Consider the following 60948-nt stretch of genomic DNA (forward strand, 5'->3'; position numbering starts at 1 on the left):
AGGAGGGAGGTGACGAGCGTGAGAGCCAGCCTAAGCCTGAGTATAACCTGGGCTCTCAGAAGGAAAGGACTCGGGCTTGGTCTGATTGACCCTCCATGGTGGAAGCAACGAGAAATGGCTGGCATCGAGCAAGAGTATTGTAGGAGGGATGGAAACATTGAATGGGTAATTGGAGCGAAACTTTAAATCCCTTCCCAACCCCGCGGTTGTTAAGATATTTGTGAAATCTTGAGGACAAGAGCCTATGCCACCTGGAGGTCATTTGAGAGCAACCTGCTCTGCCGCCGAGGGAACGGACTGTTCCTCCCACCTGGAGCGTTCTTCTTCCCTCTCCCTCCTGTTGGCACCTGCCTCCTCCAGAGACGTCTGACAGCACTTAGATCAAATCCACACTATTCAGTCTGGCCCGTAGGATCTGCCTCTCTGATTCCACCTCCTCTCCTAGGTTCCTGTACCAGCTGTGCCCTCTGCCTGGAATGTTCTTCTCATGAAAGGCCACTTCACTGAGATCTCACTTCCTTAGAGACGCCTTCCTTGATGGCCTAATTCGAGATAGTCACTTGGTCATGTCACCCTCCTAATCCTCTAAATAGCACTTCTCATTCAGAAATTATTTTTATTTATTGGTCTATCTACTAATTGTCTCTATTTGTTTACTAGTTTGTTAGCTCCATGAGAGCTTGACACGGTCTGTACTCAAGTATGTTTGTTAAATACATACATTCATACGTAGAGTTTAAGGAAGAAAGGGGGGAACCAGTAACTTTAACAGACTTTGTTATTTTGCCTAAGCGCAGCCCTACAGGAGAAGAATGTGCTGTGTCACCGCAAGGAGTCACTTCAGAGGCTGAGACTTGACATGCCTCCTGCACAGAAAGTGGAGTTTTTAAAAGCCACCAGATGGTGCTGTTGACACTTTATTCACAAGCGTTCATGTTTATACAGAAGGTTCACAGCTTCCGGATATGATCGAATAGGTGATTCATTGTGACTCTTCCTCGTGTCTTTTCACTCCATTTTTACAAAAGCAGTTTTAAGGGCAATGGCCTGGCAGCAAACACTGGGAGCTGGCAAGTGATAGCTGACAAGCTACTTTTTGGGAACCAGCCCTGTTAAAAAGAAGGGTGAGGTTGACTGGTCGGATAAAAATCTGAAGAACTCAAGGTGGGGGGTGGGGGAGGGTTGCTTTCACTATGAGACTCCCTAATTTATTTCTTTTTTTTTTTTGAGACAGAGTCTTGCTCTGTCACCCCACTAGAGTGCTGTGGCGTCAGCCTAGCTCACAGCAACCTCCAACTCCTGGGCTCAAGCGATCCTCCTGCCTGAACCTCCTGAGCTGGGACTACAGGCATGCACCACCAAGCCCAGCTAATTTTTCTATTTATAGTAGAGACGGGTCTCGCTCTTGCTCAGGCTGGTCTCGAACTTCTGAGCTCAAACAATCCTCCCGCCTCGGCCTCCCACAGTGCTAGGATTACAAGCGTGAGCCACTGCACCTGGCTAAGAGACTCCGTAATTTCTAAGGATGATTTCATGTTTTTAAATTCTTAAGTACTGTTTATTGCTATTTTAAGAAAATGGCATAAAACATCCAGACTCTGGCTTCTCCAGTTTCACATGCTAAGTGCAGGCAGGACTTCTAGACAGCCCTGGCAGTTTCCAAGCCTGGCCGCACGTCAGAATCGCTGCAGAGCTTTCAGAAGATACAGATTTCTGTGCTTGCTCACTAAAGTAGTTGTGTCTTCATGGGCCACAGAACCTGTCTTGCTGACAGCACTTCCCAGATGACTCCGTCTCGTCCGTGATTTAGGAGCCGTTGTTCCCGGGTCAGATCTATCCCCGCAGTCTCCTGTCTCGTGCCTGCCGGTTCTGCTCACCTGTTCTAGGCTTTAACCTGGTCCCCGTGCAGCGTCACCCGAGTTTCCGGGCGCGGAACTTCGTCGTTAATGACAGTCTCCCCACCCCCACCCCCAGAAGATGGCAGGATCCCATAGGTTTGGAAAATAATGTATTAAACAGATTTGTTTGTTTGTAACCACAGAATTTCGTAGAGATTCGCACTACACCACAGTACTTCCAAGTTCTGAGAAGGGTACACAATGAGATCACGGGTCCCTTTATTCACAGAGCATCTCCTCAGAGCACACCTCAGCAAACAGCGTCCAGCTGGAAATTATCTGCTCTGGGTGTCAGAAGCGTTTGTTTTTGGTCACAGCTTCTTTATTAATAACGATGTGACTGTTTATATCTACCTGATTCCACACAAAGTTGGAGGGGGCGGACCGTGTGGGTGGCTTTGATAAGTTTCTCCATCCTGAGGCCTCCACTGTCCTGTCTCCATGGGGTCGTAGCTGCATCGTGACCACCGCTGAGGGACCCGTGAAGTGTTCAATAATCTTTGAGAAAATGCTCTGAAAAGAGTGAAATATCATATGAGTAGAAGGTAGAGACATGTCCAGTGGGATGTGAGACGTAGTCTAATGGATAATGAAAATAATGCCATTGGTTTTAAAAGTCAAAGAGATCCACAAGGCTTATGATGAAATAGCAGTCGCCATTCATTTCTCAATTTCTACTGCCCAGAGACAACCTTTTCCAGCTCTTTCAGACGTTCCTTCTGGTATTGACCACCCTGTGCCTAAGTAATGTGCTCATTCTCGATTTTTCCATTTTAGACATCATTATGGATTGGCCTCCATTAATAAGGAACATGAGGATGACACTCCTGCTACTGCTGTGCCCGGTCGCTGCTCACACACACACACTCTGCCATCCCCAGTCTCTTATTCGCGTCCCAGGACAGAGCCCTTTCATCAGTATTCAGCATTTTCTGGGTCCCTGTTCCTCCTCAGCCTTTGCTGCGAAAGTATAAATGTCCTCTCAGTATGAGATAATCTCTGTTTCTTTGTGAGTTTGGGGGTTTTGTTTTTGTTATTAGAGGCAGGTAATAGGTCTTTCCTGGAGCCCTTCATGCTTCATCTTCCTGCTCAAACCCGGAGTAGTCGTTCTCTGGGCTGCTTCACAGCTGTGAAAACTGGGGGATACCCAGGAAGCGGGGATTCTTCCACCCAAGAAGCCCTTGTTTCCTGGATCCCATTTTCCTCTATCTTATTTAATTCCCTCTTTTTAATGAAAAAAGGGGGCAAGGGAAGTAAATTTTATAACCTTGTGTGTCTTAAAACATCTTTCCCCCGTGCTCTTACATTCTTTGATGGTTTGGCTTAATGTAGAATTCTAGTCTGCCAATCCATCCCCTCATAATTTTGATGATAATGCTTTTTGTCTTCTGCAGCAAATCTAGCTGTTGAGAAGTCTGATACCATTCTATTTCTTTTTTAAATTATTATGGGTACATATTAGTTGTATATTTTTATAGGGTACATGTGTTGTTTTGATACAGGCATACAATGTGAATTAATCAAATCAGGGCAATTAAAGTATCCATCACTTCAGACATTTATCATTTCTTTGTGTTAGGAACATTCCAATTTCACTCTTTTAGTTATTTTAAAGTATACCCTCCCTTATTGTTGATTATAGTCACTTTTTGTGCTATCAAATATTGTTCATTCTCTCTAACTAACTGTATTTTTGCCCCCATTAACCATCTCCACTTTATCCCCCCTCCTCACTCCCCTTCCCGGCCCCTGGTAACCGTCATTCTACTCTCTGCCTCCATGGGATCAACTGTTTTTAATATTTAACTCCTACATATGAGTGAGAACTGTGCTTGGCTTGTTTCACTTAGCATAATGTTCTCCAGTTCCATCCGTGTTGTTGCAAATGGCAGGATTTCATTCCTTTTTGTGACTATATAATAGTCTATTGCGAATAGGTACCACAATTTCTTTATCCAGTCATCCACTGATGGACGCTTAGTTGATTCCGTATCTTGGCTATTGTAAATAGTGCTGCAGTCAACATGGGAATGCAGATACTTTTGCAATACACTGAATTCCCCTCCTTTGGATACATATTGAGCGGTGGCATTGCTGGGTCATATGGCAGTTCCATTTTTAGTTTTTTGAGGAGCCTCCATACTATTTTCCATAGTGGCTATACTAATTCACATTTCCACCAACCGTGTACGAGGGTTCCCCTTTCTCCACATCCTCGCTAACATTCGTTATTACCTGCGTTTTTGATAAAAGCCATTTTAACTGGGGTGAGATGATATTATAGTTTTGATCGGCATTTCTCTGATGACTAATGATGTTGAACATTTTTTCATATACCTGTTGGCCATTTGTACATCTTCTTTTGAGAAATGTCCACCATTCTGTTTATTGATCTGTATATGTGACCTATTTTCCACTCTGGAAACTTTTGTGATCTTCTCATTTCTCCTGGTGTTCTGAGTTTCAGTGATGCTGTACCTTGGTTTGGGTCTTTTTGCACTAATTTGGCTGGGCACTCAGTGGCCCTTTCCATCTGCAAATATGTGATCTCTAGTTCTGGGGACTTAAAGAGTTCTATCTTTGGTATTTTTTTCTCAGTGAGCTTTCTGAACACCTATTATTTGGATGTTGGAACTTCTGGATTGATCCTCAATTTCTCTTATCTTTTCTCTCCTAGTATCTATCTCTGACTTTTTGGGTTATTTAAAAATAATCCTTATATTGAATTTTTAAACTTCTATATTTTTAATTTCCAAATGTTCTTTTTTGTTCTTTGGGTGGTCCTTTCTTTTACATCTTTTTGTTTTGTTTAATGGATCCAGGCAGGACCTATCTCTCTGAGATATTAGAGGGCATTATTACTATTATTATTCAGTCCCCTGCATTCTTTTCCCCCTTAATTTCCTTTCATCTGTTTATTTTTGTTCCCATTCCTTATGTTAGACACTTTCCTCATGTCTGACAATCAGCGGCTACCAATTCAAATGTGAATGGAGTGCCATGTGCCCGCAAACACACACACACAACTGATTGGAAAATGTGCTGTGTACGCAAGCTCGTTAGCTAGTGCAGCACGGGGGTAGGGAGGATAATGGTCCCCGAAAGACATCTGTGTTCTAATCCCCAGAAACGGTGAATATGTTAGGTTACCTGGCAGAGGGGAATTAAAGTTGCAAATCAGTTCATTTTAAAATTGGGAGATTGTCCATGGGTCCAGTGTAATCACAAGCATCCCTAAAAGTGGAAGAAGGAGGAGAAGAGTCAGAGGAGGAGATGTGAATTGGAATCCAGGTCCGAGTGCTGCGAAGTGGGAGGACTCAACTCGAGGTTGCTGGCTTTGAAGACAGAAAGGCAACTGTGAGCCAAGGAATGTGAGCAACCTCTAGAAAATGGAAAAGGTGAGGAAACCAAGTCTCCCCTAGTCCCTCCAGAGAGGAACACAGCCCTGCCTGCAACTTGAGCCCAGCGAGATTCATGCCGGACTTCTGAACTTTGCAAGACAATGAATACATGTTTTTTAAAACACAAGCTTTGTTATAGCAGCTATAGAAAACTAATACATTTACAAGTTGGGGATCCACAAATATGACAGCTAAGGAAGTGGGGAGAGTCGAAATAGCCAGGAAAATGTTCTTGAGACCTGAGATAGGGAGAGGAACAGGAAATCCCTGAACTTCAGCTAGATCCATGGCAAGGTCTGTGGTCCCTGCTGCGTCTGTCTGTGGAATTCTGCTGCCTTCTCAACGGCCCAAAGGGCATTCCTTTGGAGAGGAATTTGGGGGTTCAAATTTTAATGCTGAACACACTCGACTTCTTTCTCCAGTAGTTTTTCATGGCTTGGCTCAGGCTATCCTGGCTCTGCAAGAACAAGGAACCTTTAGAATCCACGCGTGTGCAGTCTCCTTACCTGTTTCTGTTGGTTGGGTGTAATGAGCCACCTGGTTGAGGCCCCGATCTAACATCACCAGTTTCCCTGTGCTTCTTGAAGGTTTGCATTAGGGAACAGAGCGTGTAGGCTCTTCCATCTTGAATTGTGCTTGTGGATGGATATATATGAATATATGTATTTCTAAGATTTTTTGTTTTTTTTAAATTAATTTTTCAATAACTATAAGCAATTTGCATACCTGTTAAAAATATAAAGCATGATAAATAACTGAATACTATGAACTTAATACTTAATTTAAAAAAGAACATTAACTGTAACAATTGACATTCTCTATGTATTTTTCCCCAAGAGCCCATTTTCTTAATCCTCCTGCCCACCACCCAGTATTTATTCCATTTTTTTCCAGTTTCACTCTTTTTTATAAAACCTTTCTTTTTCTTCTCTATTGAGATCCTTATTTTTTTTTTATTTCAGCATATTATGGGGGTACAGATGTTTAGGTTACGTATGTTGCCCCTCCCCCCCAAGTCTCAGCCTCAAATATGTCCATCCTTTGGGTGGTGTGCATTGCACTCTTTGTGTATGCATATACCCGTCCCCTCCTCCCTCCTCCCCCTCCCCCCTGCCCAACATCCAATAGATGTTATTCTTATATGTGCACTTATGTGTTGATCAGTTAATACCAATTTGATGGTGAGTACATGTGGTGCTTGTCTTGCCATTCTTGGGATACCTCACTTAGTAGAATGTGTTCCAGCTCTATCCAGGAGTATATAAGAGGTGCTATATCACCATTGTTTCTTAAAGCTGAATAGTACTCCATGGTATACATATACCACATTTTATTAATCCACTCATGTATTGATGGACACTTGGGTTGTTTCCACATCTTTGCAATTGTGAATTGTGCTGCTATAAACATTCGGGTGCAGGTGTCTTTCTTATACAGTATCATTTGGTCTTGTGGGTAGATGCCCAGTAATGGGATTGCTGGATAGAATGGTACTTCTACTTGTATCTCTTTAAGATATCTCCATATTGCTTTCCACAGAGGTTGCACTAGTTTGCAGTCCCAACAGCAGTGCATGAGTGTTCCTGTCTCTCTGCATCCACGCCAACATTTATTGTTTTGGGACTTTTTGATAAAGGCCAGTCTCACTGGAGATAAGTGATATCTCATTGTGGTTTTAATTTGCATTTCCCTGATGATTAGAGATGTTGAGCATTTTTTCATATGTTTTTTGGCCATTCTGTCTTCTTTTGAAAAGTTTCTGTTCATGTCCTTTGCCCACTTTTTGATAGGGTCGTTTGATTTTTTCTTGTTGATTTTCCCAAGTTCTGAGTAGATTCTGGTTATCAGCCCTTTATCGGATTTGTAGCATGCAAAATATAAAACCTTTTTTATTGTGAAGTATGACACTTTGGAAAAGTGTAAGGTTTACTCCAAAGCAAATGCCCGTGTGGCCAGCATCCAGGTCAGTGGGAACTCACCCAGCACCCTAGAATTTTCTTTCAATCATCAGTCTCTTCTGTGAACTGCTTAATACCCATTTTTTGAGTGTCTGTCTTTTTTCTTAATTTCAAGGAATGCTTTGCATAAGAGTATGTGAAGAAGGATAGGCGCCCTTTGTTCATTTCACTGGTTGCAAGTATCTTCTCCTACTTGGGGACCAAACTTTTCACTCTCTCAACGATATCTTTTGAGGAATAAAGTCTTAATTTTAATATAGTTAGATTTATCCATTTTTCCCTTTGGTTGGTGTATCTTCCCTCCACTTCCAGGAGGGATCATTTCCTTCTGCCTGAATAACATTTTTGAATATTTCTTTTAGTGTGGGTCTGCTATTAATTAATTCTTTTAGTTTCTGTTTATTTAAAAATGTTTCTGTTTCACGTGGATTTCTTGAAGATTATTTTCATTGAACGTAGGGTGCTTATTATTTTCTTTCCATTGTCTTCTAACTTCTGCTGCTTCTATTGAGAAGTCAGCGTTAAGTCTAATTGTTACTCCTTTGAAGGTAGTTGTATTTTTCACTTCCTCAAGCTGCATTGAAGATTTTCTATTTGTCTTTGTTTTTTGTTTTAGCATTTTACTATAATGTGCTTAGATGTGGAGATGATATATATACCTATATGTATAAATATTGCATATATATTTTAATGTTTTTGTCTTAGAGTTGTAGAACCTCTTAAATATGTGGCTTAATATTTTTCAACATTTTTATAAAGCTCTCAGCCATTCTTGCTCTAAATATTTTCTCTGCTTCATTTTCTTTCTCCTCTCCTGGAATTTGAAATATATGTATGTTGGATTCTCATACTCTATCCTCTCTGTCTCCTAGTCTTGTTAAAAAGAAAAACCTGTGATAAATGTAAGAGAGTGTAATTGAGCAAAGAATGATTGTGAGTAGGGCAGCCCTCAAAGCAAAAAAGTTTCAGAGGGCTTCCTCTGACCTCTGCAACATGGGCGGGGAGTATTTACAGACAGAAAACCCACCCGAAGTGAGGTACAGAAACAGCTGGATTGGTTCTAGCTCTGCATTCGCCTTATTTGAACATGGTCTGATCAGTTGGCAGCCTGTGATAGGCTGAAGCTTGTCTGCTATGATTGGCTGACACCAGCTATTTGTTACAAAATATGCTCCTTAGTTTTGCTTTCACGTTTGTTCACATACTGAGTTAGGCTGCAAATTTGTTATGTAGGGACTCAGGAGACAGCCTCAGCCCAAATTTAGTTAATTTTTTTTTCCACGCATACTCAAGTCCCACCAAATTTAGTTTAATTTAACATTGTCTCTTCTGTATTTTCCATTGTTTTGTCTCTTAATGCTTCACTCTGGGTATTTTTTCATCAGTCCACAAGTTTAATAATTATCTTTCCAGGTTTATTTAATCTGTTAGTAAACACATCCCTTGAGTTTTAACAGTAGACTTTCATAATTTTCAGTTCCGAAATATTCTTGTGTGTATATATATATATATATATGTATGTATGTATATATAGTTCCAGGTCTTGGCCAAAATTTTCAATATTGTCTTTGTCATCTTAAACATGCATGCATAGATGTTTTAAAGTCCATGCCCAATAGCTCCTATTTTTGGAGTCCCTGTAAGTCTGTTTCTATTGCAATTTTTTCTCTTAGGAAACATTGTTTATTAAAATAATTTGCAGACTAGGACATCATCTGCTTCCTCCAGAGAGGATTTGTGCGTGCTTCTGCCATGTACCTAGCGATGCCAACGCTTGGTTACATTCATCCAGTCGCAGAGACGGAACAGCTGGAAGTTGGATTGCAGTCTCCTTGAGAACAGCCTACTTCAGTTTGCTCCTGGGCTGCAGCCTTTCAGTGATCCCAACCCAGAGGGAAGAGGGTTCCTCAGGCCCCCTGCTATGTACTGGCTCACCTCCACGTTGGTCGGCTGTGTACTCCGATCCAGGTACACGAAGCCTTGCAACATGCCACTCAGCCTTTCAGCCAACTCCTCTGGAATCAGCACATCCCGGCAGAGGAAAAGTGGCTCCTGCTGCTGGGCTCACCTCTCTGGGCCTCTCTGGTCTAGATATTTTCACAGTAGCATACCACGATCTCGTTAGCTCACCAACAAGAGCTAATGATGCCTTCAAGAGCAGTTTTTAAAAGATTTTATCTACCTTTTAAATTTCTTCTTAGTCAGAGGCTTGTTTTAAATTGCTGAATTCTCCATGACCAGGAGCAGAAGTTCTCTTAGGACTTTCAGCAGAGGAACCCTGACCTCTAGCATTTGCTCTTTAACACTTAAGATCAAGCGCTGTCCAGGAGGCAGTAGGCTGTTAATACTATGGATCCCACAGGGTCCTTTCAGAAGGAATCGTGTCTACATGGATATATTTCTCTTCAAGTTATAAAAATGTATTATATTTAAATATCTTCTAAAAGAGAAATAAACATTAAGCCCCAAAACATATTATAGATTTCCCAATTCAGGCAATTTGGAAAATAACTGAAAATATTTTTGTGAACTAAAAGATGCTCTTCTAAGCTCCCCTTAACTACCTGATTCATTCATTAAAAGTGCATCACTGGGCTTTCGCTGGTCTCCTGTGCCAGGGCTCCTGATATTGAGAGTGTGCACTTCTGAACCTCAGGGAATTTGTAATCTAGCTGAAACCAGCCAGGTGAAAACCATCTAAAGTGATAAATATGTAAAAGATTGTGTAATGGAATGTACATATATTATAAAGACCAAATAACCTAAATAGAACATTTATGAATTATCTTGCTTCACTGATTATTTATCATAAAATCTCATATCTGTTCATAGTCGTTGACTACCTTTGACTTCCTCTGAGAAATTCAAAAGTATGTACACAATCTAGAGTTTTATTTATTAATAACCACTAGGACCCATGAACCAAAAGTGGTATAAAATAATAGGCAAGAGAGCAGGCCCAGGAGCCAGCCTGGCTGGGCATGAATCCTGGGTGGTCAAGTCATCTGACCTCCCTGTCCCTCTGTTTGTTCTTCTGTAGCGTAAGAACAATACCTATTCCCTAACGTGGTTGTGCAAAAGAATGGGTCATATACATAATGTACTTAGAATCAGGTTTGGCACATGGGAAAGCACTTAAGGTGCAACCACGGTTAAGCGTTTACTTAGAGGAATTGAAATATAAATAGAAAAATATTTTGTAAATTATTACCAACAACCTACATGTAAAGAGGGAAAGGGGAAAATCAATTTTACTCCCAGCCAAGAGACATTTAAAGCACACACCCTCCCTGCCCCCGCTCCGATGTGAGGTGTAGAAAGCAGTGTCCACTTTGTCCTTCCAAAATATCTTTTTTGCTTTTTTATTCCCTCCTCCCTGCTATATCCTTCCTGGCCTCTGGTAGCCATCATTCTACTCTGTCTCCATGAGATCAATTGTTTTTAATATTTAGCTCCCACACGTGAGTAAGATTATGGGAGATTTGTCTTTCCGTGCTTGGCTTATTTGACTTAACATAATGTTCTCCAGTTCTGTCCATGTTGTTGCAAATGGCAGGATTTCATTCTTTCTGTGGCTATATAATATTCCATTGTGTAGATCTACCACGATTTCTTTATCCTCTTAGAAAGGAGGGCTGAGAGAAGTCTGGAAGCCCATGGATGGGGTAGAGTTTCCCTGCCCAATACTTCCTGTTCCCTGGTTGCTGGAGGAATGACGGAATTGGAGCCAGTCATGGACAAAAGGCCACACTCCTTGACTCTTTGGAATACAAGAAAGAAAACAAATTTGGGCAAAAAATATTCTTCGCAAAATTATAACTTTTGATTCAGGAATGAGACAAGGATATATGAATTACATATCTCAGAGAATGCAATGAATTTTTAAAAGCAAGTGAGACTAGTCGGGTGAGATGTCTTATCCAGTTTAATTAAGAAACACCAGGACTTCTATTCAGTGAGCGCTCGTCCCATTTCCATTCTCTACAATAAAAACACAGCCAGGGAGAAACTACCCAGTGCGGGGAATAAAGAGCTCCAAAATACAAGCACCTTTCAAGGAATCTGGAGATATAAGCAGTGGTGTGTCTGAAAGTTGGAAACGCAGTAGAGATAGAAATGAATATTCTGCCTGTGATACAGCTTTAGTGGATTATGCTTCATTCAAAGGTCAGACGTGTCTCCCTTCCAGGCAGGAGCTGGAGCCTCGCCAGGTAACCAGACCCACGTTCGAGCTGATGCAAACCCAGCGAGGAGCCCTACTTGCCCTGCTCGCAGAGAGAGCTGGCTGACCTTCCCCTCGTGCCGTCTTCCCAGGCTCATTGTAGCTGCAATCCCAGTTACAGCTCCTGGTCAGGCCTGGCAGTTAGGAGAGATGAAGTCGATGGGGCAGCTCTGGGCCCTGAGGACGGACAGAGTGGGGCAGAGCATGGAAAGCTGGGAGAACCGATCTGCAAAGTAAGCACATTAAAGTCAAGTCGAAAGGCTGACTAGAAACTGCCAGGCCCCGGGTCTTTAGCCAGACCTGCCTTGCTGGTCTTCGCGTGCACTGGCAAACTAGTTTATAATGGCACCTTGTCCTTCCAGAGAGGCCTATTTTAGCTGAGGAAGAAGAGCTGAGGAGGGCTAACATCAGCTTTCTGGAGAGGTGCTGGCGTTCTGTTACACATGCGAAAATGGTTTGCACATACGAGAAACCTGGCCCGTCCCAGGCTGACTTTGTCCCTGCTCACCCACCGTTGCCGTCCTCGCCAGCAGCAGTGGCTGTGAGTGAGCCAGCCCCCACCACTCTCGGCTTGCCAAGGACAGGCAGGGCCCGAGCCGTTCCCAGCAAAGAGCCCAAGGGCATCTCCAGGGAGAGCTCCCGAGCCTGCTCCCTCGCTTCCGAAGAGGCTGTGCTCTGGGTCACCCCCCTCACCGGCCTCAGCGCACTTGGGAAGCGTCTGATCAGACCTGCACCCCCAGCCAGCGGAGGACAGCGCGCAGGAGGAGGCCATTTCCACGGGTCCTCCGACTTCCAGGCGGGAGATGAGGGAGAGGAGAAGGGGGCAGCCTGCCCTGGGGCTTTGCGTGCCCTGTAGCCACCACGGCGGCACACGCCGGCCTTGCGCTAGGTGCTTCACGTGCATCTCAGCAATTGTGTGAGGAAGGCATAACTATTACCATTCGCACATGAGATCTAGAGGAGTTAAATTACTTGATATCAATGGTTCTCAAACCTTCGAGGACATCGGATTCACCCGAAGGACTTGCGAAAACACAGATTGCAGTTTCTGACTTGTTCTCTCTGCGATGGGGCCCGAGAACGTGCATTTCTAACCAGCCCCCAGGCGCTACTGGTGCTGGCGGTCCGGGGCCACCCTTGGAGATGCACCGCACCAGGTCACGCAGCGAGGAGGAGACTGAGCTGGGATTCAAACCTAGGTCAGTCCTGTCCACAGCCAGGCTCACTCTGCCATCCCCTGGTGAGCGGGGCGTGGTGGACACGGGGACCTGGGCTAGGGGCACTTATTTTGGATGCTGTGGGATGAGGGGGGACTAAAGCTGCAGGAGTCTGGGGCCTGGGCATACTGGGAGTGTCATGGCGCCTGGGGAGGTGCCAGCCTCTTTTAAGGGGCCCCCTGGTTCTGCCCCAGCTACCCATGGCTGTTGGGTGGGAGATTCATTCATACATTCATTCATTCCTCGGTTACTTGTCCCCAACACCCACCGAGAGCTTGCTGTGCGCCAGGACCGCACTGGGCGCAGAGACACGGAGGTGGCCAGGCCTCCTGGGAGGCGGACAGCAGGCGGCAGAAAGGCTGTGACCGCGCGCGGTGCGTGGAGCGGGACTCCTGCGTTCGGCACGAGCCCCGGAGGCCCCTCACATTGCGGCCTCTGCAGCCCGGTGCCTGCCCGTTCTCTGACGTGTGGCGCTGCGTAAGCGCCTTCTCCGTTTGGTTCCTCCATGTCAAACTGGGACAGGATTTCACAAGGTCACAGGGAGGCTCCAAGCAACGGTGCAGGTGCAGGACTTAGCATCGCCGCAGGCTCGTGGCTAGTGAGTGCCGGATTGGCCGAACTGGCCAGTTAGCCTGACTGGGAACGGGAAGGGTTGGCCGTGACCGTCTCCGCATTCCTTTACCCGGAGGGCCGTGGTTCTCCCAGCTGAGCCTCCGCCCGTGGGGCACACTCTCGGCTGCGTCTGTGCCCCCCGCTGAGGGACCTGGATGGCTTGCGGGGGACTCCTTCCTTTCAGCAGCCCCTTTTTGCCGAGAACTGCTTCCTCTCACCATGCTGTGGGGGACGCGGCCCGTGGGCAGTCCCTGGAGGTCGTGGGCACTGAGTCACAAGCTGTCAAGAACAAGGCCTGCAGCCTGGCGAGCTTCCACCGCCCCCGCTGGGGACCGGAGGGGGTGCGGCTCGGAGTGACCTCCACCGGAGGGGGCGCGGCTCGGAGTGACCTCCTCCCTGGAGGCCTGGGCCACCAGGGCTGCGTGTGGGAGCGGGAACAGGGAGGGGCCCCGGAAGCCCAGAGGACAGAGGGCCGTGGGAGGCATATGAGGGGACCAACTTCCCCAGACTGCGGGCCTGTGACACCCAGGAGTGCAGAGAGGAAGATGGGGGCATCTGGGTTTCTCTTCTAGACCTTTCTAAGCCTCACTTTCCTCACCTGTAAAATGGAACAATAATGGTACCTACTCCACAGGTTGTCATGAGGACTCAATGAGGGGCAGGTGCTGAATGCTGGCCAAGACCTGGCTCGGTGACCTTGACCCACAGCTTCTGCCCCAACCCGTCTACCCTGGTCCCGCCCCCAGGACGTGAGCAGAACTCAGCGCAGGGAGCTTTGGCCTAACGCCTGGGCCCTGGCGAACCGATGACTGCTAGCGTTACTACGGCTGCAGGGCCCCAGAGAATCGGGGTAGCCGCACCCACAGGCGAGGTCCCACCGACCCCACCTACACCCTTTCCCCAGACTCAGCACGGTGGCTCTCAGGGTGAGTTCCCCACGCGTCTCCTAAGGTGACTTTTTCACTCCGGGTGGACAGGCCTCTCCTTCAGTGACCCAAGGACAGTGAAACCGGAGCACACAAATCCTAACAACAGAAGGATCACTGTTGCCCCCCTGCCGCGCCACCCTGCTGTGCCACAGCTTCTGTTTACAGCCTGCAGTTGTTGCGTTTGATTTGATCCCTTAGGTGGTGGCCCTAAGAGCAAATGCGAAGAAGGAAGCTTTGCCTGAGCCCCACACACTCCGCCGCTGGGCTGGAGGAGGGGAGCGAGCGGACCTGTCTTTGCCCCTGGTATGACCGGAGGACTCTGTTCTCACGGTGGTGCGACGCTCCCCAGCTCGGTGCCTGGACTCCCAGCCTCGCCATGGCTCAGTGACAGCGTCTGGCTCCCGGAGGTCGGCTGGGGACTGTTCCCAGCTCTGGGCACTGGACGGAGCCGGGAACCGACAGCCTGATAAATAGCTCCAAGGGGACAGCAGCCCTCCTCCTCAGAACCCTGGGTTGCTGGAAGGCAGAAAGGTCTCCTGAGAAGCAGCCTGGGCTTTGGGGAGGCGGGAGCAGTACCTGGCCAGGCGCTCAAGCAGGAGAGCTGGGGAGAGCTGAGCGGCTACATCCAGGGACGCAGGGAGGAGGACGAGGGCCACGCTGGCTCCCTGGGGGCAGCCAGAGCTGCTCTGTCTGGATGGTCCTCAGAGCAGCAGTCCCAGACTCCAGGAAGTCATTTCCCGCAGCCGATAATGAAGATGACACACTTGGCAGCTTGGTGGCTCTGAGGAGGGTGGGCACAGGGCCCATTCATTCAGCCCAACACTGGCTTCCGGGCTCCGGAACCAGCTGCAGGCTGCCCGGGGGGAGGCCGGGAGCCTGCAGCCCCCACCTCCCTGGGGCCTGAAAGGTCTGGGGCCCCGGAGTGCTGGAGGGACAAAAGCCACGTGTTGTGTTGGGGGCGCCACACGCTTATTTATTTGCTGTTATTCGAGGTTATTTGCTGTCTCTGTCTCCACTGTCCTTTGCACTGATGACCTTGAGGAGCCTTTTGTTCCTCCTGTCCCAGTTTGGTTTCCATGGGAACCTGAGTGGCAGCATCCTCCCTTGGCTGAGGTGGAATGCCCCAGGATGCGTGAATACCTGGGGGAAAACCTGCCAGAGAAGAACAAACCACCTAAGCGAACCCCCTGCGGGCACTGCCTCCAGCCTGCTTCCTTTCCTCTCTGTTTCGGGATTTAATTTGTGTCCCCAGGTTAGCCGAGGCTGCGGGGAACAGGCGCTCTCTCTAACAGTCCTCTGAATCTTCCGCACTTCAGCACATGCCTTGTGTCTGGTAGGTGTGTGCCATTTACTCATGAGTAATGACACGGGCAAGAGCTGTGATAGAATTAAGTAATTTCATGACTTCTAAATAAATCTAGGTAATGACACTGGGCTTTTTGAGTTCTGGCCTCTCCCCAAATTTGCCATTTGACAAAAATGACATCATGGCAGAGTTGTGACCTGCTGTAGATATATTTTATTTAAGTTCTCAAAAAAAAAAAAAAAGCTAATAGTACCTGTAAGAGTGGCCACTATAGCGAAGCTGATTGACAGCCACTGAACTTTCTGGAATGTGGCTGCTCAGGGGGCTGCTGGACAAGGGACAGATTTGAGCTGAGCAGTCTCCTAACTCGAGTTCTTGCAGAGCCGCTGGGAGCATGCAGCCAGCTGGACGGTCAGGTTCCAATCCCAGCCCTGCCGTGGAGCAGCCGTGTGCACCTGTGCGAGACACAGGCCTGAGCCTCGGCGTCCTCATCCTGAGATGCGATGATGATGGATTCCAGCTCGCGGATTCACCGTGAACAGTAAATGAATCCGCATACGTGAAGAGCTAAGAATGGTCCCTGCGCACAGTGAGGCCCAGATAGCTTATTGTTATTATTAAAATTACCATATTTTGTTCATTCCAAGGTACACTTTTTCACATTTGGGTCATCAGTGCCCTGCCCTTGTGAAAGGGTTAATCCACTCATGGATAAGTGGATTAATGGATTGAGTTAATAGATTAATAGATTATCATGGGAATGGGACTGGTGGCTTTCTTTTTTTTTTTTTGAGACAGAATCTTGTTCTGTTGCCCCTGCTAGAGTGCAGTGAGCGGTATGACCATAGCTCACAGCAACCTCACACTCCTGGGCTCATAAGATCCTCCTGCCTCAGCCTCCTGAGTAGCTGGGACTATAGGCGCATGCCACCATGCCCGGCTAATTTGTCTATTTTTAGTAGAGACGGGGTCTCGCTCTTGCTCAGGCTGGTCTCATACTCCTAGCTCAAGCAATCCTCCCACCTCGGCCTCCCAGAGTGCTAGGATTACAGGCGTGAGCCACTGTGCCCGGCCAGCACTGGTAGCGTTTTAAGGAGAGGAAGAGAGTCGCGAGCTAACATTACCACGCTCAGCGCTGTGCCACCTCAGGACTTACAGGGTCCCCACCAGCAAGAAGGCCCTCCCCAGATGCAGGCTCTTAACCTTGGAGTTGGACTTCGCAGCCCCCATAACTGTAAAAAATAATTTCCTTTTCTTTAGGAATTACCCAGCTTTGGGCATTCTGTTATAAGCATCAGAAAATGGACTAAGACAACAGCCAACATAGAAAAACTGGAACTTAACTCTTTCCCAAACCTGTTCTTTCTCCAGTATTTTCTTAGCGAATGTTGTTACCATTCATCCTGTTGCCCAGGGCCAAAAAGAGGGGGCCGACCTCGGTGCCTCTTGCCCCACTCAATCCCCATGCCCCATCAACACCTTCTGCAGCTGTGCCTGCCGCATCCTTCTCCCTGGTCCACACTGCCAGCCTCTCCTGCCCGGGCTGGCACATTCGCCGCCCCCCCCATGCCCCGCCTCGGGTCCCACCCCTCCTCCCGTCATTCTCCACACCCAGGCCACACTGGTCTTTTCAAAACTGCCCATCTCGTCCCATCTCCGCCCCCTCAGCCCCTTTTGCTGTCCACCGGGCCTGGGCCTGGATTGCCCACCCTCCACTCCTGCCTCAGCCGCACGGTCCTTGCTCCGACCTCCCTGGCTCCTCTCGTCTTCCTGGCTGCCGCACAGGCTGCTCCCGGTATCAGGAGGTTTTTCTTCCAGCCTTCGCCTCTTTCGCTCCTGCTCACCCTCAGGGCTCAGATCCAACCGGTTTCCTTGGGGAGCGGGTCAGCGACTGCCCCACCCTGCCGGATGTTCCCTCGGGCACTTGCTCAGTGCGGGTCTCAATGTGGGAACTCAACACTCATAGCAGAATGGATTTTTGGCTTTTTGGATGCCTCCTTTGTCCCCGGAATGAGACCTTCAGTTTGTCCACTGTCACTGCTGTGCCCTACAATGCGTACAGCACGCTCTGGGCCTCTCTGCTGTCAGCTTCTCCCGCACACCGCAGACCTGGTCGTTGTTGCACTGTCTTGCTTAATTAGAATCTTGGATGGCTTCAAATGGCCCATGGCTCCTCCTGTCACTCTCTTCCCCTTGGGAAGGGGCCCAGGTGGTCACACAAAGCAGCTGATGTCAAGCATAAGGTTTTCCTGAGGTTTCACGTTTTGTTTTAGAAATTCATGTGAAGTGTGCATTCCGATCTATAACGCCCACTTGCTAAAAACTAGTAACAATTATGCTTCCCCACGAAACCCTGCAAGGAGAAGTGACGCAGCAAGCGTCATCTCGCGGCCATGGCGGGGGGCCCTGGCGTCACCACCACGCCCACCGCGCACTCCCAGGGACGTGAGTGTGGGTTTGATGTCGTTTATTGGAGATGCTGACCCGCAGGGCCCCTGGAGCCCCACCGGGTTTCCCGCTGCAGCGGATGGACAGTCCTCACTCCTGCCGACCAGTTCCCTACCAGTTCCCACCAGTTCCCGACCAGTTCCCCCGGCCGCCCTCGCTCCTGCCGCTGGGGCTTTTCTCAGAGCACTGAGGGCTGCGCCCCTGCGCAGAGCTGCCCCACCCAGAAATGCTGCTGGTTTAAAGCCCCCAGGGCAACCCCCGAACAATGAGGGAAAGAATTGTCACAGGAATTCCCAGCTTCCCTGGGCCGGTCAGTCTGGAGCCACTTTGAGGACCCCTGAGGGGCTGGGCCTGCATTGCCCACCCTCAGCCAGGCAGCCTGTCTTGGCTTTTCTGCTGTCCCCATCTGCCCGGCTCTCCACTTCCTCCTTTGTGTGTTTTAGGATCATCTTCCAAATAACCTATGGGCACCCAGGGCCTTGTCTGGGCCTTTGACTTCGGGAGAAACCAAACTAAGAAAGCTGGTACCAGAAGTAGCCCCACGAAGCAGCCCCTGAGGGTGACATTCTGAGCGGGGTCACTTGCTGGTTAGGTGGGACATCCCTCTGCGGTGGCGTGCCGGGGGTGATAACTTGCTGGGACTTACTGAGCCTGTGGTGGCTTGACAGGAGGCACGGATATGAATGGACGCGCCAGCTCACGCAGTCCCCCACACAAAAGGGCTGCAGGCGCAGATGTGACCATGCCCTGGAGCTGGCTGGCTTCTCACCGCCCCAGGAACCCTGAAGACAGGGAAGGATGGGCTCCAGCCCACTGACTGTCACCTCAGGGCGTGCTCCGTGGCAGCATTTAAGAGACTCTCATCTCCTACTGCCAGAGGACAGGCTGTACCCAAGATAGGTCTGGATTTGGTCCTAAGGGTGACGGAGGTACCAGGGACCGAATACAAAGCCCCAGCTGGCTCCCCATGCCAAGGTCAGGGCCTGATGGGGAAGGATGGCCCCAAGACCAGGGGTGATTTCTCAGCTGCGTCCTCTGGGAAGAATATGCCAAGACACAGTGAGACATTCCGGAGACCTATAGGGAATAAGGCCTGAGAACGAAACAAGGAACAGAAGTGGGTAGGGCGAGCCTCAGGTCACAGTGCAGGTGTGACACCTACGAAAGGAGAGGGAGGAAGGACGAGGCGGGAAGATCCTCAGACCGCAGGAGGCTCAGTACGCTCGCCGAGGCCAGGCGGAGTTCCAGCCCGCGACAGAAGGGCGGTGGGACACTGCCCGGGAAGCGCGTGGCCTCTGTGTGACGGCAGCCGCAGCTGGACGCTGCCAGCTAATTACATCCCTTAGGGCTGGTTCTGTCACAAAGGGAGACCGTTCTCTGTCAAAGGAAGTTAAGTAAGTGGCATTAGGTCCCCAAGGAAGCTGTGGATCCAAGGCTCGATTCCAGGTTATCTGGCTCCAGGACGCATCGCTTTATGGCTAACCCGCGCGCCACAGAGAAGTGGTCCTACTGTCTGCGACTGGGTTCTTGTTAACGGTAGAAGTTCGGCTGTACGTGAAGTTTCAGCTGCACCTGGGACAGTGCCGACAGTCTGAAGAGGCCAGGTCGACGGGCCGGGTCTCCTGATGAGAGCTGCAGGAGGCCAGTCTCGCCACATCTGGATAGGCAGCCTGAGGCCATCCGCACCGGGCCACGGCAGAGCTTCCCCAATTCCTCTGCTCACGCCAGTGGCCAGGACGATTCCAGGGGCCCAGGCACCCGGTGCAGCGGCGGCCCGTGAGCCATCTCCCTGCCTCGAAGACGGCACTGTGCTCCCAGGGCCGGGCCACTGTGTCGCACATGCCGTCCCCTTTTGGGACAGAGCTGAGTTTCTACTTCTGTGCAGGTGCTGTCTGGGCTGCCCCATCTGTGTGGTAGGGAGCCCCCACCATGGTCCATGATGGTGACAGCTGAGTGAACAGGGAGATCAGAGGGACCTGGGGAAGCTCTGAAGGTGGCCCGCCTGGCAGTGATTCCTGACAACGTACGTAGGGTTAGGTTGCATTTGCACCCTGGGGCCTCTTTTAAAAAAGAAGTAGTTTCTACAGCCCATGCACACACACCCTGCCAGGAAGGGTAAACACGAGACCAGCATCTCCCAAACTGCGCTCTTCAGATCATCAACATCTGACCGACACAGGACGCACTTCTAAAATGTCTGCACCCGGCAAGAGCAGACCTGCAGATCTGCTCCTCTGCACGCAGCGTGTTCTCCAGGCGGCGCTCACGCAGCCCAGAGGTGAGGGCAGCTCTGCGGGAGGCTCCGGAGGCCAGCACTCAAGGGTGCCGAAGGATCGTCTGGCAAATGCCTGCCTTCTAGAGGCAAATCGAGTGCTGGGGACGTGCAGTGACCCCTCTGGGCTCATGGTTTCTCATTGCTGGTCCATCACACACCCCAGAAAATTTGGCATTATTGACACTCTTATGTATTAATTCATTTAGCATAGCATTTCTCCCTTAATAGAGACAGCATAAGAACATAAACTGCCAAAACTGCTTCCTCCAAGTGATCAGATGGGCTGAAGCAGGAATGGTCCCAGATTTAGCAAATAAAAATACAGGACTCCTAGTTCGATTTAAATTTCAGATACACAATGAATAGCATTAAAACATAAGTTGTGTCCTATGTAATTTTGGGGACATACCTATAGTAAAATATTTTTTGTTGTTTATCCCATGTCTGGAGAGCACCAGGTTTGGCCATAGCCCTCCAGGAAAGATCTAGAGCCTTCCAAGCTTAGGCTGCTAACACAAAACACCACAGACTGCATGACTTACACAACAGACATTTCTTCGCCACGTTCTGGAGGCTGGGAAGTCCAAGACCAAGGTGCCTGCAGATCTGGCATCCCGCGAGGGTTTGCAGACGGCCATCTTCTCCCAGCACCCTCACGGGGCAGAGAAAGGCGGATCTTGTGTCTCTTCCTCTTTTTATGCCAACACCAGTCCCACCACGACAGCCTCGTTCTTATGACATCATCTAACACCGATCACCTCCCGAAGGCCCCGCCTCCAAGCAGCAGCACATCAGAGGTTTGGTTTCGGCGTGTGGATTTGGGGTTGGGACATGATCACTCGGTCCACAGCAGAGGGCAAAACCAGCCCAACACGTGAATGGAGGAGCAAGAGGAGGAAGAGGAAGGGAAAATCAACCCAACCTTACAGGGAAAGGAATGCAAGGAAGACGCCAGGCTGGGGAGGGAGCGGGGAGCACGGGGTTTACGACCCGGCCTCCCCCAGGTGAGGCGTGGGGAAGGCACGGGGGCGGGGCGCAGGGGCAGTTATCCAGAGAGCCAATTCCAGATTTGAGGCTCAAGCGCACTCTCTTGCTCCCCACTGTCCCGGGGAAGTGTTTCAGAGGTGGGGACTGCTGCCCTCTGACAATCAGACACGGTGCCACCCGCCACCCGCTCAGTGTGCACGTCTGCGGGGGTTGCAGCAGCCTGGGGGCAAAGGTCACTGTTTGGCTGTCTGACCATGGCAAATGATTTTCTGGGGGCGATTCCGCTGCAGATGAACTTATTACAGCCTTCTATTGTGACTCATTTCCACGTGCTTCCCTCGTATCTGTAGAGTTTATCCGTCACTGCAAAGGAGCTGTCTGATTCACGAGCAAATGGTTCCACCGATCGCCCACATAGGGAGACAGAATCCCACCCTACAGGTCCCTGTTGGTTCCACCCCCACGTGAAAGCGTAGCTGCCCAGCCTGCTCTTAGCCAAGGGGGAAGCGGGGGCCTTACTTTTCTACGAGGGTCTCTCATCTGTCTTCCCGTGCACAGGAGTCATAGGGGAGCTGAACCCGGTTGGCCAAGGTGGGCCTTGGCCTGTCACCCTGCACACGGAGGTGACGCACCACCAGCTTTGGCTCCAGTGCGTGCCATGGAACCCTGAGCGAGGACCTGATGTGGTGCCGGGCACACTGGGGACCAGGTGTGTCGCATGGCGGGAGCTTGGCACGGGGAGGCAAGGGGAGCAGGAGGCACTGGGGAGGGCGTGGGGGGAGCCTGCTCCGAGGAACAGCTGCGAGGACAAGCCCGTCCAGGACAGGAGAAGACACCCAACCGGCTGGGCCCACGAGGTTCTTGGAAAGCCAGGAGTCAGGTGGAAAACACTGGAATGGAGAAGTGTTACCGCAAGTTCGGTACTTGTCCCCGAGGCCGAATCAGTGAGAAAGAAGAACGGGGACAAGTGGCTTGAGGAAAATGAAAGAGACGTTTATTAACTTCCCGGTAAATGAGGAGGCAGCGGATGAGCCTCTCAAAAACCCGCCGTCCTCCCTTTGAGCAGAAATACAGGGCTTTTTAAAGAGGTCGGGCTTGGGTCTATGCGACCAGTGTCACACGGTGCGGATTTGGGCTATTGCTTCACTGTAGTTGGTGGCTTTGGTCGATCTGATCTCGTCTCCAGTGACGATGATCTCGTGGCCTCTGGACATCTCCTATGGTTTAAGGTACTAGAAAACAAAGAACAAAGTACATTTTTCTTCCCCTTTGATTTCTGGCCTCTGGCGGGCATGCAGATTTTAATTTCCAAAAACGGGTGGGGCTTTTAAAGAGCCAACTGTCACATTTTGCCCTTTTGCAGCCCTTTACAACTGCTGCAGAAGGAACGGGGCGGGGGTAGACCTGGCAAGGCCGTCGTCACCCCCTGGACAGGAGAGTGGACCAGACTCTGTCCTTGCTGCACACGGCCCCAGTTTAAAGGAGAGAGGAGCTAATATTTACAGAGATCCACTTAGAACGAGGCTCTTCCCATGAAATCTCATTTGGTCCTTTACTATTTACCGCTGGGCTGCCGCAGAGAAAGGCGTTTCTCCTTCCGAGGTGACGGTGGCACCGAGTGCGCATGCGAAGGCTTCTCGCGGGTCCGAGACAACGGCGCTCTGTTCTCGCGAGCCTAGACGGCGGCATTCTGCGTGCGGTGATTCTAATTATGAATCAGCGATCAGGGCAAGGGTGACTGTAATCGACTTAAAGGTCAGTAGGGGAAGAGTGAGCTACAGAATCATGAAATAGTGACGCCGTGAATCCCGGACGGTGCTTGTGTCTGTGTGTGCTGCAAATGTGCGAGCGAGAACGCGCTGTCTGCCGCGCGCGGATGTGAAACCGGCCCAGGGGTTTTGCTGCAGAAGCCAGAAGCGCAACATTCGCGGCCTTCCCCAGTGTGAACTAAAATAAAATTTTAACGCTCACCCCCCCCACCAGCTGACTAAATGGACCCCCTCGTGGCCAAAGGAATATCCTAAAACTAAATTGCCTGCCTGGAGGAGGGAGGTCAGACATGCCTTACCATGCCCCCCTCCCTTCTTGGGGACATCCTTCCTAACCCATTAACAGGCCTAAGGGTATGCAAGACAAACCTGCAGGTCCTCGATTTACACAACAAATCTTTGTCCAGTGGCTCATCTCTGATAAACAGCTCCTTGTGTTAAAACATTCCAAGCCTCTAGACAAAGCTTCATGTCTTTAACCAATTACAAGCCAAAGAATCTTTAAACCCACCTATAACCTGTAAGCCCCCGCTTCGAGATGGCCCACCTTTTCGGGCCAAACCAATGTATGCCGCCTACGTATTGATTTATGACTTTACCTGTAACCTGCCTCCCTAAAATGCATAAAACCAAACTGTCACCCAGCCACACCGAGTCCACTGCTAAAGGCCTCTTGGGCGTGGCTCCGAGTCATAGTCTTCAAATTTGGCTTGGAGTAAATCTTTAAAATTATTTTACAGAGTTTGGTCTTTTTTTCCGTTGACATGAGAAAGGCAGGGTAAGGAGAGGTGGGGACCCTGGAGATGAGGGGTGCGCGGGATGCGAGACCGCCCTGAATAAAGTGGAACATCCTGGACATTTCATTGAAACGGCAACCAAGGCTGCTTCCGGGTTACCTTCCAGAACTCTAGGCATAATGAATGCAAATCAAGGAGTGGGGTGGAGTGAGTGGCATTGATGCAGGAATCACATTTTATATTAACTATTAGTAATCAAAGTGCTCTGCCCCTGGTGAGTTTCCTAAAATTTCCTCCCTGCGTTCTCACATCCCAAAGGGGGCCAGCGGTTTCATCTGACACACCTTTCTGCCCACTGGCTATTTCACAGGATTCAACTGGCTTTTCTCCAGTTGATAGGAAAATGCAAATCTGTAAGGAGAATATGGAAATTCACCCTTTTAAACTAGCTAAATGTCAGACGTTACAATAGAAACCAATGAGGTGACAGGAAGTTTAAAGGAATGCTTCAAAAATGAAAATAAGGCACTCAAATGGGCAGTGGAAATCAAAAGAAATTGCAAAGCTACCATGTAAAAAGAGCTAATTAGGAGAGAAAGAGCAACCTAGATCATGTGACAGGCAAGACAGGAAGACACACAGGCCACCTCCAGAGGGGAGGGAGGTGGGTGTCAGCGGAGCCCAGGGAGCTACGGTTCTCTCTCGTCAGCCACAGCAGGACGCTGCTGTGCGTGGGAGGGAGCAGACCAGTGGCCGTGGGGACTGGGACAGGTGCGCTCTGCTCAGGAAGCATTTGAAGCCGTGCTGCCCGGCCGGCGGCCCGCGCCTGTAGTCCCAGCGGCTCGGGAGGCTGTGGCGGGAGGATACCGTGGGCCCAGGAGTTCGAGGCCAGCCTGGGCAGAGGAAAAAAATAGCGCTGCCTCAGCCGGCTCGGGACGCTCCTTGCTCAGCAGCCCGCGGAATCACGGTCCCCGGGAGCAGCAGCTGTGCGGGCCCCCGAGGGTCTTCCGAGGGTGGCATCTGCAGAGAGCTTGGGGGCGACGAGCATGTCCCGGCGCACCTCGCGTCCAGCCTCCCACAGACGGCAGGCTCTCGGGGTCAGCCCGGGCCTGCCTCTCCCCGCGCGGCGCTTCCTCCAGGGGCAGCTCGTCGCGAACCGGTTCCGAGTCCCACCTGGACGCCGGGACTCCAGGCTGAGGGCTCCCACTGCTTTCACCCTGGGAGGCCGAGACTTACGCACTCCAATGCCGGTTTTTGAGGGTCCCCAAACGCAAACGCGCACATGCAGGGGTTTGGCTGGAACCGCCCTGCCGGTCTCCCCGCGGCCCCTCTGATCCCGTCTGCTGCGGCCCAGCGTTTGCCCCCGCGGCCGGGGCCTCGGATCGCCTACTGCTCTGGCCGCCCAGGCCCCGCGACCGTCACCTGTCACCCAGCGGGCCTGGCGCTCGCGACCTCGGCCCTTCGCCACTGCTCTGCTGAGGCCGGGTCGGGACGTGCTGCCCTCCTGGCGCCGGCGGGCTGCGCGGAGTGGGCGGAGCAGAGGGCGGGGCGGGGGAGCCCGGGGTCAGGGGTCGGGGTCGGGTGGGGTCGGGGTGGGGGCGGGGCGGGTCCAGAGCGGCTCCCGGCCAGGCCCGCACCGCCCGCAGGGGCCCAGACCAGCGCCGCAGAGACCGGAGTGCCCTGCTCGCTGTGCAGAGGGTGAGGGTTTCGCTGGAACAGACTTTCCATGGCGTATTTTAAACGTGTAAATCATTCATACTGCTTTGATGGCAAATCTTTGATTTTGTAGACAAACACTGCATTTTCAGTCTTTCCTTTTAATAATTTTTTATGAGTGTCTTTGTGTTTCTGTCTGCTTCTTGCCTCTAGTGACCAACAACGTGGGCATTTGTCTTTAACTGTAACACAGAAGGATGTTTTTAAACAAACAAAAATCAGTCAATAAAATGAATCGGAGCGGTCGGTGTGGAACCTCCACCCAGCTACGCTGTGGGCTCCCAGAGGGCAGGGACCCCGGCTTGGTCACCTCGTTCCCCAGGCCCTGGCCGGAGGTGCTGGTACGTGTTCTCCACACAAGCTGCGAGCGGCTGCAAGTGAGTGACTGCAGGGGTGGCCAAAAAGGACGGTCTGGAAAGGCTTCTGGAGGCAGCCGAAGAACATCTCCCAAACCCTTCCACCCAACAGGGTTTTGTTTGTTTGTTTGCTGGTTTTGGTTTTTGTTTTTAAAGAAACAATCTTTTTCATATGCAGAGGACGGAACAGAGCAGTGGGCATCGGGGCCTGAGCCCGCCGGCGGGTGGGGCAGGAGGGCAGCAGCGTCCAGGGCCCGAAGGAGACTGGGGAGAGGATGGTGGGGGGAGGCAGAGGCAGAGCGGGATTTCCCCAGGAGTCACAGGGCAATCCCGGCGTCCACCTGTCGTGCACACGTCTGACACGTGAGCAAGGCCTTGTGGAATGAAACTGCCCCTTAAAGCGAACACGTTAAGGGCCTTGAAAAGCGACTAGTTTTCTCTTTCAGATGCTGCCTGCGTGAGATGAGTGTGGAGTGAGCTGCTGGGGTCGGAGCCGCGTGGCTGGAAGGCTTTGCCATGTTCGCAAGGAGCCCTGGTGCAGTTTGCTTCCTTCCTGGCCCTTACTGCAAACTGTAATTCTTGCATTTGTTTGTGTGCTTTTCTGTTTCTGTCTCTCCCCTCGCCCCCCAGACAGTAAATCCCATGGGAGTAAGAGATCATCCTGTATAGCATCCTTGACAAAAGTAACTCCATCTTAGAAAAGGACCCCATCTTACATTTCACAAGGCATAGTGCCAACAAAGACCAGGCGACATCTGTTCGCCTGATCAACAGAGACCACACCCAACCAGACACGGGCATAACTTTACTATCAGCACCCCCCAGAGGACTCATGGACTTTAAAAAAAGCAGGATTTCACCAGTTCGACACGGCTGTCTCAACAGACACCGTCTTGCTGTCACTGGTGATCAGCACCCGGCATCTGCTGCCAGAGTCTCCGCCCAAATCAAGGACTCGGCCTTGCAAGATGTCGATGACCATGTGGGTCAGCCTAGGGCACACTCCTCGTCCACGGCACTCTCCTTGGACTGGTTTGTTAGCCCCTTTTCCTATCTCCGTTTCTCTTGATGGCACATGTTTGATGTGAACGCTGTAACCTATAGCATTTATATATGAACTATATGACGGTGCGTGGTTTGCAGTACTGACTGGCTGTGGACTGGCTCCAGCCTGTGTGCCCGGGGCTCTGGCTGCCTAGCGAAGGCGCAGTACTAGCAGCCGCCTCCTTGGGAACGCTGGGGATCATGGCTTTGATGACTGAATATACATCAGTAAAAGTCTGAACTTGTGGAAAGACACCAATGCGCAGGGACCTGGTTATAACTGACCTTGCGCTGCTCACGACACATGTCGTCTTTGCCGTGGTCTGAATGTCTGTGTCCTCTTAACCTACCCCCTAAAGTGATGGTATTAGGAATTGGGGTCTGTGGGAGGTCAAGAGGATGGAGCCCCCGTGATGGGATTGGTGACTTTGTAAAAGAAGCTTGAGGAAGCCCATTTGCCCCTGCGGCCACGTGAGGGCGCATAGACGGTGTCGTCTGTGAGGGACAGGTCCTCACCAGGACCCAAATCTGAGGGCGCCTTGATCTTGTTCACTTCAGAACTGTGAACAGTAAGTCTCTGTTGTTTACAAACTCCCCAGTCTCGGGTGTTTAATTAAGGCAGCTGCAGGGACTAAGCGATGACTGACACCGAGTCCACAGAGCCTATTCCTGCTCCAGGCATGTAGTAGGTGCTCAGTGAGCGCTTGCGGAATGATGGACTGCGCAGGAAAACTCAAGTCATGGAAAGGCAGACACCCTTTCGTGTGTGGAGTTGGCCCCATGTTTTCTGACCTGTCACTTTAATCCTTCACCACAATGAGGTGGTTGCTGGAACGCCCCACAAAGCTCCACCGACCCAAGGGTCAGGCAGGGTGGACGGCTGCTGCACCAATGCCCGGGGCCTCCTGGGAGCCACCCCCACAGGAGTTTATCTTATATACAAAAAGGCTGAGAGAACCTCAAAGACGGGGCTGCCCACTGGGCAGATTCTAGTCTGGGGCTTAATCTGACGAGGAAGGAGGGCAGAGCCTCCCCCAGCGCAGTTACTGAATGGGGAAGACACAGGAGGTGGAGCACGTTCCCATCTGTCAGGGCGCAGCCTGGTTCGGCGAACGCTCTTCCCTCTTCCCCAGCTGTCGCCGTGGACCACGGCCAGCAGGCTGTCGTCTGCGAGGGGAGCAGATGGCGGGTGAATTTCTGAATGGCCGGCTTCCCCAGGTAACCACTCGGGTAGGAGAAGAAGCAGTCCCTGCCTCGAAGGTTCAAGTCACACAGGGCTGGCTCCGGTCTCTTCCATGAGCACGACTGTTTAACAAGTGATTTGGAATGTGACAATGACGTTCAGTGGGTGCGTGCACAGGGATCCCTAGTGCATGTACATATCAGCCACTTTCTTATACTATCGGCCTCGCCCCACTCAGCCCGAGGTCTCTCCACCCAGGCGTTTGCCACTGGGTAGAAAAATGCAGCTCCAGGCACATGTCCGTACACCCACATTCTCAGCAATTTCTCTTCTGGGATTCAGGAGTTTTGCCTCAACCAAGGGAGCCAAAGGTATTTGAATAGCATCTTCTCAGTAAAAGTAAATGGTCCCTTAGAGAAAAAGTCAGCAACATCCTCGTTTCCAAAACTTCTTCCTAGACACGTATTTCCCATAAAGAAGCCAACACGCTTTAGCGCTGGGTGTAAGGTCTAAAGAGCCACCTGGCCCGTGCGCCTCAGCGCTGGGCCTCCGGCTGCAGCAGAGCAGATCTCCGGGCCAGGGCGGGTTTCTGAGGGTACCATTCGGAGTTTCGCTTTTATGAGACGTGTGTGTCTAGCTGTCCTTTCCCAACTGCAATCCAGGCTTGACTGGCAAAGCGCCACTTAGGGATTCGTGCCCGCGCCCCTCATGTCTGCAGTCTGGCATCGAGCGGTAACTGCCATGTGATCCCCCGGCGAGGGCCACCCCTCCCGGAGCGTCCCGGCCTGCCTTGTTTTACGTTATCACCACCGCAGAGCGATTTCACTGCCAGCGTCACCGGGGACTTACGTTCACTGCTCGTTTAGAGGCTCGGGACCTGCTTTTGGCCTGAGTCACACGCACACACTTGCTCACGCCTGGTTACCGTGAGTGGCCGCCGGTCAGGCCCGGAAAAGGCCCACACGCACATCAGGGCTGGGCGGCCTTTCCCCGCTTAAATGTTGCTTCTCATCTAAGTCTGAGCCCCGGCGGCCGCTCTGTCCCCTGAGGGGCTTCAGTGCAGGACCTTCGGTCAAGGTCTGCCGTAGATCTCGACCCCTCGATATTGCCCCCGGGGGGCCAGAGCAGAAGAGAAGCCAGTCTTAAATCCTCTGCTGCTAATGACTTGTGGGCAGAAACATTTGGTCTTCACCTGAAGAATCCCGAAATCCTTGCCCAGCACGACTCCCGGTGCTCCCCGTGCCCTCCCGCCGTTCCGTGATGTCCCTCACTCTGTGAACCTAGCCATGAGCGCGCGGCCGCGCCGGGGGCTCCCTAAAGTGGATATTTGCAAAATTTCAAAAGAAATGCGAATTTGTAAAGTTATTCATTACTTAGGCAATGTGGATTCTGGATATTTAAGATTGGGAATGTATGAGTCATCCGGACGACCTCACTGAGAGCCCGCCCGGCTGTCGCCGTCCGTGTCCGAGCCAGCTCTCCAGGCTTTCCGGACACGGCTGCACCCCGACGCCTGCGCGGCGCCCCACCCAGCGCCCACCTTCGCCCGTGTGCCCACCCCAACGCCCGCTGAGGGGCTGACACTGCATTTTTAGGTTAACAAAACCAAGAAGGGCAAGTTTGCTCAAACTGGCAATGAATTTGAAAGGGAAACTCGCGGCCGTCTGCGTGGAATGAGAGAGCTCTGCAAGGCCAATCTGTTTTATTGGGTGACTTTTAGCGGCGCAGTGATGTTCTTTATCATAAGAAGACTGACAAGTCCTACACAGGGAGAAGAGATTTGACGCAGACATTGAAGGAGATGTCGTCAGCATAAACCAAGCAGAGCAGAGTAAGTGGCTTCCCCCGAGAGCAATTCTTCCCGTCTAATCTCTCTTCACAGCTCACTAGTTCTCTGGAAATCGGTAAAAGGTGTTTCCCATTATCCCGCCCCAGGAGCTCGTTGCTGCAGGTGGCACCCAGGCTCTGCAGCACAGCACACGAATGTGGCGCCACCCGGCAGGCAGCGCTGTCCTCCTCGCAGGCCACCGAGGTCGCAGACGCGGGTGTGCTTGCAGGAGGAGGCCCTCTGTGTCTGTGGGGACGCCTGGCACCAAGGCCCTTCCTCTTAGTGCTGTCTGCGGCCTTGAGCACACTAACAAGCCTCAGCTGTCTCTGTGATGAGGGGTACTGTAGCTTCCGGCGTGTTCTGAGAATGGACCGCACCCTCGGGGGGAGAGCCTGCCTGTCCTGGGCACGTGGCAGGTGCTGGGTCGGTGGGGCCAGTGCGCGGCAGGGATGCTTTCCAGGCATGGTCTTAAAAGACAGTGGGTAACTTTTGGTTTTGGGCAACTTCAATGCAAGCAACCTAAGTTTCCCTGGTTCTCACCTCACGCGAGACACGTGGCTGAGGTGGTCTGGGAGACAAGCCATGGGACAGGGAGTGTGACAGAGGTACCATTGTTACAGACCCTGGGGAGGGATGGAGCTCCCCAGACAGACAGGGGTGCCCCTCCTCCGTCAGGGTAGCTGCTCCGAGCCAGGATCTCGAAGCAGTGGCAGGGCGGGCAGTGGGTTCTCTGGCTGCACAGGAGGCCGGCAGGGGCGCCGTCTGCGGGGCAGAGCCACGGGCCACGCCCATTCTGCCCGGCCTGGGAGCAGCGCGTTTGGGCGAGGGCGACCGCACCTATCAGGTGCCAGTCTGGTGGAGACAGGAGGACTAGGGGGAACTTTCATCTTCTGAATTCCCGGATGCTTCTCCCTTACGGGGGGCGTTTCTGGAGAGGAAGGACATGGAAGTTAAGGCAGGAAGTCAGCTCCCCAAACTTTCAGGGTCTGACAAGTGAGATGTCGCTTTGGGACTTTGGAGGTGCTGAAGACTGTGGGAATTGCCAGTGACCCATCTTGAAGCCGGGCTCAGCTCCCTGTGGCCCGTCAGAAGCGACGGCACAGGCTCAGAGCCGAGGAACTCTGGGCTGTGGCCTGCAAGTGGTTTGTTTGCAGGAGCAATGAACCCTGTCCATCATCAGATTTTGCATTTAACAAGTTCATTTTTATTCAAGAACTCCTGGAAAATGAGCTGGAGAACTTTTCAGACTTTTGTTGGATCATCTGGTCACCAAGAAGGGATTTTCTTGAGATATGAAGGGTGGTCTCCCAGCGTTTAAGTTTCCGAGACAGACAGCAGAACAGGCACATTGGGATTCCTGTTTTACTAATCCGGTGTATTTTGGCTGTCAGGGAGCTTTAGAAGAGGCCTGTATTGCCCCATTCCTCTTCAGTAGCCTCTGCAGCTTCCACAGTTGGCTGAGAGATGTGACTTGGCTCACGGAGGCCACTGGCAGAGTTAGTGAGCTGCAGAGTGGCCCACTGGGCCCGTGGGGACGGTTCTGAATCGCAACTGCAACTGGAGGCGGGTGAGTGAGGCCCCGTCCCTCCCTCGCGTAGCTGCCGCCCTCGCCCTTGGTTATAGCTGCCAGCGGAGACCTGTTCAGACTAAGACAGGCTGTAGATCCAGCCAGCGGGGGTGGAAATGATTTGCCTATCAGTAAGCCTGGGGTCTGTGACTTGAGAGCTCCAGCTGTGGCCGCTGCCCCAAGGCCTCCTCTCGAATGGGCTCTCTGCCTCAGACCCCTGACTGCGCCAGACCCCCACTGGGGCACCGTCTGCTTCCCTTTCCCCTGAGGAGCGGATGCCAACCCGCTCCCCTCCCTACAGGCCTGCTTCACCCAGAAGGATGCCTGGAACCACCACTCCTGCCCTGCCCCTGCCGGGAAGACCCTACTTGCCCACAGCTTCCGTGGCCCCACTGCTGAAGGTCCAGCCCAGGAGCCAAGCACAAGAACCACCCCCACCGCACCTCCCCCCCAGAGCAGGCAGCCCACTCGCTCCCCAGCCCAGGCTGCCCCTCCTCTCCCACCAGCCCCAGGACCTGGAAAGCCCGGCCCACAGGGAACTGGGTCTGAGACCCAGAGCCTTCCCCTTTGCTCTGCCCTAACTTTCTGCCTCCCTGCGCTCTGCTCTTACTCCTGGGAAGGCATTCATGTCCAGCGCAGGACGATGCTTTCACTTTCAAAGGCCAGTTGAGAGCTGTGAAAATTGTGGGCGAGGCCTGTATAATTCCGTGCCTGGGTACACCTGAGCTCTCTCTGGGTCAGGCCAGCTCGGCAGGGCAGCAGCCTGTGGGTCTCAGCACACGCTCCATCCCCCCGACAGTCTGCACAACCTGCCCTCACTCTTCCTGGGCCTCCAGATTGTAAAAGAAAAGCCTCTGCACGTGCTGATCTTAAGACTCTCTATTCCTTTTCTCTTAACAATCACTCCCGTCCCGAGTTTCCCACCGACTCCCTTCGCCCTCCTGTTTCCAGGCTGGGGGAGGCAGCCCTTCCCTTCCCCTTCCCTGGGTGTCATCCCAGCCTGTTGGAGCCCTGCATGTAAGTGGCAGGAGGCAGGGGCTTTTCAGCAGCGGCCTGAGAGTTTGTCCATCCTGGTCTTGACAGTGAGGCTGCCGCTGCAGTCACCTGTCACTTTTGATTCACACCCCATTATTCACCTTGATAGCAAAGGTGTGTGGCCCTGAGGACAGAGCATGTTGGCAATAATTGGGGCAGATGCTTATTTTGAAATTTTCATGGCCTCCCCTTCTGTCTTCCTTTCCCCTCTGCCCTCCCTGTTTCAGCACCGGCTGGCTGGGCTTGCCTTCTGAAACTCGGCTTTCTCCCCAGCTCACACCACAGGCTTTCTGAGATTGTGAAGAATGCTATGGTGAAGATTAGAAGCACTTTGAGGGGCTTGGGCCAAAAAGTCCTAGAAAAGGCCCAGCTGCCGGGGCTCTCCCCCTCTGGTGGGAGGTGCAGGCGCAATGTGGTTGGGGGTGGGCCAGAGTGCTGATGCCACTGAGGGGGCTCTGTGGCCCCAGGCCACCTTCTGAGAGTCACTCTAAGGAGATCAATTATCCAATAGGCTACATTGGACATGCAGAACACAGTGGAGGGAAACACATTTCACAGATAATAGCAGAGACCATCAGGGCTGTACACTCTAGAGCACTCAATAATTGGTCATTGGGGTCTGGTTTAAAAGGAATTGCCTCCTGACTCGATAGACCTTAACCCATGGGGGCTCTGTGAGCCCACTCTGGAGCAGAGGGCTGAGCTTCCCTCAGGCAAAATTGCTCCTCTGAATCCATCAGAGGCCCTGGGGTGGTGGGAATGAGGAAGGGGATGACAGCCCTCTCTAGATGTCAGCCCCTGGAGGGGTCTGTGAGACCCAAGGAGGGAAGTGACCCAGTGCCAATTGGCAGAGACAGGACAGACATCAACCTGTGGCATTCACTGTGGGGAAACTCATCCTGACCTGGCCCCCTTGGCCACTGCTGTTAGAGATAGGATGTCATGGGGGGGGAGAATCCAGGCAGGATGCCACCTCCTGAGCTGGGAGCTGGGAGGGCTGGATATATTGTTCTTCCCTGCAAACAGCCCCTAAACAGCACACTCAGCTATGTGCCCCCACCCCCAATCCCACCCCATGTAGTGTCTGTGCTCCCAGAAACCAGTGAGGGGAGGTTGTAAGGAGAGTGTGGCTCTCACACCGAGACCCTGGTATCATGGGACCCACTGAGCCCCCTGGGCTCATCCCCTCCCTCCTGCTCAGCTTCTGCATCCAGCTCTGGCTCAGCACAGCCCCCCAGCATGGGGGTGGTGGGGAGGTATTGGAGGAGCCGGCCTTCCCGCTTCATTTCTGCCAGTTCCTTGGCACAGCAGCTGGGTGTGTTGGTCTCATAGGTGTCGTGGAAGGTATTGTAGTCCACCTCATAGAAACCCTTTTCCAAGGTGAGGACTGGTGTGAATCGGTGGCCCCAGAGCACCTCTGTATCCATGTAGGAGCTCCGTGCTTGGCAAGTCATGCCTGGGGAAACAGAAACCACATGCATTAAGATGCATTCATCCATCCATTTATCCATCCATCCATCCATCCTGTCATCCATCCATATGTCCAATCATCCATCCATCCATCTGTCCAATCATCCATCCATCCATCCTATCATCCATCCATCCAGTCATCCATCCATCTATCCATCCTATCATCTGTCCATCCTATCATCCATCCATCCATCCATCCATCCATCCTATCATCCATCCATCCAGTCATCCATCTATCCATCCATCCTATCATCTATCCATCCTTATCATCCATCTCTCTGTCCAATCATCCATCCATCCATCCTATCATCCATCTATCCTGTCATCATCCATCTGTCCAATCATCCATCCCTCCATCCTATCATCCATCCATCCATCTTATCATCCATCCATCTGTCCAGTCATCCATCCATCCATTCATTCATCCATCCATCCAATCATCCATCTGTCCAATTACCCATCCATCCTATCATCCATCCATCCAATCATCTATCCATCCAACCTATCACCCATCCATCCTGTCATTCATCAAGTGTTTGCTGAACATCTACTTTGTGCTAAGCTCAATGGAGGTGTAAAGCTGACTAAGACACGACCCTTGCCCTGGAGGAGCTCAAGGTTTCGTGGAGGCAGAAAATTAGAAACCAACATGTAAGATTCTGGAGTAGGTTCCTAGAAACTAGAGCAAATAATTTTTGGAATAGTTGGAGGCAGGGACACGGTTCCTGAAAACGGCATTCAGGTCTGGAAGACTGCGATGAGAAAAGAGGTAGGAAAGGGCTTGATAAAATATGAATTCAGAGCAAGTGAACACAGAGAAGCTATCAGGCTTTCGGAACATATGGGGATTGCTTTGGGTAGACACAAATGACAGAAGACTCCACACTGACACACGTGCCCCCCCCGCCACACGCACACACACACAGAGGAAGGGGAGCAGACACACACATACACACACAGCTTGGCTCCTTGATCTGAGGACGCTCGGATGCCTGCAGTCCCTGTCTACTTAGCCTCTGGCATGCCTGTGTTATTTTTAGGTGTTGCTGTCTCTCCAGAGAGGCAGGGCAGCTTTGTTTATGGATGAGAAGCCTCCGTGCTTAGGGTAACAGGGAAGCGGCTTTCTGGTATTTAATCTTCTAGCCAAGGAAGGTGCTAGCTGTGCTCTTTGGGAGCTGGGGAGAAGCCTTCTCTGGGAGGGTCTCAAACAGACCAGCCCCTGGTCAAGTCTGCTTCCTGCCCTTGGTGCCCCAGTGCTTGGCACCCCAGTGCCCCCTGCACACGGTGGGCTCGTCGCCTGCACTCCGCTCTGCTCTCGGGCATACCCGCCTGGGCTGGGTCTCTACATTCAGCACTCAGCCTTGCTGCCCACCCCCAGCCTCAGGAGAGGTGCGAACACCCGAAGTGCGCCCTGAGCAGGGATTGGAAAGGATTCTCTAGCTGTCAGTCACGGTGCTGTGCGTAGGCTGCTCCATTTGATCTGGAATCCTCCCAGCAGCCCTGGAGATCGAGTCTCCTCATTTTGCTGAAGAGTTCAGCAGTCCTACCAAACTCACGCAGGTAGGATGTGGCAGAGCTGTGTGGCTAAGCCTCGCCTGAATCCACGGCGGTGCTGGGCTCCACAAGCTCCACAGAGCCATTCAGGTAGAACGGTGTGGATGGGGGTCTCCTGCCCTCAACTCCCTGGGCCCCCACGGACAGAGCAAGCATAGCCCAGCTCATGGGAGGGGAGGAGGCCAAACAGGATGTGTCGATGTGGCCGCTGACTTTGAGGGACACAGAGGGGAGGAGCCAGTGGGCATCAGCCCTGCTTCCTCTGCCGTGGGGCCACGGGCACTCTCTCTGCTGTATGGCTGGTGGCAGTGAGGGTGGCCACGGGGAGTGGTCAGACATGGCTTCCTTATTTGTCCCCACATCTCTGACCTGACTCCTCCTTTGTGGCTTCAGAGTAGAGCTCCTCCCCCAAGACTCATTCTGTGTTCCGGTTCTGACCTCAGTGCCAAGGGCAGGGTGACCTGCAAGCCCCCGGCTCTGCGAGGGCGAGCTTCCTGTATCCCGACTATCCTTGGCCTCAGGGGCTCCCCTGGTTGCCACCATATGCTGCCTGGCTGGGCTTCAGCCCCCAGCAGATGGCCAGGCAACCCCCTCTAGCACCAGTCCCCGGAGGCTGTGAGCACCCCGCCCGGCCCCACTGGCTTCAGAATGCGAAGGCTGTGGGTGCTCTGAGTCCCCGCCTTGCAACTGGCTTCCCACAGGCGAGGAGGGTGCATTTGGCCATCTTTGTGACGGCCCTTAATTGTTAGGGGACCAGTGTGGTGTGGGAGAAGAGCTCTAGATTTGTAAGTGGAAGACCTGAGTACGAACCACTTGCTGTCTGCACGAACCTTCTGGGGTTCAGCTTCCAAATCTATAAAATGAGACTGAGCCAGCCCACGCTGTTGTTTGGAAGAATTAGAAAAATATATACGTATCATTCTGAGCATGGCTGAGTTTGCTATAAGTCATCCTTAGGGCCTGACGTGCTGCTCAGTCCACCTGGCGAGAAAAAGAGAAAGGAAGGCAAGAGGCAGGCAAGAAGGAGCAGGGTCTGGGGTTTTGCTGGGGGCTCCTCTCAGCCCCAAGCAGGCATGGGATGAGGACTGGGGTCCCCCGCCAGAGCCTGGACTCCCTCAGGCCTTGGGCTCCCTGGAGCCACCTCACAGAGCCCTGTGTGGCCGGCGGCTGAGGGAGGAAGGAGGGTCTTGGCTATCAGCCACCCGTGGGAGTCAGTAGCTGAGGGGAGCTGCCCTGCTGGCTGGAGGGTGGGCGTCCTCCTAGGCACATGCGGGCGCTGGTGGCTCAGCATGGTTGTGCTGTGTTTTGCAAAGCTGAGGGGCAGGCTGCTCTGGCCCCCCCAGAAGGACCCTCCCCCAGGCCGAGGGCATGGGTGTGTCTCCGAGGAAAGGACTGTGCAAGCCCCCAGGAGTTCAGGAAATGCTGCCTCCTGTCCTCTCCCTGTGCGGAGAGTCACAGTAGGCAAAGATACCCTGAAGTCCTGCTGTACAGAAACCAGTTCACATTTGTTTCACCCCAGGTTTCCTGAAATCATTTGATCAGCGACTTCTATTGGCTAAAACACTTGTTCCGGGAGGGGCAGTTTGCCCACTGGGAATGAGGGCCGGCTCTGGGGTCCATGCCTTGGTTTCTTTTTTTTTTTTTTTTTTTGAGAAAGTCTCACTCTGTTGCCTAGGCTAGAGTGCCGTGGCATCAGCCTAGCTCACAGCAACCTCAGACTCCTGGGCTCAGGTGATCCTCCTGCCTCAGCTTCCCCAGTAGCTGGGACTACAGGCGCACACCACACCTGGCTTATTTTTTCTTTTCTTTTTTTTTTTTTTGAGACAGAGTCTCACTGTGTTGCCCAGGCTAGAGTGCCGTGGTGTCATCCTCGCTCACAGCAACCTCAAACTCCTGGGCTCAAGCAATCCTCCTGCCTCAGCCTCCCGAGTAGCTGGGACTACAGGCATGTGCCACCATGCCCGGCTAATTTTTTCTATATATCTTTAGTTGTCCAATTAATTTCTTTCTATTTTTAGTAGAGACGGGGTCTCGCTCTTGCTCAGGCTGGTTTCGAACTCCTGAGCTCAAATAATCCGCCTGCCTCGGCCTCCCAGAGAGCTAGGATTACAGGCGTCAGCCACCGCGCCCGGCCTATTTTTTCTATTTTTAATTGTCCAGCTAATTTCTTTCTATTTTTAGTAGAGATAGGGTCTTGCTCTTGCTGAGGCTGGTCTGGAACTCCTGACCTCAAGCGATCCTCCTGCCTTGACCTCCCAGAGTGCTAGGATTACAGGCGTGAGCCGCCACTCGCGGCCCCCACCTCGGTATCTATCCTGGCCCTGTGACTTGGTAGCGCTTGCTCTTGGGCAAACGATGTAACCTGTCTGTGGCCCTGTTTCTTTAACCCGGGCTGGTGGGGCGGCGTTCACTGAGAGGATTTATGTTTAGTGGCTGGGGCCGTCCCGAATGTCGGAAAGGTTCAATCAGTGTTAGCTACTGTCATCAGCACACCCCGAGTGCCAGTACCTCCCAGGTCACAACGACTCAGGGAGTGACGTGTGACAGTGCCATCTCGGATTCTCAGGCACAGACTCCCATCCTCTGGAGTCACAGCATGGCAAGGCGACACTGTGGTGAGGAGGACAGGAGCGTCTTACCTGTTGCTTCCACCATCCCTTCTAGGATGACCACAACTTCAAACTCCTCCTGGCCCAGCTGAGCCCGAGACAGCTCCCAGAAAGGGCTCTTCTCGTTGATCTCGTGGGAGATGATGAGTGGAGACACCAGGAAGAGACGGTCGTCGCCCGTGTCGAAGCCCACGTTGATGTCCGTCTGGTTCAGGGGGATGAACTCCCCTTCTTTGGTCTGCCGGGACTTGATGAGCTTGGCGCGGATGGAGGCCTCCACGATGTGGGAGTTGCGCAGGTCGCCCACGCGGAACATGAAGCACAGCTTCTCGTCCCGCATGGAGATGACCGCGTTGTTGGAAAACATGAGGGTCTCTGCTCTCTTCTTGGGCTGGCTGATCTTGACGAACATGCAGCCCACCATGAAGGCGTTGACAATGGAGCCCAGGATGGCCTGGACCAGGAGGAGGATGATGCCCTCTGGACACTTCTCTGTGATGACCCGGAAGCCGTACCCGATGGTCGTTTCGGTCTCAATGGAGAACAGGAAAGCAGACACAAAGCCACTGAGGTTTTCAACACAAGGAATCCACTCTTGGTCGCCGACATGGTCCAGATCCCCCCGGATGTAAGCAATGAGCCACCAGATGAAGCCAAAGAACAGCCAAGTGGTGGTGTAGACCATGGTGAAGACGAGCAGGTTGAAGCGCCACTTGAGGTCCACCAGGGTGGTGAACAGGTCGCTCAGGTACCGATAGGTTTCCTGGACGTTGCCGTGGTGCACGTTGCACTTGCCGCTCTTCTCCATGTAGCGCTGGCGGGGCTTCTTGCCCTCGGCCAGCAGGCGGGTGCGGTCTGTGGCGACGGGGACGTAATCGCGGGCCTGCTTGGGAATCTTCTTGGGGTCCCTCGGAGTGACTCCAATCTCCATGTCCTGGTTCATAGCATTCCTAGAATCGCCAGCCATAGCTGGGCACTCTGAATTAAAAAAGACAACGTCAGTGAAGTGGACCGTTCTGACTCTCGGAAACACAGGTCTGAAGGTCATCTTACCCTGGGCGCTCGCTGGTACACGGTGGGTCAGACTGTGGAATTCTCAAGGGACCCTGTTCCTTTTGTATCCCTGGTGCCTTGTACAGATGCTACCACACAACAGATGCTCCACAGTTTTTGTTGAATGAATAAATGGAAAGTACCTAGGTGCAGCCTACACATCAAGTGTTTAAAGGATTTGAGAAATCTGGAAGCAATTATGAAAATAATAGTAGCAACAATTTATTAAATGCCTACTATGGTCCATACATTATAGGTGGATTATTGCTTATTACAACAACCCCCTGGCGCTAGCTATGGGAATCCCTATTGTATAAACACTGTATTGTTTGCTTATGGGTCAGGTGATTCCTAATAATCTCTCTCCTGCCATCGAATGTCAGCTCCACAGGGGCATAATTTTGTGTCTGTTTTGTTTCCTGATATATTCCCAGTACCTAGAACATAGCCTGGAACTTTCTATATACTCAAAAAGTACTTATTGAATAAATGGATGAATAAATGACAAAATAGAGTCCCAAAGAGGTTAAGTGACACCCAGGCCATCAAATAAGTGGCAAAATTGATATTTAGATTCCTGCTCACCTGGCCCAAAGCTTGTGCTCTTTCCATTATACCTGCTGTCTCCTCTCATTTTATCTGAGACCTTTCAGCAGCAGACAAAGGAACAGGCGGCGCGTGTCTGATTCCCCACGTGGTCACTCCCACCATCTGAGCGCTTACTAAATAAATGATAAATTGCTGCGTAGACCCACCATTAAAAAATTTGAGTCCGTTATTCTCTGTCCTCTAAGAAATCGAGATGGGCAGGAAGTTAATGCCCTAAGGTTTTCGAAAGGGCTGCAAAATGTTTTTGGAGTACATGCCACACTTCAAACAGACACCCAGACACCTGCCATACCCGATCTGATGTTCTTCTGATATTCCGCTCAAAACCATTGAAAGGCTTTAAGACTCTGACGAAGTTAAGAAAGACCATGAGAATCTGTTCAATTAATGATAACATCCTAAATTCATGAGCATTCACGAGCCAGGCACGGTGGTAAGAAATTTATATCCATTAGCTCATTTAATCCTCCCAACAAAGCTACTGGACGAACACCGTCGTCATCCCTCCGTTTCTCAGACGGGGAAAGTGCGGTTCCGGCCGCGTGTGCCCAGCTTGGTTTTGGCTCGAGGTTCATCTGGCCCCGGTCTGAGGGCAGCTCCGCAGCACCCGCCTCACACGGCTGACAGATACTGATGGCTATGGCTCCTGCTCAGCCTGAGGAACTGCTCCCTCCAGAAAGTTCTATGAGCTCCCGATGCTGGAGAGGTCTCCTGGGGGATACTATCACTCAGCCCTTTTCTGTCACTGTCGTCAGTAAGCAGTCCCTGGTTTCCAGGTGTTCTCCTTCCCAGGCGCGGCCCCCCCCCAATTCCTCCCACTTTCTCTCTGTCCTCACTGGGAAGTACCTACACCACTCTGTCACCCCGCTGCAGGCTTTCCCCTTCAGCCGGAACCCGAGCTGGGGCCGTGAACATTCCCGGGCAAATGATAAACTTGTTTAGGTGGCTGCCTGCAGCCCGAGGCCAAATAACCTGGGTGGCCTCCTCTTTGCACTGATACCGGGGCCTCTGCTCTGGCGTCTGCCTCGAGCGCTGCGGTGGCACTCTGCGTGGGAATTCCCCTACTGAGTGCTCTGAACTGGCCTCCCGATGTTTACTGCTTCCTTCTTTGGACGCTCAGCTGCCCCAGCTCAGGACAGTTTGGGCCAGTCCCTTGCAGGAGCTCCCTTGCTGTCACTTTGGAGTGACTCCAGCCACGGGTCTGGCCAGATGGAACAGCAGGAAACTGTGTTCCTGCCAGAACAACCTGGTGGAAGTTCTATGAACCACCGAGCCAACTCCCACCGGCTAACCAAGGCCCAGTTCCCCCATCCTGGAAAGTCGGGTGATCCTGGCAGACTTTTTCCGTCACTGCCTGGGTAACTGTAGCAGTTTCAAGGTGACTTTTAAAGTGTCACATCGAAGGACCATCTGAAGGGCTATTTGTCCACTGGCCATTTCTGTTCCGCGCAGGCCACCTGCTCCCTGCCCCTCCTGTGGCAGTTAGCAAGATAAACGAAACAGAGGGAAATGCCTGGGGTTTTTGCAGAGCCTAAGCAGGGTTCGCTCTGCCGCTAAGTAGGAGACTGCACGGAAAACGCGATCGCAGATGCCCAGAGACGGTGAGAAATGCTGCTGGTCCAAGGCCCCATGTGCTCTGGGGACCCCAGCTGTCGGAACCCAGGTAGGGGTCCAGTAGGAGAGCCGTCGTGGACCCCCGGAGCCACTCATGTTGGACGGGGCAGGCACAGTGCCCGCGAGAATGAGTCACCGGGCAGGGCACACGGGAACGCACATCCTCCTGCCCTCAGCTCTTTGGGGAAAACAGCTTTCTGCTGATTTTCTGCACTGTTTCCTTCTTTATTTTTAAACCTACTCGCGTACGTTCTTGTAGGCAAAGGCCTTGTGCTGTGCTAGAAACAGGAGCATGTTTTCTAGGACACTTCAGCCCAGATCTGAAAACTGTTTGTGTCTGGGTGACAGGACAAGGTGGTCTACTCCTGGTTTGACGTTAGGATACATTGCCACGTGTGCTGGAATCACCTGCAGAAGCTATTCCTCGTTCAACCCAGCGTACGATTTGGATCCTAGCTCAGTGTCCAACATATTTGCTCTGCAGGCCAAAGAAAATCTTAATTTCCTTTGGCTCCGTTTACTCCGTTATAAATCCCTGATAATATTCTCTGCCCCTCTAGCCCCTGGGAGCCATTTAGGGGTTCAAGGAAAGTATACACAATACAATCATTAATCTAACTGTAAATGCGCATGTATATTTGTAAACTCTCCTTGAATCGAAATGTGATGCAACGTCCCATTAACCCCATTTTAAAGACCAAGAAAGAGAGGCACAGAGCATCTAAGCGTGGCCTCTACAGCCCCAGTGGGCCCTGTGCAGGGCAGCACTGAGCTGACTGGCACAGAGCCTCTACCACCCAGATTTCTTGTAAGGGTAAGTGAAATGCCCACTCTAGAAACCCTGGCCTCCAGGGCTGTGTGCCCATCAAGTCAAAAGGATTTTCAGGAACAACAGAGATGAACTTCAATCAGGTTTTCAAGATCCATTCTATGACTTATGCGTCCATTCAGCAAGCATTAATTGAGGAACTACTATGGCCCAGCCCTTGTGCTAGGAGCTGGACATAAAGCAGTGAAGATGAATGCAGAGCCAGCCCTCCTGTAGCGTATATTCTAGCTTTGCCTCTTTGAACCCGGGGTTTGTGCAGGACGGTCTGGAGAGAGGGGCAGGGAGGAAGGCTGTGGCCTGGCCCAGGCGAACCGAGTATTCCAGCCACCCTCTGTGCGACGCAGGGAAAGGCACCGACCAGAGCGAATCCTGTTAAACCTCAGCCCGCCTGTGACTGCTCTTCCTCTTCAAGCCCGTCCTGTGTCTGCGGCTGGGACGCCGTGCTGAGACGGGATGAAAGCCTCTGGAAAAGACAGAGCTTCAAGTCCAGCAAAGTGGTTTAATCCCTTTGATATGAAAATACAAGTGGAGAAGGATTCAAAAGAGGCAAAAATCAAAGGAAGTTATATTTCAGATGATCATTAGCAAATCTGACATCCATTGAAACAGACCTCTGTGTTAAGAATTTCAAAAAACACCCACCCACAGTGAGGAAACTCTGCGTCATGGGTGGTCTAGAATGTCAGCAGCTGTGGCAGCAGCAGCAGCTTGACAGGAGCTGCACTCGGGGGTCAGCAGAGCTTCCCAGAGGGAGCACCGAGCTGGGAGTCTCGTGTCAGACTCAGTTTCCCTCTCTGTGAAAATGGGAATGGCAAACGTCTTTATGGACTTCCTCCTTTCTTGCTCATACATGCTGGGTCAAAATCTACATGCTGAGAGTTGGGACACGGGATAAGGTCAGTGGAAGGGACTGGAGGGGAACACACTCATGTCTCATACTGAGGTATCTGATGCTATTCTGTGTGAGTCTATATGACCGTACTTGCTAAAATATGAAAATGCTCCAAACTAGTTCATGACCAGGCTGTCCCCATGCCCTCAAGGACTTTCAAGGCTAGCAGGGCACGATGAACAGAGTGCACGCTGGGGATAGAGCAGGTGGAACTGTCAGACACCCTCGTGCTCCCTGTCCTCTAGTATACACCCCGGTCTAATCCCCGGGAGCTGGAGGTGTGGTCCTCGCTCCCAGTAGTAGCTTAAATTACACAGCACGGTTGACTTTAAGAAGGGTGGGTAGTCTGTGGTGAGCCTGACCCAATCACATAAGCCCTTGGAAGGCACGGGCTTCTCCTGAACAGGAGAGCCAAAGCCCGAGAGGAATTAGACGAGAGAAAGATTCTTTACGGGCTTTATAGATGGAGGGGCCACCTGGCAGGGAATGTGGGCAACTTCTGGGAGCCGAGAGCAGCCCCCAGCTAACCGCCAGCAAGGAAGCGAGGACTTCGGTCCTGCGACTAAGAAGAGCTGAATTTTGCCACAACCCCGGGAGCCTGGAAGAGGATCTGGGGTCCAGATGAGGATGCTGAGCCCCGCCGACACCTCGATTTTGGCCTTGTGAAAACAGAGCAAGAGCACAGATACATAATGCCCAGACTTCTGACCCACAGAACGGGGAGCTGATAAACAGGTGTCGCTGCAAGACATGACGTCTGTAGTCACCTGCTACGGCAGGAGTAGCAAACACAGTGCAGAGAGGGACGCTGACACCGGCGTCACGTTGCCCAGGTGCCTATTCTCTGCCTTGAGCTGAGGGACTTTGGGAAAATAGCCTCTGTTACTTTATCTGCGAATCGAGGATGACGGTCGGTCGTACTAACCAGAGTGCGTCTCTGTGGAGAGTAAACGAAAGGTTTAATCTTTCTGGCTCCCGGCGCTCTCCCAGGCGGTCGCCTCGTTATTTCCCCCGGGGTCCGGCTGGAAGAGGCGGTGGACAGCAGTGCTTCACACAACTCGAGGACAGGAAGGAAGCCGACAGCCCGCGTGCCTACCACGGGCCAGCATCCGCTCCCACACCTGCGAGGGCGGATTGCCTTCATTTACAACAGGAGAAATCAGGCGACAGCGCAGACAACTTGCCCAGAGTCGCACAGCTGGTGCGGCAGAGCTGAGACGCAAACCCGGCTCTCCAGATGGGCGGTGGCGCTGGATGACCGAACGCCACTTGGAGAGGCCTTGGTGGTGGCACGGGACCCCCTGGCCCCTTCCCCAAGAAGCTGCACCTGAAGAACGAAGGACTTTTGGCCCTTCCACACCTAGGCCGAGACTGGGCTGTGCTCGGTCCAGGGGTTCCCCTCGCACCCTGCCTGCCACGCCATCCCTGGTCCTGCAGAGCCCTGCTTCTGGCTTCCCGGGTCCCCAACACGCCTGCACCCTGCCCCCGCAACTGCCTGGCAGGAGCATGGGGGGGAGACGGCAGCTGGGATTGGGGAGCCCCACGGAGTGTGCCGCAGGGGCTTTACGTGACGCCCCAGCTCCCTGCACGCTGTCCCCGGACGTTGTCCCAGCTGGGTCTGGGTACGGTGGGATGATTCTCTCTGTTCCACCCTCTAGGCCCCCAGCAACCACCACTCAGCGACTGCTGGACGGCGGTGGGGTCAGGAGATAGGGTGATGGAGGGCAGGGCCGGCCCCTGCCTGGCAGGTGGCCCGTCTTGCAGGAGGGGTTGGCCAGCCCCCCCGGCCACTCAGAGCCTGTGCCTCCTCCCAGGGGGCCAGTCCTGGTTTTCCATCTTTTCAAAATTACCAACCTTACAACCAAGATGCTCATTTCTTAGTGTACTCTGAGGTTTAATGGCACAGAGCCCATAGCCATAAATCTTTAAAATCCTATCAGGTATTTCATTTAAAAACCTCACCATTTTGTAGCTATTTGTTCTATTAACTTAGGTCAGAGTCTATTCTTGAATTCCTGGGTGTTTTATGGCTTTACTTCTTGAACCCAAGTTAGTCTGGGTCATAGCTCACCAGGCAGGAGGCGTGGAATCCCAGTGGACACTGACACATGGCTTCATTCATTCATTCAGTAAGTCAATTAGTCAATCAGTGAACCCCCACTGGGTGTTTGCATCATGCTGGGCCCTGGGCATAGAAGGACAGACGCACACTTCCCTGGCTTTCCCACGCTTTCCATTCACAGCGATTTTGTTAAAATGCAGGTTCCAATTCACTAGGTCTGGGGTTCCCCAAGTCTGTGTTTTTTCCTAAGGGGATCCAGTGGTGTTGGTGCAGCCGGTCCTCAGTCCACACTGGGGTAGCAGGACTTCCTCACTCTAGGCGCACGCAGGCATCAGCTGGGAGCTGGACAGCATGCTGGTGCCCAGGTGCCACCCCAGGAAGCCTGGCCCCAGTGGCTCTAATAGGCGAGGAGACTGAGGGCCACGGGTCCATTCTCGCCCACAGGGGGCTCACCCAGTGGTGGGGGTGCACAGTGGACAGGTCGGGGCGGCAGAGAGTGATGGGGAGACCAAGGCACGGTCCTTCACTTGGCTTGGCGGACGGAGTGAGGAAGGTGCCCAGGAGTGGGTTGAGGCAGCAGAGCCTTCCCGACATGAGAACAGGGGGGCGAGTGGCAGTAACGGCTCATCGTGTGCCATCTCCGTACCGAGTGTTTGTAGGGTGCTGTGTCGTGCAACACTCAGACAGATCTCAGTGGCCTCACTGCACAGACCACAAAAGCCAAGTGATCTGATAGCGTGCGTAAGGCCACACGGTTGCTAGGCAGCAGGCCAGGGTTTGTCGGACTCCAGAGGCTCTCAGTGCAGCCACCCCTGCCTCTGAGGTTGCCCCTCCTCAGCCCTCGGGGTTCGGCCAGGCTTTTCTGAGCCTCTGTGGGGCTCAGGCCTGGAGAAACCCTGCCCAAGATGCGGTCCGATTAGCAAACGCCAGGTCTGTGCCAGGAAAGCACGCCATGACTTACTGCCCTGCTGCCGGGCTGCCCGCTTCCTCCCGCTGGGGCTCCCTCCCTCCACCCTCCGGCTCTGCCTGCAGTGCCCCAGTTCACGTGACAGCTGCTCCTCCACTTTCTCCAACTACCATGGTACTTGCCCCCAAAGGTCCTGAATTGCTCCAAGGAGATGAGGTGTCCACATGTCCCAAGTGACACCTGTTGTTCCGGCATGATCACCAGGAGTGTCCTGGTCACTCTCAGAAGTGTCTCTATTTGGACAATGGCTCCCCTACAAAAAAAGGCTACTAACTGGCAGCCACCAATTTCACTCCGAACACCTCATGCTTGGGTTTGCCGTTACCTACGGCGGGTGTGCGTCTGTCAGTAGTGAGGGTAGTTCCTGCTTACTCCCGACTTCCTCAGCTGGGTGGGGTGTGCACACCGCAGGGACCAGAACCCCGGGTCGGTACAGACTCTGCCACCTCCGCGGGAGGCTGTGCGAGGCCCGCGACGCAGCTGCTGGCCCGGCTCTTCCAGCACAGACGCGCGCTGTGCACGCTTGCGGGTCATGCGTGCACGGCGCGCTTTCTCCTGTTTTTATCCAAATGTCGTGTCTTCTCAGACCTTCGTTTTCACATTTTTGATGGAGAAGCAGATTTGAAATATTTACTTTCTTCATTCCAGGAAAGGCAGTTACACAAACATGGTAAATGCAACCAACACTTGCTCCGGGTTTGGGGGACGCAGCAGGGGGTGGTGAGGACTGCGGTGAGCTGGGCCACCGCTACTCGGCGTTAGCCAACTACTGCCACGCCAGGACGTGGAGCCGGCGCTGCTACGTCCTCCACCTTCTTTTGCCAGAAAAGCCAGAAATTAAAACTTTTGAACATGAAATCTCTTTTTTTCCCTGTTGATAACTAATTCAATGATTTTGGAAACACTGAGCTAGCCAAAGAAAACATATCTGTGAGTCAGATTGAGTCTGTCAGCTGCCAATTTATGTCTCTGGGCTACTGCGTCAGAGAGAGGCTTCCCCCTCCCCCGGACACGCTGGATCGCGCTTTGAGTTAAGCAGAGCGCAGCGTGAAGAGCCGTGGTAGAGCCAGTCCGTGCCCCGCCAAGCTTTCCTGTGCGCAGGGGCGGGTCCGCCGCGAACAGCCTACCGATCTTCAGGACAAAAAAGGCAGGAGGCCCGGGAGACATGTGATGGAAAGAGGGGTGCCCCCTCGGTCCCGCCAGCCTGGTTGCCGTGGTCCTCCCCAGCCCCATCTCCTTGCCCACAGCCGCCGTGTGCATCTTCTGCCCCCCCGCCCTCTCCTCCCTAACTGGCAGGCTTGCCCGCCTGCCGCAGAGAACAGCACCTTAGGGAATTGTGACAGTCCTTCCTTTCACTAGCAGTGAAAGTGGTTCTCAGTGGGAAAAGAGTTCTCGCCACAAACGCCGTAAGTCCTTCCCGAGGAGGGCTGTCCGGACGGAGGACCAGGCGACCTCCCAAGCTGGTTTCTGGCTCCGATGCAGTGGATGCTGGCCACCGCCGATCAGGGGGCCGTGGGACGCCGGGCTGTGGGCTGTGCTAGGTGAGTGGAATCAGGCCACACGTGCAGATCGTTGAGCCCAGGCTGCTCCTCGCTGTCACGGGCTCACGAGGGCTCAGGGAACGCACGGTCCTTTTGGCTCTGCTCCAAGCAGAATGCCCAAGAAAGGGGTTCTCTGAGACCCCCCACAGCCAGAGTGGCTGGGCCTCCTGCGGCCGTGTGAGGGGCCAAGTGCCAGGAGCCGGGCGAGGGGCTTTGAGTGGGATGCAGACAATGAGCGTCTGGGAGCAGCCTGTGTCGGACAGGACACTTCATCATCGTGGAGCTGTCCCCGCACAAGACGTCCTGTTCTCTGATCGCCCAGCAGTTCAGGGCTGTGCAGGAGGGAGCTGCTGGCGAGGAGGGAGGGGGCTCCTTGGGGGGGGCCCTGCTCGTGCGGACCCGTCCCTGGGGAGCTGCCACGGACTCAGGCTTCCCTGCTCAGGGCACCCTGGGCCTCCATCCCGGGCTGCGCCTGTCCCTCAAAGGGAGGCCTCAGCACAAGTGAGATTATCGTTGAGAACAAAGTCAGGGGACAGCGAGAGGGTGCAGGACTGGGGCTGCTCCCAGAGTCACTCGGCTGTCCCTCAGGTGGGCTCAGAGACACCTGAGCAGAGCGAGCTCTTCAGGGAGCATCTTTCCCGTCTGTGCTGCATTCTTCATGCCCTTTGCACTCCGTTTGCTTTTGTGGCAAACATCTGCTCAACGTGTCTCCTGCAGCAAGTTGTACTGGCTTCTTGTTTTTCTTTGCAGAATAGCTCGGGAAGTAAAATCGGTGTGTGTGTGTGTGTGTGCGCGCGCGCGTGTGCACGCGCGTGTGCACGCGTGCTCCTCTGAACTAGGTGCCTTGCATAGGTTAACTCACTAGATCATCTCAACAGCACTGTGGAGTAAGTATGGTGCGTCCATTATACAGATAAGGAGACTGAGATTCGGAGCAAGGAGGGAACTCACCCAAGGCCAAATGGCTCGTAAGCAGCAGAGCCCAGCTTTGCACTGACACTGGCCTGACTCCAGGGCCCACGCCCTCCCACTCTCTTGCTTCACGGCCACTGGAGTCCAGCCAGCCTGGCTCTGAATCACAATCCCCACTCTCCTGGCCATACCCTAGGCTCTGAATTACACATTGACTCTGTAGGTCCCCACCTCAGAGGCCATTCCTCTTTCCTAGATGAGAAATGGAAGCATGCACAGGAATCACGACGTTAAATGTTTATCAGGAAAATTCTATCCTACCAAATCCTAATGCAATGTACTTGGCCCCCTAGCCCGAACTGGTATAGGTTAGGGGTAGCCATAAGGTCTGAAGCAATACCACTATTACTCGTGTATGGAATTATTATTATGGAATAATAACAGCAATTTGCATCTCTGTTGGGCTCTTTCAGGACTCTAGGATCGGCTTGTGAGATCCTATCGTATTCGTCCTATTTGACAGGCGGACAGCTGGGCTGGCCCGAGGGCCCACGATGCTGACTTACCGCTCCCAGCATGCTGGCATTGCAGACGTGCAAACACTGAAATAGCTCGCAACAGGCCTGCGAGGTGGCCCTGACTTGTGGCTGCACAGGGAAGGGGCCGGTTGGAGCCAAGAAGGGCACCAGAAGGTGGGTTTGGGGCCTGCAGAGCCTCGAGCAGCCCAGACAAGCGGGAGATACTCGGCAGCTCACTCGGATTGCATCCTGGAGGACCCCCCAGCCCAAGTCCAAGGAAGTCATAAAACCCTGTGCATTATTTTCTGATATCCAGAGAGAAACTGTACCCTTTTAGAAGTGCTGTGCACTAATCCCATGGTGATTTTGTCATTAAAGAAACAAAAATACTGACAGTTCACAATCAACATAAAAAGGCAGAGAGAAGATTAAATGGTATTTCACTTAAGAGTTTCTAAAGGAAGATAGAGTTCTCGTCTAAAACGAGAGCGGGCAGATCTGGCATTTCGCTTGAGGGGTTCAATTCTTTGGAGAAAATACAGAGACAGAAAGACCATTTTGATGATATTTAAAAGATCCCTTTAGGTATATCTAAGTGGGTCTAAATATATTCAGCAATTTTTAAAAGGGCAGAAATTAGGCCTAATTGGAGGCATGGAAAATAGATTTGAAAGGCTTCGTCACAGGTGAGCACCTCTCAAGTAACGCAGCACCGCGGACGAACGCAGTCATGGAGCAGCCCTCTGCGGGCAGGCCCGGAGCTCGCGCTGGGGCTGTCGGCATTTGCCCAAAACGGGCTGTTGCGCTGCCCTCCCTGGCGAGCTGCCACGGGCCACTCACAGCTCCTCACACCCCCCCGCTTTAACACTGAGCCGCGGCTTACTCGTGCACCCCGGCCCTCTGCAGAAGACGTATGAAAAATCATGAATAAAAGGGCACGGAAATCAAATTAACTCATCTTACATTTTCCCCACATTTGTTTCTGTCTGTCTAGTACTTTTCCTTTCCAAAGCCTGCCATCCCTCTGAGAGTGAGCGGCATAGTCGCAGGGCATTTTCCTCATTGCAACCCCACACTGCATGCATTCTGCATTAAATAATGAAGGGGATTAATAATTAAATCAAAATGAAAAACCACTTGTTTCCTCTCTACAGCCTAAGGGGCAGATTTCCTGGGCCTATGCCAATGTATCCGTGATGATTAGAGAACATGAGATTGCAGAAGTACATAGAAGACAATAGCAAGACAGCAAGAGGCTGTGAACATGAACATATTCATACACAAGTGGCAAAGATACGGTGGTGAGAGAAGGTAAATGGTGAGAAAGAACTAGAGAAACAGGTAAAATCCCAATAATTACAGCTGAAACCTATCGGGGTGTACAACATGCCTGATTTTATTCTAAATGCGTCCACGTATTAACTCGCTTAATCATTTCAGAAAAGACATGAGGTAGGTACTATTTAACCCATTCATAGATGAGAAAACCACGGCACTCATCTAGTAAGTTGTGGACCTGCATTTGCACCCAGTTTGAGTGGCCCTAGAGTCACATTGCCCTTAAGGAAAGCAAGGAAAAGGGAAGGCCCAAACGACCCACCGAAGAGGAAGGAGGCAAACGTCCCTGGAGAATGAATGAAGCAGGAAGAGCCAGTGAGACTAAGAGAAAAACAAAGTGGAGCAGGTGAGAGCAATAGAGCAAGGGCTGAGAATGAAAGATGGATAACAAGCAAAGGATGAAAAGGAGAGACAGAGCGAAGAGAAGGGAAAGTGGCTGCCGGCGTCAGAAGGAGAGCGGGTGGGGGCCAGGAAAGCTGAAGGACTCAGCTAAGGGACTACATCTCGGACAGTCGCTGTGGGGCACCGCTCATGTGCTACCGCACTTGACCCTTTCTGTGGCATTTCAAGGCAGTTGTTACTAGACTCATTTTATAGAAAGTGATCTGAAGGTCTGAGAACTAAGTGATGTGCCCAAGGTCACTTGATTAGTTCATGGCAGAGCAAAAAGAACTGCTGACAACTACAAAATGCCAAAGAAAGCGATCAAAGAATAGCTAAATGCATCGAAAAGCATACTATGTTCATGGATCGGAAGACTCAGCATAGTAAAAATGTCAATTCTTCCCAAATGGATATGCAGGTTCAATGCGATTCCCCTCAAAATCCCACAAGATTTTTTGTAGATGTAGGCAAGATTATTATGAAATTAACATGGAAAGGCAAAGGAACCAGAACAGAGAAAACAAATTTGAAAAAGAATAAAGTGGAAGGAATCGATCTACTCAGGTTTGAGACTTATTACATAGCCGCAGTGATAAGGCCATGTGGTACTGGCCAGACAGACACACAGACAAATGGAACAGCACAGAGAACCCGAGGACAGACCTTCACAAATAGGCCTGGCTGATTCTTGACAAGGGTGCAAAGGGATTCAGCAGAGGAAAGATGGCCTTTCAGCTAACGGTGCTGAAGCAATCGGACATCCACAGGCAAAAAACTCAACCTTGACCTTACACAAAAAGTAACTCAAAATGGATCATGGACTTAAATACAAAAGATAAAGTGGTAAAACTTTTAGGAAGCAACTTGGGAGAAACTCTTCAAGATCCAGACAGGCAAAGGGTTCTTAGATTTGATACCAAAAGCACAAGCCATAAAAACGGATCGATTAAATTTCATCAAAATTAAAAACATTTCCTCTCAAAAAGACCTTGTTAAAAAGATGAAAATGCAAATTACAGACTAGGAGAAAACATTTGCAAACTACATATCTGACAAAGGATTAGTATCTACAATATATGTGAAAACTCTCAAAACTCAAAAGAAACAACAGCAGCCAATCCAACGAGAAAATGGGCAAAAGGCACGAAGAGTCATTTCGCTAATGAGGACCTGTGGAGGTTAAGTAAGTGTGCGAAACACCATTAGCAAATAGGGAAATGCAGAATAACCCCCCCCCCAGACACCACTGCACCCCTATCAGAATGACTAAAATAAAAAATAATGACAACACCAAATGTTGGCAAAGATGTAGAGAAACTGGATCACTCGTACATCGCTGATGGGAATGTAAAATGGTACAGTCACTATGAAAAACAGTTAAAAAAAACCTAAACATACAATTACCATATGACCCAATAATTACACTTCTGGGCATTTATCCCAGAGAAATGAAAACATGTTCACACAAAACCAGTACCCAAGTAAGTATAGCTGCTTTATTCACAAGAGCCCCAAACTGGAAACAACCCAGATGTCTCTCAATGAGTGAGTGGTTAAACCAACTATGGTACCTTCACACCATGGAATTCTACTCAGCAATAAAAAACAAAAGCAAAACACAACAGACATGCGCTCACACACACACACACACACACACACGGATGATTTTCCAGAAAATTATGTTGAATGAAAAAAGCCAATCCCAAAAGGTTACGTACCATATGATCCTAATTATATAACATTCTTGAGATGACAAAAATCATAGAAATGGAGAGCAGATCAGCGGTTGCCGAGGGTTAAGGAGAGGGCAGGAGGGGAGGGAAGCAGGTGTGTGACCCTAAAAGGGCCACATGTGAGGGACTCATGGTATGGAAATGTCATTCACCCATTTGGACAGTGTCCTGCAGTTTTGCAGCAGCACCGCCGCGAGAAACCGGGTAGAGAGCACGGCAGATCTCCCTGCGTTACTGCTTAAACTCCACGTGAATCTACTGTTATCTCAAAATGAACAGCACAAAAGATAAGAGAATGACTGTGGTAGAAAAAGGGGTTGAACGTAAGAAACGGTAAAGGCATTTATGATGGAGAGAATGAGTGAGAAAGAGACAAGCATGGAGGAAAAAAAGAACCAAACCAAGAAAGAGAGAGAGAAAGGAACTAAAATGGAACCGAGAACGAGTGTGAATGCGAGAGGGGTCGGCCCCAGAGACGAAGAAAAGGATGGGGGCGTCCCTGTGCCCCCCGCCCCCGTGCCGTGTCTGGGCCTGTGCTCCCTGGTCCCCAGCCCACTCCCGGGGCCTCTTCCACCGTCCCCAGCAAATCTGTCTCTCCAGCCCCCGTAGGAAGCCTTCCCTGCTTCTCCCTGGCAGCCTTCCTTCGCCCCTGTGGCCCTGGGCATGTCCCCAGGGCGCACTGCCGTCCCCAGGCAGCTCCAGGGCAGGCCGGCGTGGCGTGGAGCGAGCCAGTCCTCCATCTCAGGTGCCCGCACAAGGCCTGGCCTGAGGTAGGAGCTCCCTACACATCTCTGAAGAAATACGAGTGACTTTTTGACTTCATCGGACCAAGGGCACTTGGCAAAGCCACTGAGGAACCCAGACTGGGACTCGGGCTGGGGCGGCCTTTGTGCCCTGACACCCTGCGGGGTTGCTGTGCTATGTGGTCCAGGTTGGCTGGCTGTCCTGGTGGCCTTTGTTTGTAAGGGTTCCTCCCGGGACAGAGGCAGCCCCCAGGCTCTCACCACCCAGTGCTCAGGTGCAAGCCTGCTGGCGGGGCAGAGTGGGGCAGGGGATCGGGGGCAGGCAGACTCAGAGGCCGAGACACGGTCAGCCCCACACAGCACCTGAAGTCCTCCTGGCTCTCACTCCTCCTCTGCCCCTCCTCCCTCAAGAAGTACTGAGGGATGACGGCACTGGGGCCACCCTGATCGTCAGGCTGGGAGCCGGCAGTGGGAGAGAAGGTGCGGGGGTGGGCAGCACACCCGGCCACAAACCACCGAGTCGGGGGTCAGAAGGAGGCAGAGATGGTGAGCGTGCTCTCCCCGCCCGTGTCTCCTCACCCCCACCCGCTCTCATCCCCCAGACTCTCTGGCCACCATATGGGTTGATCCCTGGTCACCAGGAAGTGCCGTCGCCACCTGCCAACTGGTCAGATTACCCTGACCTTTGCCCCGCTGCCTGCTCTGGTCTGGAACGTTAATGGAACCTGACATTAAGCATCAGCCAGGATCTCCAGGGTCACGTGTGAAACAAAGGTTTGGCTCCAACATTTAGCTCAACACGGCTCTTGGCAAGGGTTACTGCCGCCCGAGCTCTGTTGACTAGAATAGCTCCCTTATCAGAATGTCAAGGTAGGAGGAACTAGATTAGCTGCTGCTGCTCGGGCAGGGCCGGCCAGGCCTGCTCACTCCCGCTGGCAGGGTCAGGAAGGGGGAGCTGTCTGCTCCGTTTTCATTGTTTCAGAGAGAGCTGCTCCACAGGTCTGTTTGAGAAATGCACTCAGGTATTTTTATTTAAATGCATACTGTAATCCTTTGTGTTTGAACTCCTATTCTCTTTATCTTGTCTTTAGGAAAAACAGAAAAATTCCTCCATGGCTGACACTGACCTATTAGGCATCTGCGGACTGAATGCTGCCAACTGGCAAAGCCATGGCCCCCACACAGTAACAACTGTAATAAAAACAGCTCGCTTGAGCTGCCTAAAGATTCCTGGACCCTCTGCTCTCTCTCGGCCCTCCCTCCGCCCCCAGCCTCAGTAGTCAGCATTGGCTCAGAGCACGCCAGCTTCTGCTAACATTCTCCTGCATGGGAAGCGTAACACTCCCCAACAGTCGCTTTCCAAGGTTTTCAAGAATTAATTATTTCTGGCACATGATAACAAATGAACAGTTGCTGAATGAATTTAAAAACAAAAACCAGAAACAGATGCAGTTTTTAAGCACCTCAACGCACAGCACACCTGTTCGGGCTTTGCGCAAGAACGGACCAAGAATGAGGTCACGTTAAGAGCGTGCGCGAGCTGGAGGACAGACACTCCGGTGGTTTCTTCCCTCCCACGGGTCAGCTTCCTCGCAGATGACTAGAGTGGCCTCAAGAGTCTCCCAAATTCCTGGACAAGAAACCCGGTCAGGAACTCACAGAGAGCCCAAAGGGATCTTGTGACGCAGCCTGCACCAGGGACGGCGAGGCCAGGGAGCGCTGTGACAGCGCCACACTGATGTTTCCCCCGGACCCACGCAGGGAAGCACTTTGCACCCCGCGGGGCGTGCCAGCAGCCTCCAGGGAGCCCATGGTGAGGCGTCCCACTGAGGCCTGGCTTCATCCCAGAGAAGGCAGCTGAGCTCTGGGGACAGCCCTGGGCAGTGAGCAGCATGCCCCATCTCCTCCCCCGCCCAGTTCAGCTTCGGCCTCACCCAGTCCTCCGGTTGACCTTCTCCTGAATGCGGGCAGGCTGCTTAAATGAGCATCGCTGCCTTGAGGAAAGCCAGACGGTCACAGCAGCTTTTGGAGAGGCCAGGAAACACCCTGCCCGAGTGGCTGGGCCCCTCTGTGTTGGAGAGCTCGACGGTGGGTTAGCACGTTGCTCCAGGGACGAGCACTGTGCTGTGTGGAATGTCCAGGCAGGTGCTATGTGACATCTCCTGTCTTTCCATGGTGGCCCTGCCCCTGTTCTTCAGGAAGCACACAGCCTGCTCCCCAGGACTCCCAGCGAAGGCCAGACCTCGTGCCTCTAAGCAGAGCGATGCCATCTCAGGGACCGGACAGCCGAAATCACAGTCAAGCTGACCACGGTTTCCATGTCGGCCCCAGCGCCGTCTCTTCTCTGCAAGCCTTGCACACCCGGCTGCTCATTTAACCCGCAGAGTCTAGCACGCCTGGGGGCCCCATTCAGCCCGCTGATGGGATGTGCCCGTGGGGTTGAGGGAAGGGCACGGATTTGGGAAGGCCGGAACACCTTTCAGGGTTAGCTTTCGATGGTAGAAAGACCCTGGGTTTGAAGCCGGAGGACAAGGGTTTCAAAGATAACAGCCCTGCTGCAGAGCGCTGGGAACTGTTAGCTTCAGTCTCTTCTATAAAAAAGGAGGAACAAGCTCTGCCCCACAGGACTGGTGTCAGGATCAACTCACGTAAACGCACCTAGCTCAGCACCTTGGGGCCATCGACGTTAGCCTCTCTCTCACATGGAAAAGCGCTTTGTGAACCAGAAAGCCCATAACGAGTGGCTTGTTTTGGAGTCAGACCCAGGTGAGAATCCCACTGCGAAAGCTGTGTACCTAAGGCAAGTTACACAGCCTCTCTGGGCTGCCATTTCTCACCTGTAGAATGAGGCTGGTAATCTCTTGCTTCATTAAAAGGATTTAAAGAGAGTAAGTACTTGACAAGCATGCACGGTCCTGTTGGCCTTTGGTGTTTGAAGGGGCTCTTGGAGCAGGTGCTGGGTTAGCCTCGTCCACCCCCATGTTTGGGGGAGGCCTTTGAACTTTGGGGCCAGCACTGACCTGAGGCCTTCCACAGTGCCTTGGGCAGGGAAGGCACAGACAGAACCGGGGGGTCCGGCACCCTCCAGGCAGATACATGGGTTTGAGGAAAAGGGGAATAGTGACAGTGCCACCGTATTCCCTAGCCCTGGCCTGGGAACCTTGACCCCTGGCGTCTCTGAGCAGTTTGGAAGATATTTAAAAAGAGACAGGGAAATATGCAGAAAGTGACTCCGGCAGTGAGGAGGGCAGAAATAACAAGGCTGTGGCTCCAATTTGGCCACACTTAAAAGAGAAAGCAAGCCCGAGCTGGGGACAGAAGGCTGAGGGAGTGGCTGCGCCCACCGGGCCCTCTCTGCCCCCATTTGGAGGTGGAGTTGCTAGGGAGGGCGACAGTGTCCTCCCCACCTCCCCCATCCTGCCCACTGCTGAGATTTCGGGCACCCCTGGGCATCCCTGCTCTCTGCAGAAGGGGCGATGACCGCAGCTCTCCCACAGGCTGGCCTCCCCGCCCAGGGCAGCCTGCAGCTGCCGAGAGCTCCGGTCTCCCCGCTGAACCAGGACCCGCCCAAGCCTCTCCTGAAGCCCCCTGGCTCTCACCCCCGCCCGTTCCCGGCGAAAGCCTGTTGCCAGCCGCAACGGACACCTGAGTGTGGGTCGGGCGTCCTGCCTTCCAGAACCGCGAGCTGGGGACGAACGGAGGAGGAAAAGAAGACAACTTACTTGTTGAGAGCAGAGCTTCCAAGTCCCAGCGATGCTAACTTCTGGGGGGTCCCTTAGAGACCGCGCAGCGCTGGCTCAGGGCTTCCGAGGGGACTCTCCAGCCCCGGCCACTACCCTGCCGCTAGCTGTAGTCTAGAGCCTCCCCCGCCGTGGGGTCCTGCGGGCAGCGGTGTCTAAGCCATCCTGTCCCTTCACTCTCCGGCCCCTTCGGTCACTCCCTTCTCTAGCGGGAGCAGCGGAGGCCGGCTGGAGCGCGCGCGCGCTCTCTCTCTCTCTCTCCCGCCCTTACTCCCCCTCCTCCCTCTCCTCTCCTCTCCCAGGGTTCTCCTCCCTCTGCCCCCTGTGCAGATGAATCTCTGGGTAATAAGACGACTAAAGGGGCCACAGGCAGAGGCGGCAGGCGCTGGCCGGGGTGGGCGGGGACTCCCTGTGATGGGGACGCCGCCAGTTCCCCGGGAATCCGGAGAAGGAGGAGGGCGGAGAGAGACCGGGGCGGGCAGGCAGCCCTCCACCCCCTTTCCGCTGCCCACTGCCCTCCGTCTCCCCAGGCTCGCGTCATCTCCCTGCTACTGGTAACTGGTACCCGGCTGCTGGTACTGGGGTGTTTCGGTCTCGCAGGTGCAAGCGACCGAGATTTGTGCGCGCGCGTGTGTAAGCTCCCCGTGCATGTGCGTGAGCGCCCCGTGCGTGTGCGTGAGAGCCCCGTGCATGTGCGTGAGCGCCCCGTGCGTGTGCGTGAGAGCCCCGTGCGTGTGCGTGAGCGCCCCGTGCATGTGTGAACACCCCGTGCATAGCGCCCCGTGCATGTGTGAACACCCCGTGCATGTGCGTGAGCGCCCCGTGCATGTGTGAACACCCCGTGCGTGTGCGGCGTGAGAGCCCCGTGCATGTGCGTGAGCGCCCCGTGCATGTGTGAACGCCCCGTGCATGTGCGTGAGAGCCCCGTGCGTGTGCGTGAACGCCCCGTGCGTGTGTGAACGCCCCGTGCATGTGCGTGAGCGCCCCGTACGTGTGCGTGAGAGCCCCGTGCATGTGCGTGAGCGCCCCGTGCATGTGTGAGCGCCCCGTGCATGTGTGTGAGCTCCCCGTGCGTGTGCGTGAGAGCCCCGTGCGTGTGCGTGAGCGCCCCGTGCATGTGTGAACACCCCGTGCATGTGTGAACACCCCGTGCATGTGCGTGAGCGCCCCGTACGTGTGCGTGAGAGCCCCGTGCATGTGCGTGAGCGCCCTGTGCATGTGTGAGCGCCCCGTGCATGTGTGTGAGCTCCCCGTGCATGTGTGAACGCCCCGTGCGTGTGCGTGAGAGCCCCGTGCATGTGCGTGAGCGCCCCGTGCATGTGTGAACGCCCCGTGCATGTGCGTGAGCGCCCCGTGCATGTGCGTGAGCGCCCCGTGCATGTGCGTGAACGCCCCGTGCATGTGTATGAGCGCCCGAGTGTGCGCGAGTGTTTAGTGGGTGCGGCGGGGGAGACAGAAAAGAAGAAGGAAACTAGTAGGGCAGAAATCTTGGCTCAGAGCCTTGGAGAAGCCGCTCCGGCCCTGCGGCGCACTGAGGGGGCGGCCGGGAGAACATCGGCGGCGCGTTGCCCGCGGGTCGGAGCAGCGGGGAATTCCTTCGCGAAGTCGCGGAGCCACCGCCTGCGCTCGTCCGCTCCGACGGCTTTGGGCTCTCGCTCCTGCGGTTGGGTGAGGGTCTGGGGGCGGGATCCGCTGGCCGGAGGACAGGTTGCCGTGCCGGCTCTCTGCTCACCGCCCTGACGTTCTCTCCGGCAGCGCGTGGCCCAGGGCGGAGCCGCCATGGCCCGGCAGTGCGCCCTCCTGCGAAAGGCCCATCTCCGAGCAGCGCGGCCGCGAGGCAGGGGGCGGAGCGGAGCTGAAAGCTGCCAGGGCCCAGGGCCCTCCCCCTCCGATTCCTCCCTGCCTTGAGCAGACATGATTACACGAATCTATTCTTTAGTTCCGGTGAGTTGTAGAAAAGGCAGCTGCAGACATCGCCCTGCAAGGGGAGCGCTGCTGTCTGGAGAGGCCCGGCGGGTGTCCCCGGGGACGGGGCTGTTGAGGGCGGCCCTTCTCGCCCGGTGGCTACCTCTGGCTCCTCTGCCACGCAGCCGTCTGGGATCAACACCCCTGCGGCCAGGCCCTCGATGTCGTCTCTCTCAGGGGCAGACACAGCTCGATCAGCGCTGGGTAGTCCTAGCACCCAGCACAGGGGCTAAGTGAAAATTTATCGAGTGAGTGATGTCTGTAGCAAGAAAACTGGTTCATTAAGTTCTCAGTGAGAAAAATGCTTGTCACGGCGACTGTGCCCTGAGTCAATCCTCTCTCCTAGGCACAGCGACATGGAAGCTTAGTATCACGGCCTAGGGGGTCCTCTTGCCACAGAGACCGGCGTGCACACGGCCCACTGCCCAGGCAGCCTCCCCAGGGACAGTGTGTAGATTGGTCTTGCCAGGGTTTGCCTCCTGAATGCCCCTCACCTCTCTCTGTAGCGGGGTTGGTTACTCCATGTGGCTGCAGTAGGTCCTGACTAACCAAATCCCTCTGTCCCCTTAGGGGACTTAGCCCGTCTTGGTGCTCATGCATCATATATTGGTTGGTCTAATGGTTCAACACTGTGAGAAGAAAGTTCTCAGTGGTTAATTTCCCAGTTCTTGGGAGAGGTCTTGGCGGTGTAGTTATGAGATCCGGAAAACACACACTGTAGAAGCAGGTACTGAGCCCTGACAGGGGGCAGGGGCAGCAGTTGTCCTGGGGCAGCAGTTGCCTTTGGATAAAGTACGGACAGTGCTATTCCTTCCGCCTGGTGACAGGAGCCTGGCTGACTTTTAAAGCAAAACCTAGGGTGGTCTGGGAAATGTTGTTTTGCAAATATTCTCTCAGTGATGGGACATTAGACCAGGAGACAAAAAAGTTGTGTCCAGTTCTCAGCCTAGACCTGAAAAATGAGAAATTTGCAGATTCTAGTCCTGACTGGTTGTTGTCAACTTAGGGGAGCCTTAACTTTTCCATGCCCAAGTCTCCCAAAGAGCACCCACAGCATTTGAGGACAGGAGTCGCAATTGCAGAACCACTGTGGGAGCTTCGCAAGATGCTATGTGTGTCTTTCATTGTCTGGAAGTGGATGCGGGGGCTTGAAATCAGCGGCGGGTCTGCGTGCTGCGCTGTCAGAGCACCGCCCTCCTCTGTCCCCTCCACGGCTCTCTCGCCTTCTTTCGTCGGGCAGGAGGTAATTCGCCATTGAAGTTTTCTCTTTAGACTATGACACAGGAAATTATTTTTTCTCCTATTTATAGAAATTGCATTTGCATTTATGAGGCTGGTAATGTCTCATACATATTTCCTGTCAGATAAAATATTAATTAAAAGCGTTTGTTGAGTTATACTCTGAAATCCTAACTAAATCTCTTCTACAACAAATATTTTGAGTATTTTCTCTCATGTCAGGAGAATTCCTCATACATTACTTGTGCATGTTAATTAGCTCATCTATGAACAGCAGATTTCTATCAATTAATGAAATATCATTTTGCAACATTTAACAAATAATTGCGTAGCTGCCACCTGGTTTACAAAACAAAGCAAAACGTTGCCAGCACTGTTGACACTGGATTGCCTCCTCTTCCCTCAAGAGACAACCAACCGACAGCTTGAATGTGGTGTTTCCCTTTCCCGTGGGTTTGTTTGATGCTAAAACTCTCCGCACACGCACATGGACACACGCGCGTGCCCACGCCCAGCCAATCAGGGAATACCGGCCATATGTGAGGATTTCGTGTTTACAAGCCCTCGAGGTTGAGGAAGGCCGTTGTGTCTGAGATGCTGTGACAGGTGCTTTGAGGGAAACTGGAATGTATAATGTGGGCTTTGATCTCGAAGGCCTTACATCTGATGGGGAGGGTTGGCACTTGTG

The 60948-nt window shown here is 52.8% G+C and overlaps 1 protein-coding gene and 1 long non-coding RNA gene across 2 annotated transcripts; both read right to left on the reverse strand.

Moving 5' to 3' along the window:
* Positions 1-22282: 22282 nt before the first annotated feature.
* On the reverse strand, positions 22283-25062 carry LOC105816287. Its single transcript, XR_001137785.1, has 3 exons — positions 24996-25062; positions 22817-22958; positions 22283-22485 (listed from the first exon to the last, which is right to left on the reverse strand). It is a non-coding gene; the product is annotated as an uncharacterized LOC105816287 (long non-coding RNA).
* An 8314-nt stretch (positions 25063-33376) lies between these two features.
* Positions 33377-57275, reverse strand: KCNJ5 (potassium channel, inwardly rectifying subfamily J, member 5). Its single transcript, XM_012651656.1, has 3 exons — positions 57039-57275; positions 38152-39099; positions 33377-33944 (listed from the first exon to the last, which is right to left on the reverse strand). The coding sequence occupies exons 2-3, from the start codon at positions 39086-39088 to the stop codon at positions 33622-33624; spliced, it is 1260 nt and encodes a 419-aa protein (XP_012507110.1). The 5' UTR covers positions 39089-39099; positions 57039-57275; the 3' UTR covers positions 33377-33621.
* Positions 57276-60948: the final 3673 nt, after the last annotated feature.

Source organism: Propithecus coquereli, unplaced genomic scaffold (assembly GCF_000956105.1).
Source record: "Propithecus coquereli isolate 6110/MARCELLA unplaced genomic scaffold, Pcoq_1.0 Scaffold36, whole genome shotgun sequence".
NCBI lineage: Eukaryota > Metazoa > Chordata > Mammalia > Primates > Indriidae > Propithecus > Propithecus coquereli.

Bases quoted from the DNA above. Each gene is read 5' to 3' on its own strand.
- KCNJ5 (XM_012651656.1), bottom strand. From the start codon at position 39,088: ATGGCTGGCGATTCTAGGAATGCTATGAACCAGGACATGGAGATTGGA. The intron at 33,945-38,151 runs GTAAGACGCTCC...CTGTTTCCCCAG, and splicing joins AGGGATGGTGGAAGCAACAG to GCATGACTTGCCAAGCACGG.